Here is a 72,089-nt window from a genome sequence, read left to right as displayed (position 1 = left end):
GGGAGGGGAAGTAGAGAGGAGTAGAGGAAGGAAAAATCATAATCAGTATATATTACGTGAAAAAAATCTATTTTGAATAAAAGGAAACATACTACTTATGTAAATACATATATGCATGCAAAAACATTTAGCGAAAAACAAGGCCATGAATTTGAAGGAGAGTGAGAATGGGTATATAGGAAGGTTTGGAAGAATGAAAGGAAAGGGAGAAACAATCTGATTATATCATAATCTCAAAATAAAATTTAAAAAATTTCTTGTTTTTTAAAAGACCATATGTTTATATTTCTTTACATGTTGCTTTAATTTAATGCTTATGTTAATCAGCTATGCAATTATCAGAAACTTGTGTTTAATATTAATAGTTACATGCTTTTAAAAAAGACTTTCTGATTAGATTTAAATCCCCCTGCACAAGAAAACCCATATTTGGCATCATTGTTGGATCAAGAACCTGTGACTGGACAATTTATAGGACTCAAGGGGAGACCCTATTACTTTATTCTGCTAAATGGTATTAAACCTACTTCTAATGACTTGTTATACATGTAGATTAGAGCATCTCTCAACCCTCATTAAGAAAGCTTCTGTTTCCAGTAGGTAGTGTTTAAGACAGAGATGCACAATTGACCAGGGTGTAGAGCATAAGAACCTACAGAATGGTCTGCCCTAAATGGATCATATATACTCAACTCTATACTTCCAAGGCTCATATATCATTGGGAAAGAAGGGATAGTGAATGACTACAAGGAAATGGTGTAAGAAGGGATAGTGAATGACTACAAGGAAATGGTGTCCTCCAGATACATCAGGGCAGCTAGGCATGTGAACTCACATAGGTTATGACAGCCTACACAAGTTTTGGGTAGGCTCGAACCAGACTAAATCTGAGCATAGAGATGAGAGTTAGATATGAAGTGTCATCATTAGCCAAGGATCCATTGGAAATTGACAGCTGCTGGGAAGAGGAGAGTCAGTTTTTAAGTTTTTCTCCTTGTAGGTCAGCCACAGTCCAATAAAGTACAACACATTCATGAATAGACAGATTGGAATTTATGCATGGAATAAAAAACAAGAGGGAGGACACAAAGGTGAGAGTGGAAAGGGCTAGATCTGGGGGAAATTGAGACAAGAGTAAATATAACCATAACATAGACAAAGTTCTCAAATAATGGGGGGGGGCAGAGGTCAACAGCATACACTTTAAATCTAAGAAACTAGAAATAAAGAACAGAACATTGGACATAATGTAAAAATAAAAGAACTAATAAAGATAACAGAATAATCCTTGAAAATAGAAAAGCAGTGGAGAAAAGAATTCAAACTAGAATTTGGTTCTTGGCAGAGATCAATTAAATTGAAAGGCCAGCTAGACTTACTAGGGATAAAAATAAAGATGACAAATGTCTAATATCAAGGATGAAAGAGAGGCATCATAAAGTCTGAATGTTAAAAAGATAACGAAGTGAAATTATGAATAACTTTTTCCAGTAATTTCTCAGATTAGGTGAAATGTATAAATTCCTTGAAATATACTAACTTCTAAAGATTACTATAAAAGAAGAGAAATATGCACTATGATTTGTCAATATGCATTAAAATCAAGTGACTGAATAGCCTCATGCTTATTAAATCAATGAAATATATAATTGAAACTTTGCCACATAAGGAGACTTCAGGCCCAGAAGGTTTCATTGGTATATATTTCCAGACATTTAAGAATGAAATAGAACAAATCACACATGGAAACTCTTCCATAATGTTGAAGGGGATGTAAAACTTCCTAACCCATTCTATAAGGCCAGTGTGAAAACCAAGACAAAAGAAAAGGGATCTGTTGTCCAATATAAATTTTTATGTACCTCAGCCTGTCATCAAATTCACTGGATAACAGAGGCTGGCCTTGAATTCCTGCTCATCCTGTTTTTACCTCCCAGGCTAGGATTATAAGTGTGCTACTTCAAGTGGTGAGGTGACACAATTCCTAATGAAAGTTTATTATATCCTATATAACAATGTATTTAGATGTGCAATGTGTTATGATCAATCAGAGATTATTCTTAGAATGCCAGAATGGGTGTACACCTCAAATCTATTAAGGTAATATAGATTAACTATATATTATCTCAGTAAATGTAAAAGAGACATTGATTAAATTTAACATCCATTTGTGAAAGAAATCTTTAGGCTAAATGGAATAGAAATGGCCTTTCTCAACCTGAAAGTAGACATCTACAACATTCCCATAGCTGTTATCTTACTGAAAGGAAAATGACTGAGTGCTCTGCCTTTTAAATTGGAAACATGCACCTCCCTTGCTGATGACCAGCAACCTCGTGGAGATGGTAGCCAGTGTAGCAAGGCTCTAGGCCAGAAAATCATGCATGTGGTATGATCACTGATGTGAAAAATCCCAAAGAAACTACCACACAAAAAGCAACGAAAAGACCTATTAGAACCAATGATAAGTGAGTTTATCTAAGTCCTGGGGTATAAAAGATCAGTACCCCAAATTTAATCATTCCTACATACTATCAATAATTACACTTTCAATTTAAAATGCCATTTATAATACTGAAATTATAATATGAAATTATGAAATACTTATTTACAATTTTGAAAAATATGTGTAGAATATGTGTGCTAAGAACTATAAAACACAGATGGAGGAAATAAAATCAAAACAAATAAATGAGGAGTTATATATGTTCATGAAGCGAAGACCGTATTGTTTTCATTTTCCCCCCAGATTATTTTATAGATACAACAGCATCATAATAAAAATCTCAATGGTATTCTTTCCATTGAGTCATGATATGACCCTGAGTTCACATGGATCTGAGTCCAAGGAACCTTCTGTCAAAAGAATTTGGACCATGGGTAATCATAGAAATAGAGGTAGTTTATTAAGGAAGAGAAAGGCATTCCTGAGAATGAAATGGGCTGGGGTATAGGTAAAGGCTGTGTCATGACACTCTATAGGTCATTTATATAACTTCCCATTCTCTTTCACATTCTTACTGTCATGGGCCTGGGCTTCCAATATTTCTGCTCACCGGTTTCTTTCATCTCATAAATTTGATGCCTCTTTCTCCATGCTCTACTTTCTTGCCACAGTATCTTCTTATTTTCCTTTTTATATAAATAGACAATTGGATTCCAAAATGTATGCAAAGGAACTGAACTAAGCAAAACTAACTGAAAACAATGTGGAAGATTGACAGTTTTTGACATGAGGACCAATTATGAAGCTGCATTAATCAAGAAAATGTATTATCAAATGTTATTTAGTTAGGAAACTAAGTGCCCCCATCTCTCAGTTCTCATGTATCCCAGGCTGGATTAAAGGTATGCACGGCCACACTCAGTTTCATAGATATTGCACTGAAAGCACCGTCAACTAAAAAAAGATACAGATTGGTAAAATGTATTTGAAAAAAATCACATGTCTAGTGAGATGTATATATCTGGTTTGTGAAAAGAACTCATAAAATTCAATGATGGAATCTAGATAGATGGTTTCATGGATGAATTGCTTGCTGTGCAGAGGTGGTGCTGCCCCCAGTTACCACCTACACCAGTCAGGAAATGCGCTCACAGTGTTGTGAGCACGGGAAAGCTAGTCCTGAACCTCACCAGCTGAAGCACTCAGTAGAACTGGCCCTGCACCTCGCCTGGAAAGCACAGCAGGGCTGACCCTGGTGGTGAGGGCGCAGGACCAATGGTGAGAGCTGGTCCCATCACTTATCTGCCTTGGTGTGGCTTGGGTGTATTGGAAGGGGTGATGACCTTCCCTGCTTGCCCTTCATCACCCATGGCAATCAAAAAAGTCAAAAGATCATGAGAGCTGGCCCTACACCTCAGCATCTGGAGTACTTGGGAGAGCAGTCCTGCACCTCACCTAGGCAGCACAGTAGTGCTGGTCCTGGTTGATAAGACATGGGTGGACCAGTCCCGAGGGTGTGAAAGTGGGAGAGCACTTGTAGACTGGAGCACTTGGGAGAATGGGCCCTATGCCTTGACTGGGCAGCACAGTGGAGCTGTGGGTGTTGGTGAGCCAGCCTTGAGGGCATAAAAGCAGAATTGCTGAACTTGCCTCCTGCCAATGACAGCATTGGGTGGCCTAGACAGAGCAGTTCTAGAGAGCTTGCCCTGGTGCTGTGGAGTAGGGAAGGTGGTGCACTGACCAGCTCAGCTACCAGCCAGGCCAGGTACAGGGGTCTGAGTTGGCCCACCCCAAACTCTGCACCATTAATGAATGGTTGGGATGCATGAAAGGGCCAGTTCTGCTGCTCCAAAGCAGGATATTCAGGAGGAAACCAGATAAGGGTCCAATACTGATGGTGTCACAGAAGCCAGAGATCTCGAACCAGACCAGTGACTAATTCCAATGAACATTTGCGAGTGAAGATAGGAACAAAATTCTAAAACTTAACTATAAACTTTATAGTACTATATACATTAACATTCTTTTGGAAGTCACACAGCCTATAACTTATACTGTTTACCTTTGCTATATTTCCGTAGTGACATTTATATTCACAGACTGCATTTGTTGCACTTCTCATTGCTGTGAAGAAATACCTGACTACAGATAGTCACCATAAACTATCTGCTGAGCCTTCTTAGCGGCTCTTACTGACTCTTATGGTGAGAATGGATTGTGAGTGAGCTGGAAGATTTGATGAGGGTAGGTATGAAGCTTTGCAATGGGGCAAAAGGATTTGATCTGTTGAATACACAAGTATAAAATGTATCCTCAAAAAATAAAATGTATCCTCATTTCTATAAATTAACACATTAGGAAATTATTTGTCAAGTATTTTGTTTTCCAGCTTTGAAAATGTGGTTATTTTACCATATTACACACAGGCACTGAAGAGGTGCTTCTTAATTGGTGGATTTGAATTGTTACATTAAAGAGATTAAAAGTTGCTTAGCCTTCCTGAAGAGCCTAAAAAGGTCATCTCATTTAGCTTCTTGAGTTTGTGGATAGTGACACAACTGGCAGTTTTACTTGTGAGAAGATCAACCATGTAACAGCAGTGCGTAGGACGGCTGTAACAGAAATGGGCTCATTTCCTGCCAATACTTGTCATGAGTACTTGTTCCAGAACAAAGAGCTAGCCTCCAGCTGCTTATGTGAGTGTACTGAGGATAATCCTAACTCCAGTGGAGTATAACTACATTCTTTATAATTATTTAACTCCTGGAGAAATTCAAGCTGTTTTATTTTTTGAGGAAATATAAATTTTCAGAGTAGCAGGGAGGTCCTCATCAGAAGCAAGTTTTTCCCAAATAGAGGTCACAAGGTCTGATGTGGCCTAGGTTTGGAATTAATTCTTTGATGTTACCTGACCATGTCACTTTTGAGAAAATGAATGATTCTTCATGACCCCAATTCTCTCAAATAAAAGGTTGAAATTCATTCCATCTAGTTATATAAAATGTACTTGTTCAGTATGTTCTGGATGTTGGAGAAAGGGGTGCAATGAGAAGGGTTGGAGGGGTAAAGGGAAGAAGAAAATGATGTAGTTATGTTTTCATTACCAAAAAATGAGTAAAACAAATAAGTTGGCATGCTCTCTTCTGAGAGTTTATTATCTAAAGGATAGTAACCATAACTCACAGAATTATTCTAATGAAACATAGTTTTGAGTGTAATGAATGTTTTGGCCCATTTTCCCAAATATTTTTTCCATGAGAACAAAGACAATGAATGGTGTCCCTCAAATTCAGTTGTTAGTGTGGTTGCCTCGCTAGTCTTAGCTTGGTATTCTCAATGGGGAAAGAGTAAGTCTTGGCACAAGCAGCCATGTAAACAACCATGGAGCCTGGAGAACAGGAAAACCTATCTCAAGAAAGAACATGGAGGCCAGGGACAGAGGCAGACGGAGTACTACTATAAAGAAGTACTTTGATGGCTTGAGCTCCCTGCCTCCAACTGCATTTTTTGCTCTTGGGTTTACCCATGCGTCTTTCTCAGTGTAGTAATTCAAACTAGCCCAAGCAAGGTACCACACTCAGTAAATCTCAGAGAGAATCACTTTGCTTCCTCTACTTCTGTCTACTACAATTGAACCCACTCACTCAGTTACTCTACATCCTCAGAGTTATCCTTAACTTCTCCACGTTCTGCATCCAGCTACTCAGTAAGCTATGCAGATTTTTTTCTTTCTAAGTACCTCACAAACCCTTCCTTTCCAGGAGGGTCTTATTATTCCCAGAACTATAGCCACAAATAGTTATAAGTTTCCTTCTTGACATTTTGTTGTTTTCAATTTGCCCTCCTTATATCAGGTGCAGTGAATTATGTAGAAAGTAAGTTGATAAAGTCGTCTCTCCCACAGAGTGAACAACTGCCTTATTTGATTCTGATTTTCCTTTCAGAGGGCATTTTCTGAGCCACAGAACCATCCTTGCTACATCCAGGATAATTGCAAGGCAAAGTGAAGACTACATGCCCTAGTATAGGGGAATACCAGGGCAGAGAGGCAGGAATGAGTGGACAGATAGATGGGGGAGCACCCTCATAGAAGCACAGGGAGGGGGATGGGATAGGTGGTTTCTGAAAGGGAAACCAAGAAAAGGGATAAGATTTGAAATGTAAATAAAGATAATATCCAATAAAAGAAAAGAAAAATATAGAATCACATTTCAAATATCTAACATTCATAACTGAAGAGAAAAATCTCTTTTGTATTTGAACCACTAAATATCTTGCAATTTTTTATAGTGGGAATAGGAATTACTATTGTCATTGTTCATTTTTTGTCTCTGCACTGTAGTATGTCTTTACATACTCCCAGATGGTGTGATTCCTTTTAAATTATCAGGTACCATGTCGAGAACCACCACATGACTGTTTTAGTCAATTTTAAGGTAGTTACTAAATGCCTACTAATGTATTTTAGTAATATTGATGCAGACACTAAGATATCTATTGGCTGGTTGAAATATAGTCTATACATGTTTCCAGATTCAGATTCTGCAGGCCTTCCTGAACTCTGAGATAGTATTTGTCATATTCCATTAGTGAGATTAACTCACTATGAGATGAATCATTAGTAGGAATGTAGAAAAACCATTAGAAGGAGTTCTAAGGGACTATCATATTTTCGTGCAGTTTAGGTCAACATTAAACGGACTTACATAACATTATTGATCATACCAACTTCCACCATCTGCCTGTCAGTATTGCTTATTCTTATAATTTCATATTTCATTACAAAGTAATAACTTTGTTTTAGTTTCATATGACAGCAAATACTGTTTTTCCTTACTTGGGAAGAATGTACAACCTCACTACTTTAAAAAGTGATAATTGATGTTTTACGGTGGGAGAAAAGTCAAGAGTTGAGGTTATAACTCCACACTAGAACATTTACCTAATATATACAAGTCTCTGGACTTGTTCTACAGCAAACCACCTCGTGGGGTGTGTGTGTGTGTGTGTGTGTGTGTGTGTGTGTGTGTCTGTCTGTCTGTCTGTCTCTCTCTCTCTCTCTCTCTCTCTCTCTCTCTGTGTGTGTGTGTGTGTGTTTATGCATGTGCTGAAAGAGATAATCAGAAAAGTCCAGAAAACTGTGTCTGATTGCATTGTATGATTATGCATTAGATGTGACTTCCTCCGCATCAATATATGTAAACAGAATTTCCATTAAGGATGGGAATGAGGAGAAATAGATAGTGAATGGATGAGTAAATGTATGTTTTAGAACAGCCTGCAGACATGATCATCACTGTAAGCATGATAAGGAAGGTAGGAGCTGGAGGGGAGGCTGTTTTATAAGGGGTCAGGATCAGGGAAGCTCTATATGGGTGGGTAACATTTGGGCAAAACGACTATGGTACTGAGGGCTCAAATAGAAAAAGAAAATATCAAGGGCCCTCTGGTAAAATCTGTTTGATGCAGGTAAAGGATAACAAGGACTCATTATAACTGCAATGGGGGTAGACAATGTAAGTTCGGATGATGTGCTGTGCTGCTTAGGTATAAAAGTTTAGGGATGTATGTCAGCTCAAAGGGTAAGTTTACTCAAGCTCAAATGAGAGCTGTATTGCATTGTTTTATATACACTGGGTGGAGGTCAGGGTGGGGAATATATCTGATGAGCCTAGAATGAAATATCTCTATTTTCCCTTTTCTGAGAAGAAAAAGAATGTCAATAAGAGAATGACCAAGGATAGAAATTAGGTTTTAATACAGAGTCATTAAAGATTTTATTTGAAAGTAGTAATGTAAATAGCACTTTAAATACATTATTCCTTTAATCTTCTATTATTATCTGTATTTTATGGGCAAGAGAGTTAGCTGACTCTAAGTCAAACCAAGGATTAACTTCTGGCAGTCTGGCCATAGTTTACACTATTGGACACAAAAACTGGTTGCTAAAGAGAATTTTGAAGTTCAGGTTCTAGACAACCCAGGTAAATTAGGTACCCACTGTATGACCCATCCTATTAAACTAGATAAACTTGGATCTCTAAATTCTGTCATATTTTACCATCACAAAAACTTACTCTGTGTACATAGCTGTCTTGGAGTCTGCACCACCTGGGGCAGGAAATTCCAAGTGCTATAGAAAGAAACTATTTTTGTCTTTGAAGCAATGGTTAAGTCATGGTGAATCATGACTTAGGAAGGTGCTAACAAGGATCTAGGACCAGTTATGCTGTGCCAAATACAATATCCATGGCCTGGTGTCCTATTGATGAGTGGTGCCAAGAATGCAGAGGTTTAGTCTGAAATGGCAATACCCAATTACGTGGGATACTGGGGGAATGATGGCATCTAAGAAGCCTACTTCCAAGAATGCAGGAAGCATTTTATGTGGCAGAACCCAAGAATCAAAAACAGTGGTGTCTGTCTTTCAGACAAAACTGCCAAAGAAAATAGAGTTCAGTGGAAGTTGGTATAAATAGATTTTGTTTCCTCTTTTTCAATGACAACACTAAGCCTAGTGTATCAAGTATGGATTCAGTCAAGAAATGAGCATCATTGGGCTAAGAGATATGATGTAGGAATCAGAGTTCACATGAGTGTAGAAGAACTGAGAGAATAAAGTTTAGGGTGGCTCTAGAACATTTATAGGAAATAACCATTGCAAAAAAGTTCTTGAAACCACCATGTACAGAAAAATGACTTCTCCTCTGCTCTCAACTCCCAGATCTCACATAAATTTCTTTCATTAGTATAACATATAGATCCAAAAAGGGAACAAGACTTGAGAATAACGCTAAAATAATGTCTTAAATAATGCTATGAACCTGGTGTAAATTCCTATTAGTCCAATGAGCAAAGACTGGAACCTCAGACCTTTTCTTATTTCTGACTTCCCAATTTTCACTTGTTTCTTTATGCTACACTCACTACACAGAATTTCCAATTTGAATGTTAGTATCTGCTCTTATTGCCTATGTCAGAGGAAATTATTCAACTTTAGCTTCAGCCCAAAAGTTTCCTATCCTTGTAATTGTTCTAAACTATCACCACTTTCCAAAAGCTGTGCCAGACACCAACTTCACTGTACTTTCAGAGAAAAATGATACTTTCTTAATCACCAATGACACCTTTAGAAGTTTACCCTTTCTGTACTTTTTGTTTTCTCACATTCTCTTGCAATGGGAAGAGGTTAGAACTCAGGGCTTGGCCTTGGTGTTTTGGGTCCCATTATCTCTCATTTTCCTATGAAAGTTCACTTCTGACAGCTTTATTCACAGCTTCAGTTCTCTCTGCTTTTGCAATGCCACTATCCTCCAATTCTGATATTATTCTCAGAATTGTATTCTGGTATCTCTTCTTTCCTTTGTGCACACTTTTAAAGACTGCATTCCTGTGCATCATCTGAAGTCCTTTTTTATTTTCATTTTTTGTATACATTTTATAAGAGACTTCTTCAGACTCATGGCTTTGTCCTTAATGCAATTTGACTAAAAGATAAATCGCCCCCTTTCCTGAACATTAAACGAATATATTGGATTGTCTATATCTCTATTTAGTTATTGTATGAGGCAGGCTAAGTTGCTTTAACAAAGGACTCTAAAATTTGAAGGCATGAAGATAAATAAGCATATTGATCTGTCAAGTAAACAACCAAGATGAATGTTTAAGGGAGTGAATAGCTCTGGGATATTGGGGACCTGAACTAGTGGAGGCTTTGCCATTTTCAAGGACATTATGATTATTACAATTCCATTCTTTGTGTTTTTCTTTCTTTGTTTTTCATCTGTTTTCTTTATCTGTGTGTTTTTTCTAAAGGAAAAAGAAAATCAAGGAGTTGGAAGGGTAGAAAAGCAGAAGGAAGAAGGAACAGAGATCCAGGATTTGGTGTTTTCTTAAGAAGTCAGAAGTTATACATGCTATTCTTTGTCATAGCCCAGCAGCAACATCTTAGGATTATGCCCATTCTCCATTACATGGAGGGCTGGGAAATGTAGTCATAATGGATAATTGGTTAACCATGTCTTCGCTCCAATATACAAGAAGGAGACGTAGATTTTAATAGACAACTAACAGTCTCTTCTACAGGATTGGGGGAAAAAATCTTTCTCATGCCAGGGTTCTTTTTTTCCTAGTACTTTTCTATATTCATTATAATTTACCCTTGTTGCACAGAAGAGGAAGCTAAATATCACCCTGAAATCTACTGTTCCATGCTTCCCTAGTCAACATGTTGTAATATCTTGTTACCATTATGTCTGAATACTTCCTTGACCCCACGTCCTTTCTCTTGCCGCCCTGCATTTCTGGATTAAGTGACCTGCATTTGCTTTCATTCTCGCCATTTTCTTTATAATGCAATGCCTAACCTCCAAAATGACCTTTCTAAAACACAAATAGGAACAAAGGGCTTTCAAGTTCTCTGCTAGTTGATCAATATTTTGGATTAAACCGGAACTGTTTCAATTGATTTTTTCATTCAATATATTCTGATCATGCTTATGCATTCCTCCTCTTCTCACATATCCACCCCACTCTTCCAACTCCTTGATTTTCTTTTTCCTTTAGAAAAACTCACAGATAAAGAAAGCAGATGAAAAACAAAGAAAGGAAAAACAAAGAATGTGTGCACGCACACACACGCACACACACACTGTAAAAACACAAAATTGCAAACTGTAAATCACAATCAAAAGGTTATAAAGATCTTAAAAGGTTTGTATGTATACCTAGTAAGAGTCCATTGAAGAAAACTAACTTTTGTTTGAAAGTGCTTGGAGAATAGCTTCGTGTTTAGAGATGGAAGTTCATGTCCATTTCTTCCTCTTAGTAGTGAGACCCCATCTGGCTTAGACTCCTGGAGGCCCTGTGCACACTGACTCAATCTCTGTGAATTTGTATGGGCCTCTGTCTTGATGCATGTGTTAGACCCTCTTTCATTTGGCTATCCATCGTCTCTGGCTCTTACAAGCTTTGTGCCTCCTCTGATGCATAGTTTCTTGAGCTCTGAGAGAGGGGTTTGATGAAGGCGACCCATGTAGGACTGAGTGTTTCAAGGTCTCTCACTGTTTGTACTTTGTTCAATTGTGGGTCTCTGTATTAGTTCCTGCACTAATGGGAAGCTTCTCTGATGGTGGTTGAGTGAGACATGGATCTACGGGTTTAGTAGAATGTCACAAAGAGTCATTTTGTTGGCATCTTCCTTTAGCAGGACAATAATATTTGGTTTTCTCCTAGCTTCATGGCTTATCTATTATCAAGTTTTTGGTCACCCAAGCAATGTTACACATGGGTTTAATCTCTCAGAGTGGATCTTAAATTAAATCAATTAGTAATTGTTTATTCACACAATGTTTATGCCATTTTATACCAGTTTATCATGAAGACAGGTCACCATTGTAAACTTCAGGGAAACTTAAACTTCTTTTTTCTTAAATTTTTTAAAGATGTATTCATTTATTTAATGTATATGAGTGTAGTGTAACTGTCCTAGACACACTGGAAGAGGGCATCAGATCTCATTACAGATGGTTGTGAGCCATTATGTGGTTGCTGGGATTTGAACTCAGGGCCTCTGGAAGAGCAATCAGTGCTCTTAACCACTGAGCTATCTCTCCAGCCTGAAACTTAAACTTCTTAAAGCCTGGGTTAGGAATCTCTTGTGAGTGTCTGTTTAATATATATTCATTGAATGAACAAAGAATTTAGTTCCTGTCTGCTGTTTGAGTCATAATAGTGACACCTTTAAATGTACCAATGTTATTGCCGAAACACATGGAAGTTATTCCTATCTGTTGTTTTTCTCACACAGCCGTGATTTTACTTGGTCTGTTCATCTACTCTTGGGTCTTTTTCTCTCCTATGACCTTTACTCAAAATGTTATTAGTTCTAATATTCCTTGTCTCCTAAGAAATGTTTATGTTCAGTATAATACTTTTCTATAATTTTATCTTTATATATATGTATATTTTAACATATTGGTTCATATGCTCATACAAAATGTACATAAATATGAACTATAAACTATGAATCTGAGAATAAGTGTAGATCACTAGGAGATGGCATAGTAGATAGTTTGAGACAAGGAATACCATCTCTGAAAAAATGACTTTAAGGCAGAAACTTGGAGTTTAGCTCTACACTTCTTTTTACTTACTCTTCTTTTGTATTCTATTTGACCTGTTGCTTTAACTCCTGGCTAGAGGTTTATGTGTGTTGTTCCCTATGGTTCAAAAGACCTGTTCTGCTGGTTGTTGAAATCCTATCTGTTCTTTGAGATGCAGTTATGGCTTTGTTCCTTTCATGAATACGCCCTGGCTATGCCAAGCAAAAATAATCATTTATTACCAATTAAATACCTGCTCCTACCCACCTTGACTGCATGCTCTTTGACATGAGGACCTATTTGTGTTGTGCTTGGCTAATGTCCTGTTCCCTTTGAATCTTACGAACTTTTTCTCAGTCTAAATATCCCTGTTTATTCAAGCATTCTTTTATGATCTGAGCTATAATCCCAATGATTTGGTTTGTTGTTGTTCTGTTTGAGGTGCAGTCTTACTATGTAGTCCAGGCTGGACTCCAGTTCACAGCATTCCTGCCTCAATTTCCTGAGTGCTGGATTTAACCATGCCTAAAATGTGTCATCTGAATCTCAGCTTTGTTTTCATGGTCTTGCTTGACTGCATACTAAGAAGAATAGCACTAGCTCCCTTCCTCGAAAACTAGATTTTTAACTTTTCCTAGGCTTGTACTGAATTTTGTTGGCAATTGTATGACAATCTGAAATCACATTGCATTGAGAATGGGAAGTACTAGCTCAATTCAACCTTGGTGTATCTAGAGTTATTGCTGGTTTTTGTCTGACTCAAAGAACTTTATATTTGTTTCCCTTTAAAATATCTTGCTTTACTCAGTTCATCAGTACAACCTACTGAGAAATTTTAACAAAGTGATTTGTGTTGAAAGTATTTGCTATTCTTTCCAGCTTTATGTCATCAGCATCCAAAACATTAATCCAAGACAGTACTAATAGTTGTGGTTTTAACTCTAGCACAGCACAGCATGCTTTCTTAAGAACATTGATTCGTTAATCAGCACCTTTGCTTAGTTTGGGCAATTATATAATTGCTATGCACTCAAGAGTTCTTACTTTTTGTACAAGGATAAGTAACTTGTCCCTGTCAACGTTCAATAGCATGCCTATTCAGCATAATATTGTGTTGTAAATTTAAGTTGGGAATGAGAATACTTCCTAAAATTATAATTTATTTATTTTCTGTGTTTGGGTATTTTATTTGTATGTATGCATGAGAACCTGGTTTCCTGAAGAGGCCAGAGGAAGGGATTGGCACCATGGTTGTGAGCTGACATATGTGTTGGGAAAGTGGACTTTTCTACCAGCCAGAAGAATTGGTAAGTTTGAGCCAGCCTAAACTCCTGGAAATCTCAGAATTGAGAACAGTAGGTGTAAAGTCACCCCCCTGTCAATCTGGAACATGTAACCATGACACCCCACTGAGAGGACCATGACAATTAGTTATGTAGTATTAAAACCTGGAATTGTCCATGCTAATGAGGTATCTAGGCAGTCCCCAAGTGTTCAGCCAATGAGCTTCCCTTCCTGGGCATGCCTTCCTACAAAACTTATTTAATCCCTGGCTCACCCTGAGTAAGATGTATGCATTTACATCCACCATCTAATAAAGTAGTTTGGACAGGCAAAGACTGTCTCCTTCATCAAGGATCATTGTGGGGGGAGGCCTTCATCATAAAGAGACACACCTCACCTCAATCTTCTGGGGAGGCATCCTGTCTTCCAGCCCCTCTGTACTCTTGGCACTCACTTATAAACAAACTTGATTTTGACCCATCCTGGGCTTAGCTATTCCCTTCTTGCCTGGTATGTGGGAGAAACATAGATTCTTAGACCTGGTTCTTAACTCCCCACAGTACCCCAGTGGCATCTGGGTACTCAGGTGACTGAGAACCACAGAATTTGTTCCAGACTTTGCTGTTTCTCACTCAGAGAAACACAGACTGGGACCCATGTCACTGACTGTGTTCTGCCTCCCTGAGCAGCTTGCTAGCAGTACTCCAGCAGCCCCGTGGTGAGGGAGACCCACAGCCTGACACATATAGATGCTAGGTACTGAACTGGAATTGTAAGTATGCACAACAAAGTCTTACTTAATTACTTATAAACTTATTTACTTGTTTACTCACCACATCAAAGTAACCTGATATGGTCTCAAGGAATTAAACCAAACTAGTTGGAGGAAAACTGGCAATTTTATTTAGACTAATAAGACACTTTATACCCTTATCAGAAACAGAATATAGTGGCAATTTCTAGGATCAATACACTGGTAGTTGCCATGATCAGTGTTCACAAGCTGTACAGGGTAGAAAAGATTAATTGTCCAAGACCAATTGTCCTGTCAGGCTTCCATACTTCCTTGACTTTGAAGGGAGCATACAGAGAAATGGAAAATGCTACGAATGCTTTACTGCCTGAGAGAATACCTTGACCTCTCAGGAAGTGGAAGACACATTGTTCCCCAGGAGTCATGGACTCTACCCTGAAAAACCTATGACACATTCCTCCAATGCTGCTAGGACAGTCAAACTCCCTGGTTCTATGCACTGAGTCCACTGGGAAAACAGCTGGTGATCTTAACCATGGAGCCATCTCTGTAGTCCAGGAATGATGATATTGTTATTTAGCAAAGATGGAATTAACAAAGAAGATGACTTTTATTCAGAGAAAGACCAAAGAGCTAATTACCAGAAAACCAGGAGTGTAAGTCTTAGAAGCCAAGACCTATATAAAGAAAAAATGGAAGCATAGATATTAGGATGATGTGTAGTAATATGAGAGGCTGTAAATGTGACAGAAGAGATTTCAAAATGAGAACACAGAAAATAATAGGAACAAATTAAAGGAAGAGATTTGATAGTCTTACATTTCCTGCTCAATATTGGAATAACAGAAGACTAATACATTTAGAGGCAATTTAGCATTTAAGCAGCATCAGAAGGAACAATTCAGAATGGCTTCAGGATGGTTCATTTCTGATTCAGTGGAGAAGAAAACTAAGCCTGGAATTGCAGGGGACTAACCTAATGAAAAGACAGAATGGGGAAGAGCAACAAGGTATTCAACACACTCAATCTATAATGAAAAAATAATCCTTCTAACCAGGAGAAGAGGCTAGAGATGATGGTATGATATGGGCCTGAGATTGATGGTTCTTTGCAGTATGCTGAACTAAGAATGTAGATTGTGCTTGGATAAAACCCAGATGATAATGCTATTGCTAGCCATTCATGTGGTCTATGCATCTAGGGTAATTCGAGCGTTTGGGCTAATATCCACTTATCAATGAGTGTATACCATGTGTGTTTTTCTCTGATTGGGTTACCTCACTCAGGATGATATTTTCTAGTTCATTCCATTTGCCTATGAATTTCATGAAGTCATTGTTTTTGAAAGCTGAGTAGTACTCCATTGTGTAGATGTACCACATTTTTGAATCCATTCCTCTGTTGAAGGGCATCTGGGTTCTTTCCAGCTTCTGGCTATTATAAATTTATAAGGCTGCTATGAACATAGTGGAGCACATGTCTTTTTTATATGTTGCGGCATCTTTTGGGTATATGCCCAAGAGAGGTATAGCTGGGTCCTCAGGTAGTTCAATGTCCAATTTTCTGAGGAACCTCCAGACTGATTTCCAGAATGGTTGTACCAGTCTGCAATCCCACCAACAATGGAGGAGTGTTCCTCTTTCTCCACATCCTTGCCAGCATTTGCTGTCACCTGAGTTTTTGATCTTAGCAATTCTCACTGGTGTGAGGTGAAATCTCAGGGTTGTTTTGATTTGCATTTCCCTTATGACTAAAAATGTTGAACATTTCTTTAGGTGCTTCTCAGCCATTTGGCATTTCTCAGCTGTGAATTCTTTGTTTAGCTCTGAACCCCATTTTTAATAGGGTTATTTGTCTCCTTGCAGTCTAACTTCTTGAGTTCTTTGTATATTTTGGATATAAGGCCTCTATCTGTTGTAGGATTGGTAAAGATCTTTTCCCAATCTGTTGGTTGCCGTTTTATCCTAACCATAGTGTCCTTTGCCTTACAGAAGCTTTGCAGTTTTATGAGATCCCATTTGTCGATTCTTGATCTTAGAGCATAAACCATTGGTGTTTTGTTCAGGAAATTTTTTCCAGTGCCCATGTGTTCCAGATGCTGCCCCAGTTTTTCTTCTAGTAGTTTGAGTGTATCTGGTTCGATGTGGAGGTCCTTGATCCACTTGGACTTAAGCTTTGTACAGGGTGATAAGCATGGATCAATCTGCATTCTTCTACATGTTGACCTCCAGTTGAACCAGCACCATTTGCTGAAAATGCTATCTTTTTTCTATTGGATGGTTTTGGCTCCTTTGTTAAAAATCAAGTGACCATAGGTGTGTGGGTTCATTTCTGGGTCTTCAATTCTATTCCACTGGTCTATCTGTCTGTCTCTGTACCAATACCATGCAGTTTTTATCATTATTGCTCTGTAATACTGCTTGAGTTCAGGGATAGTGATTCCCCCCAGAAGTCCTTTTATTGTTGAGGATAGTTTTAGCTATCCTGGGTTTTTTGTTATTCCAGATGAATTTGCAAATTGTTCTGTCTAACTCTCTGAAGAATTGGATTGTTATTTTGATGGGGATTGCATTGAATCTGTAGATCACTTTTGCTAAAATGGCCATTTTTCCTATATTAATCCTGCCAATCCATGAGCATGGGAGATCTTTCCATCTTCTGAGATCTTCTTCAATTTCTTTCTTCAGAGGCTTGAAGTTCTTATCATACAGATTTTCACTTGCTTGGTTAAAGTCACACTGAAATATTTTATATTATTTTGGACTATTATGAAGGATGTTGTTTCCCTAATTTCTTTCTCAGCTTGTTTCATTTTGTGTAGAGGAAGGCTACTGATTTATTTGAGTTACTTTTATGCCCAGGCACTTTGCTGAAGATGTTTATCAGGTTTAGTAGTTCTCTGGTGGAACTTTTGGGATCACTTAAATATACTATCATATCATCTGCAAATAGTGATATTTTGACTTCTTCTTTTCCAATCTGTATCCCTTTGATCTCCTTTTGTTGTCTGATTGCTCTGACTAGAACTTCAAGAACTGTATTGAGTAAGTAGGGAGAGAGTGGGCAGCCTTGCCTAGTCCCTGATTTTAGTGGGATTGCTTCAAGTTTCTCTCCATTTAGTTTAATGTTAGCTACTGGTTTGCTGTATATGGATTTTCTATGTTTAGGCATGAGCCTTGATTTCCTACTCTTTCCAGGACTTTTATCATGAAGGGATGTTGAATTTTGTCAAATGCTTTCTCAGCATCTACTGAAATGATCATGTAGTTTTTATCTTTCAGTTTGTTTATATAGTGAATTATGTTGATGGTTTTCCATATATTAAACCATCCCTGCATGCCTGGGATGAAGCCTACTTGATCATGATGGATGATTGTTTTGATGTGCTCTTGGAATCGGTTTGCAAGAATTTTATTGAGTATTTTTACGTTGATGCTGGAATTACCCTAGATGCACAGAACACATGAAATTCAAGAAGGATGACCAAAATGTGAATGCTTCACTCCTTCTTTAAAAGGGGAACAAGAATACCCTTGGGAGGGAATAAGGAGGCAAAGTGTAGAACAGAGGCAGAAGGAACACCCATTCAGAGCCTGACCCACAAGTGGCCCATTCATATACAGTCACCAAACTAGATAAGATGGATGAAGCCAAGAAGTGCAGGCCAACAGGAACGGGATGTAGATCTCTCCTGAGAGACACAGCCAGAATACAGCAAATACATAGGCGAATGCCAGCAGCAATCCACTGAACTGAGAACGGCACCCCCATTGAAGGAATCTTAGAAAAGACTGAAAGAGCTTGAAGGAACTTGAGACTCCGTATGAACAACAATGCCAACCAACCAGAGCTCTCAGTGGGGGCGGCAACTGGAAGGGCCTGCCCTGCTTTTTCCTGGGTCCCTGTGCCCTGGGGTCCCAGATAGAGTTAGGTGTTTTCCTCTGGAGTCAGAAATGTGGTCAGAGTGTAGTCTCTTCTGGCTTCTCAGGTGTGTCTGCCCCTCTGAAGGTTTAACTCTCCCTCCCACGGGATTTGGGTGCAGGGAGCTGTTGACCGGGTCCCTTCAGATCCGGGTAGTGTCTGCCTTCCTTATCTTTTTTAATGACTTTTGGTTGAAAGGTAATTTTATTTGATATTAGAATGTCAACTCCAGCTTGTTCCTTCAGGCCGTTTGCTTGGAAAGTTGTTTTCTTGCCATTTGTTCTGAGGTAGTGTCTCTCTTTTTCTCTGAGGTATGTTTCCTGCATGCAGCAAAATGCTGGGTCCTCTTTATGTATCCAGTCTGTTACTCTATGTCTTTTTATTGGGGAATTGAGTCCATTGATGTTGAGAGATATTAAGGAATAGTGATTGTCACCTTCTCTTATTTTCGTTGTTAGAGGTGGAATTTTGTTTGTTTGTCTCTGTTTTGGTTTCATTGCAAAGAAATTATATTCTTACTTTCTGTACGGTAATTTCTCGCCTTGTGTTGGAGTTTCCCATCTCTTATCCTTCGTATGGCTGGATTTGTAGAAAGATATTATGTAAATTTGGTTTTGTCATGGGATATCTTGGTTTCTCCATCTATGTTAATTGAAGGTTTTGCTGGATAACTTGGGATGGCATTTTTATTCTCTTAGGGTCTGTATGACATCTGTCCAGGATCTTCTGGCTTTCATAGTCTCTGGTGATAAGTCTGGTGTAATTGTGATAGGTCTTCCTTTATATGTTACTTGACCGTTTTCCCTTACTGCTTTTAATATTCTTTCTTTGTTATGTGCATTTGGTGTTTTGACTATTATGTGACAGAAGTTTTTTTTTTTTTTCTGGTCCAATCTATTTGGAGTTCTGTAGGCTTCTTGTATATTTATGGGCAGCTCTTTCTTTAGGTTAGGGAAGTTTTCTTCTATGATTTTGTTGAAGATATTTACTGGCCCTTTAAGTTGGGAGTCTTTGTTTTTTCTATACCTATTATCCTTAGGTTTGATCTTCTCATTATGTTCTGGATTTCCTGTATGTTTTGGGCTAGGAGCTTTTTCTGTTTTGTTTTGTTTTTTTTTTTTAGTTTTTTTTCTACTTTTATTTTATTTTTTTTATTTTTTTTTTGCTGTTTTGTAAATAATTTTTTTTATTATTAACTTGAGTATTTCTTATATACATTTCGAGTGTTATTCCCTTTCCCAGTTTCCGGGCAAACATCCCCCTCCCCCCTCCCCTTTCTTATCTGTGTTCCCCTCCCCACCCTCCCCCCATTGTCCCCCTCCCCCCAACAGTCTAGTTCACTGGGGGTTCAGTCTTAGCAGGACCCAGGGCTTCCCCTTCCACTGGTGCTCTTACTAGGATATTCATTGCTACCTATGAGGTCAGAGTCCAGGGTCAGTCCATGTATAGTCTTTAGGTAGTGGCTTAGTCCCTGGAAGCTCTGGTTGCTTGGCATTGCTGTACATATGGGGTCTCGAGCCCCTTCAAGCTCTTCCAGTTCTTTCTCTGATTCCTTCAACGGGGGTCCTATTCTCAATTCAGTGGTTTGCTGCTGGCATACGCCTCTGTGTTTGCTGTATTCTGGCTGTGTCTCTCGGGAGAGATCTACATCCGGCTCCTGTCGGTCTGCACTACTTTGCTTCATCCATCTTGTCTAATTGTATGGCTGTATGTGCATGGGCCACATGTGGGGCAGGCTCTGAATGGGTGTTCCTTCAGTCTCTGTTTTAATCTTTGCCTCTCTCTTCCCTGCCAAGGGTATTCTTGTTCCCCTTTTAAAGAAGGAGTGAACCATTCACATTTTGATCATCTGTCTTGAGTTTCATTTGTTCTAGGCATTTAGGGTAATTCAAGCATTTGGGCTAATAGCCACTTATCAGTGAGTGCATACCATGTATGTCTTTCTGTGTTTGGGTTAGCTCACTCAGGATGATATTTTCCAGTTCCAGCCATTTGCCTACGAATTTCATAAATTCGTTGTTTTTGATAGCTGAGTAATATTCCATTGTGTAGATGTACCACATTTTCTGTATCCATTCCTCTGTTGAAGGGCATCTGGGTTCTTTCCAGCTTCTGGCTATTATAAATAAGGCGGCAATGAACATAGTGGAGCACGTGTCTTTTTTATATGTTGGGGCATCTTTTGGGTATATGCCCAAGAGAGGTATAGCTGGATCCTCAGGCAGTTCAATGTCCAATTTTCTGAGAATCCTCCAGACTGATTTCCAGAATGGTTGTACCAGTCTGCAATCCCACCAACAATGGAGGAGTGTTCCTCTTTCTCCACATCCTCGCCAGCATCTGTTGTCTCCTGAGTTTTTGATCTTAGCCATTCTCACTGGTGTGAAGTGAAATCTCAGGGTTGTTTTGATTTGCATTTCCCTTATGACTAAAGATGTTGAACATTTCTTTAGGTGTTTCTCCGCCATTCGGCATTCCTCAGCTGTGAATTCTTTGTTTAGCTCTGAGCCCCATTTTTTAATAGGGTTATTTGTTTCCCTGTGGTCTAACTTCTTGAGTTCTTTGTATATTTTGGATATAAGGCCTCTATCTGTTGTAGGATTGGTAAAGATCTTTTCCCATTCTGTTGGTTGCCGTTTTGTCCTAACCACAGTGTCCTTTGCCTTACAGAAGCTTTGCAGTTTTAGAGATCCCATTTGTCAATTCTTGATCTTAGAGCGTAAGCCATTGGTGTTTTGTTCAGGAAATTTTTTCCAGTGCCCATGTGTTCCAGATGCTTCCCTAGTTTTTCTTCTATTAGTTTGAGTGTGTCTGCTTTGATGTGGAGGTCCTTGATCCACTTGGACTTAAGCTTTGTACAGGGTGATAAGCATGGATCGATCTGCATTCTTCTACATGTTGACCTCCAGTTGAACCAGCACCATTTGCTGAAAATGCTCTTTTTTCCGTTGGATGGTTTTGGCTCCTTTGTCAAAAATCAAGTGACCATATGTGTGTGGGTTCATTTCTGGGTCTTCAATTCTATTCCATTGGTCTATCTGTCTGTCTCTGTACCAATACCATGCAGTTTTTATCACTATTGCTCTGTAATACTGCTTGAGTTCAGGGATAGTGATTCCCCTGAAGTCCTTTCATTGTTGGGGATAGCTTTAGCTATCCTGGGTTTTTTGTTATTCCAGATGAATTTGCAAATTGTTCTGTCTAACTCTTTGAAGAATTGGATTGGTATTTTGATGGGGATTGCATTGAATCTGTAGATTGCTTTTGGTAAAATGGCCATTTTTACTATATTAATCCTGCCAATCCATGAGCATGGGAGATCTTTCCATCTTCTGAGGTCTTCTTTAATTTCCTTCTTCAGTGTCTTGAAGTTCTTATTGTACAGATCTTTTACTTGCTTGGTTAAAGTCACTCCGAGGTACTTTATATTATTTGGGTCTATTATGAAGGGTGTCGTTTCCCTAATTTCTTTCTCGGCTTGTTTCTCTTTTGTATAGAGGAAGGCAACTGATTTGAGTTAATTTTATACCCAGCCACTTTGCTGAAGTTGTTTATCAGCTTTAGTAGTTCTCTGGTGGAACTTTTGGGATCACTTAAATATACTATCATATCATCTGCAAATAGTGATATTTTGACTTCTTCTTTTCCGATCTGTATCCCCTTGACCTCCTTTTGTTGTCTGATTGCTCTGGCTAGAACTTCAAGAACTATATTGAATAAGTAGGGAGAGAGTGGGCAGCCTTGTCTAGTCCCTGATTTTAGTGGGATTGCTTCAAGTTTCTCTCCATTTAGTTTAATGTTAGCAACTGGTTTGCTGTATATGGCTTTTACCATGTTCAGGTATGGGCCTTGAATTCCTATTCTTTCCAGGACTTTTATCATGAAGGGGTGTTGAATTTTGTCAAATGCTTTCTCAGCATCTAATGATTGATCATGTGGTTTTGTTCTTTCAGTTTGTTTATATAATGGATCACGTTGATGGTTTTCCGTATATTAAACCATCCCTGCATGCCTGGGATGAAGCCTACTTGATCATGGTGGATGATTGTTTTGAAGTGCTCTTGGATTCGGTTTGCCAGAATTTTGTTGAGTATTTTTGCGTCGATATTCATAAGGGAAATTGGTCTGATGTTCTCTTTCTTTGTTGTGTCTTTGTGTGGTTTAGGTATAAGAGTAATTGTGGCTTCGTAGAAGGTATTCGGTAGTGCTCCATCTGTTTCAATTTTGTGGAATAGTTTGGATAATATTGGTATGAGGTCTTCTATGAAGGTTTGATAGAATTCTGCACTAAACCCGTCTGGACCTGGGCTCTTTTTGGTTGGGAGACCTTTAATGACTGCTTCTATTTCCTTAGGAATTATGGGGTTGTTTAACTGGTTTATCTGTTCCTGATTTAACTTCGGTACCTGGTATCTGTCTAGGAAATTGTCCATTTCCTGAAGATTTTCAAGTTTTGTTGAATATAGGTTTTTGTAGTAAGATCTGATGATTTTTTGAATTTCCTCTGAATCTGTTGTTATGTCTCCCTTTTCATTTCTGATTTTGTTAATTTGGACGCACTCTCTGTGTCCTCTCATTAGTCTGGCTAAGGGTTTATCTATCTTGTTGATTTTGTCAAAGAACCAACTTTTGGTTCTGTTAATTCTTTCTATGGTCCTTTTTGTTTCTACTTGGTTGATTTCAGCTCTGAGTTTGATTATTTCCTGCCTTCTACTCCTCCTGGGTGTATTTGCTTCTTTTTGTTCTAGAGCTTTTAGGTGTGCTGTCAAGCTGCTGACATATGCTCTTTCCTGTTTCTTTCTGCAGGCACTCAGCGCTATGAGTTTTCCTCTTAGCACAGCTTTCATTGTGTCCCATAAGTTTGGGTATGTTGTATCTTCATTTTCATTAAATTCTAAAAAGTTTTTAATTTCTTTCTTTATTTCTTCCTTGACCAGGTTATCATTGAGTAGAGCATTGTTCAATTTCCAAGTATATGTGGACATTCTTCCTTGATTGTTATTGAAGACCAGTTTTAGGCCGTGGTGGTCCGATAGCACGCATGGGATTATTTCTATCTTTCTGTACCTGTTGAGGCCCGTTTTTTGACCAATTATATGGTCAATTTTGGAGAAAGTACCATGAGGAGCTGAGAAGAAGGTATATCCTTTTGCTTTAGGATAGAATGTTTTATAAATATCCGTTAGGTCCATTTGGCTCATGACTTCTCTTAGTCTGTCTACATCTCTGTTTAATTTCTGTTTCCATGATCTGTCCATTGATGAGAGTGGGGTGTTGAAATCTCCCACTATTATTGTGTGAGGTCCAATGTGTGTTTTGAGCTTTAGTAAGGTTTCTTTTATATATGTAGGTGCCCTTGTATTTGGGGCATAGATAATTAGGATTGAGAGTTCATCTTGGTGGATTTTTCCTTTGATGAATATGAAGTGTCCTTCCTTATCTTTTTTGATGACTTTTAGTTGAAAATTGATTTTATTTGATATTAGAATGGCTACTCCAGCTTGCTTCTTCTGACCATTTGCTTGGAAAGTTGTTTTCCAGCCTTTCACTCTGAGGTAATGTCTGTCTTTGTCTCTGAGGTGTGTTTCCTGTAGGCAGCAGAATGCAGGGTCCTCGTTGCGTATCCAGTTTGTTAATCTATTTCTTTTTATTGGGGAGTTGAGGCCATTGATGTTGAGAGATATTAAGGAATAGTGGTTATTGCTTCCCGTTATATTCATATTTGGATGTGAGGTTATGTTTGTGTGCTTTCATTCTCTTTGTTTTGTTGCCAAGACGATTAGTTTCTTGCTTCTTCTAGGGTATAGCTTGCCTCCTTATGTTGGGTTTTACCATTTATTATCCTTTGTAGTGCTGGATTTGTAGAAAGATATTGTGTAAATTTGGTTTTGTCATGGAATATCTTGGTTTCTCCATCTATGTTAATTGAGAGTTTTGCAGGATACAGTAACCTGGGCTGGCATTTGTGTTCTCTTAGGGTCTGTATGACATCAGTCCAGGATCTTCTGGCCTTCATAGTTTCTGGCGAGAAGTCTGGTGTGATTCTGATAGGTCTGCCTTTATATGTTACTTGACCTTTTTCCCTTACTGCTTTTAATATTCTTTCTTTATTTTGTGCATTTGGTGTTTTGACTATTATGTGACGGGAGGTGTTTCTTTTCTGGTCCAATCTATTTGGAGTTCTGTAGGCATCTTGTATGCCTATGGGTATCTCTTTTTTTAGGTTAGGGAAGTTTTCTTCTATGATTTTGTTGAAGATATTTACTGGTCCTTTGAGCTGGGAGTCTTCACTCTCTTCTATACCTATTATCCTTAGGTTTGATCTTCTCATTGAGTCCTGGATTTCCTGTATGTTTTGGACCAGTAGCTTTTTCCGCTTTACATTATCTTTGACAGTTGAGTCAATGATTTCTATGGAATCTTCTGCTCCTGAGATTCTCTCTTCCATCTCTTGAATTCTGTTGGTGAGGCTTGTATCTACAGCTCCTTGTCTCTTCTTTTGGTTTTCTATATCCAGGGTTGTTTCCATGTGTTCTTTCTTGATTGCTTCTATTTCCATTTTTAATTCCTTCAACTGTTTGATTGTGTTTTCCTGGAATTCTTTCAGGGATTTTTGCGATTCCTCTCTGTAGGCTTCTACTTGTTTATTAATGTTTTCCTGTGTTTCCCTAAGTGTGTTCATGTCTTTCTTGAAGTCCTCCAGCATCATGATCAAATATGATTTTGAAACTAGATCTTGCTTTTCTGGTGTGTTTGGATATTCCATGTTTGTTTTGGTGGGAGAATTGGGCTCCGATGATGGCATGTAGTCTTGGTTTCTGTTGCTTGGGTTCCTGCGCTTGCCTCTCGCCATCAGATTATCTCTAGTGTTACTTTGTTCTGCTATTTCTGACAATGGCTAGACTGTCCTATAAGCCTGTGTGTCAGGAGTGCTGTAGACCTGTTTTCCTCTCTTTCAGTCAGTTATGGGGACAGAGTGTTCTGCTTTGGGGCGTGTAGTTTTTCCTCTCTACAGGTCTTCAGCTGTTCCTGTGGGCCTGTGTCTTGAGTTCACCAGGCAGCTTTCTTGCAGCAGACAAGTTGGTCTTACCTGTGGTCCCGAGGCTCAAGTTTGCTCGCGGGGTGCTGCCCAAGGGCTCTCTGCGGTGGCAGCAACCAGGAAGACCTGTGCCGCCCCTTCCGGGAGCTTCAGTGCACCAGGGTTCCAGATGGCCTTTGGTGTTTTCCTCTGGCGTCCGAGATGTATGTACAGAGAGCAGTCTCTTCTGGTTTCCCAGGCTTGTCTGCCTCTCTGAAGGTTCAGCTCTCCCTCCGACGGGATTTGGGTGCAGAGAACTGTTTATCCGGTCTGTTTCCCTCAGGTTCCGGCGGTGTCGCTTTTTCTGTTTTACATTATGTTTGACAGTTGTTTCGATGTTTTCTATGGAATCTTCTGCTCCTGATATTCTCTCGTCTATCTCTTGTATTCTGTTGGTGATGCTCACATCTATGACTCCTTATCTCTTCCCTAGGTTTTCTATCTCCAGGGTTGTCTCCTTTTGCACTTTCTTTATTGTTTCTATTTCCATTTTTAACTCCTGGTTTCCTTCTCCTGTTTTGTTGTTTTTTCCCTGTAGTTCTTTAAGGGAGTTTTGTGTTTCCTCTTTAAGGGCTTCTAGTTGTTTACTTGTGTTGTCCTTAAGGGAGTTATTTATTACCTTCTTAAAGTCGTATATCATCATGATAAAATGTGATTTTAAATCTACATCTTGCTTTTCTGGTGTGTTTGGATATCCAGTGTTTGCTCTGGTGGGAGAATTGGACTCTGATGTTGCCAAGTAGTCTTGGTTTCTGTTGCTTGGGTTCCTGCACTTGCCTCTTGCCATCAGGTTGTCTCTGATGTTAGCTTGTCTTGCTGTTTCTGACAGTGGCTTGACTGTCCTGTAGGCCTGTGTGTCAGGACTGCTGTAGACCTGTTTTCCTGTTTCCTTTCAACCAGTTGGGAAACAGAGTATTCTGCTCTCAGGCGTGTATTTGCTGTCCACTGGTTTTGAGCTCTCCTTGTGGGCGGGAACCAGAAGGGTCCTGCCCCTATTTCTCCTAGGTCCCTGTACACAGGGGGCACAGATGGCACAAGGAGCTTTCCTCTGGAGTCAGAAATGTGGGCAGAGAGTAGTCTCCTCTGGTTTCCCAGGAGTGTCTGTCTGTCTGAAGGTCTAGCTTTCCCCACCACGGGATTTGGGTGCAGGCAGCTGTTTGACCAGTTCAGTTCAGATCCGGGCACAGTCTGGACCACGGGGCTCCTGAAGCTTGACTGCTCCTATATTCCTGTGTCCAGAGGCACTATGCAGTTTCCTCTTGGGCCAGGGATGTGGGCAAAGGTGGGCAGAAGTGGCAGCCTCTCCTGCCCTGCAGTCTCAGGATTGCCCACACTTCTGGGTGATCAGCTCTCTCTCCCACGGGGTTTGGAAGCAAGGATCTGTGGGCCAGGATCAGCGAGGTTTGGGCACCCCAGCCTCTTTTTTATTTAGGTCTCTTCTGCTCTGACCTTTCCAATAGAGGATTTGTAATACCATTATAACTGCTTAATTTATAACCACATTCATTTTGATAATTAAAACAATTTTTAAAATTATTATTATTGTTGTTATTGCTATTTGTTATAGAGTTTCTCTGGGTAGCCTGGCTGACCTGGACTTGTTTATATATTGGGTTGGCTTCAAACTCAGAAGAAATCTAAGTATCCTTTCCTTTGTCTCCTAACCATTGAAATCAAAACCTGGATTTAAAAAGGTTTACAGAATCAACCCGAAAGCTAAAAAGTGCTGAGAATTCACAAGAGAGCAATCTTGCATGGCTGAGAAGCATCTATAGAAATGTTCAAAGTCCTTAGTGATCAAAGAAATGCAAATCAAAATGACCCTGAGATTCTACCTTACACCAATCAGAATGGCTATCTATGATCAAAACCTCAGGTGACAACAGATGGTGGCAATGATGTGGAGAAAGAGGAACACTCCTCCATTGCTGGTGGGATTGCAAACTAGTACACCACACTGGAAATCACTTTGAAAGTTCCTCAGAAAATTGGAAATAGATCTACCTAAAGACCCAGCAATACCACACTTGGGAGTATACCCAAAAGATGCCCCACCTTACCACAGAGGCACATGTTCCACTATGTTCATAACAGAATTATTTGTGGTAGCCAGGAGCTGGAAACATCCCAGATGTCCCACAACAGAAGAATGGATACAGAAAATGTGGTTCATTTACACAGCTACTAAGAATGAGGACATCCTGAGTTTTGCAGGCAAATGGATGGAACTAGAAAATGTTATCCTGAGTGAGGTAACTCAGACCCAAGGACATGCCTGGTATGTACTCACTAATAAGTAGATATTAGCGAAAACACATTAACAAACAAACAAACCAAAACAACAAGTATAGAGTACCCAAGATAGAGTCCACAGAGCTCAAAAAGTCAACAAGCTGAGGGACCCAAGTAAGGATTTTTCACTCCCTCTTGGGAGAGAGATGAAAGCAAGCACAAGGGGGAGGGGCAGAGGGACAAGGGAAGAAAGGGGATGGGGGTGAGGGGAGAGGGGAACATGATCTGGTATTGGGTGGGGAAAAAGGACTAAAGCGCTGAGGGCCAGCAGAAAGAGAGGTCCAGCAACAGACCCAAAGCCTGACACCATTACTGAGGCTATGGTAAAATAGACCTATCATAACTGTCCTCTGAAGGACCCAACAAGCTGCTGAAAAAGTCAGATATAGATATTTGCACCCAACCAAGGAACAGAAGCTGCTGACTCCTGTGGTTGAATTAGGGAAAAGCTGGAGGAAGCTGAGGAGGAGGGCAATCCTGTAGGAGGACCAGCAGTCTCAATTAACCTCAACCCCCGAGATCTCTCAGACACTGGTTCACCAACCAGGCAACTTATACCAGCTGATATGAGGCCTCCAACACATATACAGCAGAGGACTACTGGGTTCAGTCAGAGAAGATACACCTAATGCTCAAGAGACTGGAGGCCCCGGGGAGTTTAGAGAGGTCTGGTGGGTGGGTGGGGTAGGGATATCCTCATAGAGACAGGGGTGAGGTGGGGTGGGGGCTCTGGAGGAGGTATGGGATGTGGAACAGTTGGAGGGTAGACTGGATCAGGAGGAGAATAAAATCTGGAGTGTATGAATGAATGAATGAATGAATGAATGAATGAATAAATAAATAAATAAATAAATAAATAAATAAATAAATAAATAAATAAATGAAACCAGGGATATAAGCACAAACAAAACAAAAAAACAATGATTACAAAACCTGTTCAGCACTTGGTTAAAGAAATGATAGAAATTAGTTACTACTTGGAAGACAAAAGAATGAGTCATGTTGTAATATACTAATGTTTGATATTGTCATGTGATTCATCTGGGTCAGAAGAATCACCATATGTGCAAAGGCATATGCCCAGCAGGCTATGGTGCCTAGCGAGTTTTTGGAGTTTGAGCTAGCCAAGGACAGAACTTAACAGGAGGTAAAACACAGACAACCTGAGCATGAACTGAAGACAGAAGGCAGCTGGATGATACCCTGTAGATCTTTTCCAGAATGAAGTCCTTGTTTAGAGGGTGGTCTGATTAATGATGTCATCTAAACTCAGGTTAAGTGATATGCCCATTGCACCAAGGATCTGCTGGGTGGCCTAAGGTCCATTTAATCACAAACGGGTGGGATTTCCTGCTGGGAACAGGCCAGACAGAACAAAAGGCACTAAGAAAGCCTGCTGAGTACTATTGAGACCCTGTGCATAAAGGTGTAAATCTTCACTGTAACCTTGTAAACATACACTGATTTATAGGATTAACTTGACTTCTCAAAATCTGGAGGAATCCTTTGGGAAGGTTACACAAGGGGAATGAATCCTGAACTCAGATTTCAGAAGTAAGGTCTTGTTTATATTAAGCCCTCTATCCTACCAATGCATGATCAAAAGCGCAGAGAAAGTGTACCTGAGCTATGGCCAGATTGCAGAATTGTGATGGCGGGCTTCTGCAGTAACTGCTCCCTTAACTGCATTCTGCTGCTGCTACAAAAGCCTCAGCTTGACTTGCCTGGCTCCAGTAAAAGTCCAAATATAGCTCATGGAACTGTAGAGAGGCCTTCCTCATTACAACAGCCATAAACTCATATATGAGATTCAGAGAGCCTGTAAATATTCTTCAGTAGTGACTGTGTGCCAAGTGAGAGGCTATTTATAACTGCAAGGCTGAAATTGCCTTGTGAATACTGAGGGCATGTAAAACTCAGTCCCACTTTGAACCGCAAACATATCAGCTAACTAGCCTACTCCATTAAAGGAAATGGACAGTTGATGGGGACTGGCAGTTTTAAAGAAGCACGTTTGAACTACCTGAGGACCCAGCTATACCTCTCTTGGGCATGTACCCAAAAGATGCCCCAACATATAACAAAGACACACCCTCCACTATCATCATAGCAGCCTTATTTATAATAGCCAGAAGCTGGAAAGAACCCAGATGCCCTTCAACAGAGGAATGGATGCAAAAAATGTGGTACGTCTACACAATAGAATATTACTCAGTTATCAAAAGCAATGACTATGAAATTCATAGGCAAATGGATGGAACTGAAAAATAGCATCCTGAGTGAGGTAACCCAATCACAGAAAAACACACATAGTATGCACTCTTTGATGAGTGGATATTAGCCCAAATGCTCGAATTAACCCTAGATACACAGAACACATGAAACTCAAGAAGGGTGACCAAAATGCGAATGCTTCACTCCTTCTTTCAAAGGGGAACAAGAATACCCTTTGGAGGGAATAGGGAGGCAAAGTGTAGAATAGAGGCAGAAGGAACACCCATTCAGAGCCTGCCGCACATGTGGCCCATACATATACAGCCACCAAACTAGATAAGATGGATGAAGCAAAGAAGTGCAGGCTGACAGGAACGGGATGTAGATCTCTCCTGAGAGACACAGCCAGAATACAGCAAGTACATAGACGAATGCCATCATTAAACCACTGAACTGAGAACAGGACCCCCATTAAAGGAATCTTAGAAAAGACTGAAAGAGCTTAAAGAGACCCCATATGAACAACAATGCCAACCAACCAGAGCTTCCAGGGACTAAGCCACTACCCAAAGACTATACATGAACTGAACCTGGACTCCAACTGCATATGTAGCAATGAATAGCCTAGTAAGAGCACCAGTGGACAGGGAAGCCCTTGGTCCTGCCATGACTGAACCCCCAGTGAACGTGATTGTTGGGGGAGGGCGGTAATGGGGGGAGGATGGGGAGGGGAACACCCATAAAGAAGGGGAGTGAGAGGGGTTAGGGGGATATTGGCCCAGAAACTGGTAAAGGAAATAACAATTGAAATGTAAATAAGAAATACTCAAGTTAATAAAGATGAAAAAAAAGCACGTTTCTTTTTCCACTATAGAATGATATGTTTGTAGGAGGAATATTGCAAAGTATAGTAAAATAAAAATAATGAAGTAAAAGGATATCTTCTCTATTCAGTTTTCACAAGTCACTGGAAATCCTGGCTTATAGTTTTTCAATGTATCATGTTTGTATGGATTACAAAAATGTATTACATGTGTGTTTGTGTGTATGTATTCATCATGTATTTTTATTGTAGCATAGACAACATGAAATTTAATATTTTAAACTCTTTTAGATTCTTTGACAGTTCTTTGTTTTTATGTGAAAAATCTTTATAGACAATTGGTTGTGAGCTGAGTGTGGTGTGGTGCATCCATAATTCCAGTAATTGGAAGGTTGAGGCAGAGGGATTGCTTTGAGTTTGAGAATAGCTTGAGTTTCTTAGTGAGACCATATCTGGAAGGAGGGAAGGAAGGAAGGAAGGAAGGAAGGAAGGAAGGAAGGAAGGAAGGAAGGAAGGAAGGAAGGAAGGGACCTGATTCTTTAGCAACTACTGCTGAGCTCTAAGGGTCTTGGCCTTCTTTTGTGGTACTCGTTCTTCCAAGCAAGGAACAGTTAGGGAAGGCCTGTCTCTTCTTGTTGACTTGTCCCTCGGAGATGCCATAGACTGGGTTCTCTTTTGGAAACCTGGTGATCTCCTTTACACATCTCCTCCATACCTGTGAGCCTGTACTGTCCTCTGTGTACTGAGAGAGTTGTTTCTCTGCGTGTCTTCACCTTCTTCCCTCAGGTAGCACTTACCATGTACACATCCTAACCGATATGTGCTTAGAATATAGTTCTGCACTAAACTCTTTTTTTTTCCTAATTGTACCCAGAGAATTGTTCAGTATCATGAGCCAGCCTCTAGCTGCAGCTCTTTTTTGGACCCCAGAATTATCAGTAGTAGCTCTATCAAGGCTGCACCCAAATGCTAGATGAAGTCACCTGTCAGACCCTCAGTGCTGTCTGACATGCACTGTGTTTATTTCTGGTAATCTCCACTCTCGCCGATTTTGGCCATGCCAAACTTGTTGAGAAGACTCCAGGGCAACAATAAGCAAGGAAAGCATGCTGCATAACCATATTTTATGGTTCATATGTCCATGCTGATGGCATATTGTATGTCTTTCTGTCTGGGCATGAACAGTGTCACAAAGGTTATCTCACATCAACCAATATTTGGTATTCAGATTTGTGGCCCTTACTTTTGGATCAAACAAAGTTATTCATTTTAACTTAATATTCTAAATGTCACTGGACACAAACATGCAACCTTGATAGTACCTTGTTGGGAAGGGGCTGGAGCCAAAGAGGAACCTTTTCAATGTCCCTTAAGCATCAGCTCTGTGGTTTGGAGAGCATTCCCACTGCTAGGTAGCCATGCTCTATCTCCAGAAATAGTTTATCTTCCCAACCTGAACTCTTTTTCCATACCAGCTTCCTCATCACTTTTCTCCATAGTTTCTAGCAACCTCTTGAGTATGAATTTGACTATTATAGGTCATACTGGATATCGTGACTAGACTATCACTCAGCATGTGTTCGGATTTCATCCACCTTACAGAAAGTTTTAGGATTTTCTTCCTTTTGAGGACTGAATACTACTCTGTTCTGTTAGTATACAATATATTTTTATTATATTTATATTTCAACATATTTTACCCACTGATGGAGACTTCAGTTGCTTCCAGAACTGTGTTACAAATAATGTTGTATTGCTATGAATTGAGGTTCACACATATCTGCCTTGGTCTCTGCATCCGTACACTCAGAAGCAAACGGCCAGATATGCGTCTACCTCCTATACAATACATTTTTAAAGCTTACATACTCAGAATTTTGAATCAGGTTGTATTTTTCAATGTCATTATGGACTTTTAAACATAATTTTAATAATTGCCTATTTATTACACAGCTATAGTATTTTGATTGCTTTCAAATTTTCAGTACTATAATACTATAATAAGCATTTATATGCAAATCTTTGAAAATTTATTTTCTAAATATGGTAAGCTATTAGAGGAGAAATTATTGGGTAGAAAGTACAGGAAGTTTTAAAGTTCTCGACACATTTTCTTTTTCATGAAGTTTGGTTTGCCACTTAATTCCATATTTCCCAAGATAAAGTTGACTCATTTTGCCATTATCGGGTCCCAAGTTGGTCCTGGTCTACCAACATATTTATGGTTCTGAGTGAGTTTCTGTGATATAAGAGTTAGTTAAAAGGACTATTTAGGAAATTTTATTAGTGAAAATGAATAGAAATTGGTAATTTCTTGTGTGAGAAGGCAGGAGTACACCAGTGAGGATGGTGGGGCTGGGTAGAGACTGCAGGGGAGACAGCACAGGACACCAGGATCTCTTAAGCATCCCTATGCAAAGCTACTTTATGTATTCCATCAACCTTCCAAGCACTCTGAAAGAGAAATATTATGCTCCTCATTGTCCAGTAAGAAAAACTGAAGCTTAGAAATATGCAGAGGTTCAGAATGACACGCAGGCAGATGGGCCAGACAGGTCCCTGACTCTGGCTTTGACGTCTGTCCACTATATAGTCATGTTCTTAGCAGAGGATCTGTACCCTGGAATACAGAGAAGACAGAAGTGCTCCAAAGTCAAAACAGAATTTTATCATTCGTTCCTGGATTTAGGGAGAGGTAAAGGTTGCCATGCTGTGTGGGGGTAACAAACTGTGCCTTCATCTTGTGGATAATCAAACTCACCTGGAAAAAGGTGTGGGCTTAGAACTTGTGGCATGTCACTGAACTGGATGAACTGACTGACTTCAGTAGATGCCACAAACCCCAGCTAAGCCACCAGCAGCCCTCGCATCTACGCACCTACCTTGATGAAGTATGTGTATGAGGGCCTACAGCAGGAAAAACCAACAAAGACATCTGATATGAATATCCACAGGGGGGAGGCAGGAAACCAGAACCAGTTAAGTGAGAAAGACGAGGCCATGGATGGAAAAAGCATAAATCTGTGGTTTGCTTTAGATTCCTGCATTGTTGTTTAGTTTGGGGACAACTAATACCTCCTGCATGTGAAGGTGTGACTTTATTTTTCAATGATTGTGGATAAGGTGGTATAATTAAATTTTATGACACCCATTCATAAGACAAATACTTCAGCAGGAGGTATGACTACTGATCTTATCAGGAAATAATAGAGGGCAACGGGAGCGGTGAGTTCCTGGCTGATGTGTCATGGAAAATAGGTAGATTTTAGTTATGTAGTTTGAAAGGGCAGCTATGTGTTTCTTGTGAGTAACCAAGCAGTGGGAAAAGGTCCCTGATGAATTGACAGGTGTTTGGGGAGGGTTGTCTATGGCTGTGGTGAGCAGAGTCCCTTTAGCAACACTTCCCTGCCTCAGGAAAGGTGACCCAAACAGTCACTGGCAGGATCAGTGGTGGCTATTCTGTAGCCATAGGTAATTTTATCAAGCCAGGGTTAGTCTAGGGGGTTCTACAGGCAGAGGACATGGGAGCTGTCCCCAGTGAGGTGCAGTGTGTGTGTGTGTGTGTGTGTGTGTGAGAGAGAGAGAGAGAGAGAGAGAGAGAGAGAGAGAGAGAGAGAGAGAGTCCATAGTCACATACAAACTAATGGGTAGCAGCATTTTTTTTTTACTTGTGTTTTTATTTAGGGTGGGAATCAAGAAATTAGATAGGTGCAGGAATTTTCTTCTACATGTGGTGACATTGTCTTTGAAGAAAAAATAAATAAAACTTAAATGATGAAATGTGTTATGAAGCAAAAAGAGAAAAATGAATTTTCTTGTCCATGTGACTCAGATTGTTTTGCTTTGTTAAATGTTTGAAGTCAGATGCCGTCAATGCAAATGATTGACTGGACTCTCCAGCTGCCCACACCCTCTGTTCCTCACCTCGTATCTTGTGGAAAATTAACCCAACTAGAGACACTGCCCAGCTTCTTCTTGCCTAACAGCCTATTGATCTTGAGAAAGATAAGGACGGAACAGTAAAAACCCACTTTCGGCTCAGTGGACAGGACAGAGGCCTGCAAGGAAAACAGAAAAAGTAGGTGTTTCACTTATTTATAGATAATATGATTTATATATAATAGTATAAATAAATATACCACTTAAATAGTACTGATTCATTCCTAATTCTTGGGTTTTCTTTGAGTTTTAAATCTCCCAATTAACCATGGTCACTTGAGCTGCTAAAAGTCAAAATTGTCTTTATGAGAAGAAATTGAAGTCTGTAAGGATCTTCTGTATTGGTCAAAGTTTATCTGATTAGACTTTTTTCTTCTTAAAACATTTCTTGCTTTATGAATGCCTGGCCTGAATGCTTCATTCAGTTTGTAGCACTTGCTGAAGGCTTAGTATGCCATTTGTTAGGAATCGAGTGTATGAGTTTATTTATTCTCATACCTACCTATGTAGAGGTGCCATTATTTTCTCCACAATAGAGACAAAGCTATTAAGACAAATACCTTGATAAGAGGCACACCTCTTATGAGAAACTGAACTGAGGTGTGACCTTTTACCATAATGCCTAATCTGAACCAAAAAACCCTGAAGACATGGTGTGCCCTAAGTCACTGGACATAGCCTGTGGAAGTTACTCCCATATAAATTGTGAACATACATGCTTATATCTTGTCTACGTGTTTAGATATTGAAGTGTAATTTGCATGCAGATATAACATATAGTTGATACATAAATTTATCATTACAGGTATTCTTGAGACAAATGTATAATCATTTGTAGCTAAATCTCTGTCTCATTGTTTAGGGCAGTGAAAATCAGACGATGTCTGAGTTCCTTTGTATCCATACAAGGGGACATAAAGCTTAATCCATATCTAATGGATCTGACTGTGGCTGTGTGCAGCTTCATCTACAGAGGACAGAGCAGGAACAAGACAGGCATTTACAGTGTTGAACTGCACTGAATCATTTTCTGTCCCCACCAGGAGGTATGAGACCCTCTGGCTATTCCTAAATTTTTAGGTTTTTATGATGTTAATGGTGAAAAATGGTTTCTCAATATAGTTTGAGTTTCTAGTATTAAACAAGCTATGCTGTCTTCAATATACGTAAGAACTGTATTTTAATTATTTTTATTTGTGTGTTTGTGTGTGTGTGTGTGTGTGTGTGTGTGTGTGTGTGTGTGTGTGTACATCTGTGTGTGTAGGTCCCCACAGAGGCCAGAAGTAAATTTCAGATCTTTGCCACAGGCATTTGTGAGTGGTAGGAACAGAACATCAGTCCCTAAGCCCTGTGACCCATCACTGAGCCATTTCATCCATCCTGAGGATTGTATTTTTTTTTCTTTCAATTTCAATGACCAATTTTTTATTGAATTATTTGGTCTTTAGTTTTTTTTAATTAGATACTTTATTTATTTACATTTCAAATGTTATCCCCTTTCCTGATTTCCCCTCTGAAAAACTCCTATCCCATTCCCCCTTCCTCCTGCTCCTATGAGGGTGCCTCCTCCATGCACCCACCCACTCCCACATCACCACCCTGGCATTCCCCTACACCAGGACATCAGGCCTTCATAGGACCAAAGGCGTCTCCTCCCACTGATACCAGATAAGGCCAGAGAATTGTATTCTTATGTGAACCATGAGTTTACATATTTTATCCATCAATATTCCTCATTGTGTGCGTTTGTGCTTTATTGCCCCTGCTTTATCTTAAAAACTTATGTTTCTTAATAGTTTATAGCATGTTGATTAAAAATACTAATAGAGCAACTTGTTTACTTGTTCACTAATTGACTGCTTTTTTATTATTAGTTGTTAATTTCTCCTTGTGATTTTAATTTTTTTATTCCACTTTTGGGGGAGTTGGCGTTTTTCCAGCCTTTTAATAATAACTATCATTTTTAAAGGATGATTCAATTTTATTTTCTATTAATCTCCCTTTGTCTAAGAGTTGTTTAATACTGCATATGTCACTGCTAATTTCCAGCAATAACATGGCCTGGTAATATTTATCAATATTTCATGCATCTGTAGGAATCATATTTGTATTATTTCTATTTTTGAATAATAGTAAATTAATATTTGTCCTTCCTAATAACAAATTGTGATTTTTTTGAGCACTTACTAAGCACCTGGTATTTCTCCCAAGTACCCTTTTTTCTTCTATTTTTGAGATTATAGTACAATTGCAAAATTTTTCTTTTTCCTTTCCTCCCTCTAAACCCTCCCCCATACCCTTCCTTTCTCTCTTTCAAATTTGTGGCCTTTTTTTCCATTAATTTCTGTTTCATGCATATATAAATACACAGATACATCACATACATAAACACAAATTGCATACACCTATATTTTCCTAAATACAACCTGATCAATCTGTATAGTGTTCCTTCTATTTATGTTTTCAAGGTTGACCATTTGGTATTGCATAACCAGTTGATGTGCTCTTCTCTGGGGAAGACTATCTCTCCTGCTCTCAGCATTCCTTAGTTACCTGTTCTTCATGCAGGGTTGAGGCCTCGTGAGCTTTTCCCATCCACTTTGGTGAGTCTACTGGGGTCATCCTTCTTCAGTTCATGTTTAGGCATTCATGTTGGTGAGTCTTTTTATGGCCTGTTATTAACTATTCCATGTGTACTTTTTATTGCTAGGTTATGAAATAAAAATTTGGTTCATATAAAAACTTATTTTAAAAAATAGTTTTTTATCCAGGGCTTGGGGAGATAGCTTAGTCATTAAAGCATTTGCCATGCAAACGTAAGGTCTTGATTCAGATCCTCAGCACCTTTTTTTTTTTTAAAGTCTGGCACTGTGGCATACCTCTGCATTCTATTGCTGGAAAGGTCAAGTTAGGAGCATCCCTGGAACTTGCTGGCAGGTCAGTCTAACTGAATCTGATAGCTCCAGATTCAGTGAAAAACTCTGCCTCAAAATGTAAGGTAAAAAATTGAGGAAGACACCTTGTCTGGTCTGGCCTCTACAAGAACACACACACACACACACACACACACACACACATACATACATACAAACATGTATGTGTATATACCTTAAGAAAGTTCTTTATATAAAACCATATTGAGGGATGGAGAAGTGGTTCAAGGCTTAAGGATGGTTTTGAATTTCCCATAGGACCCAAGTTTGGTTCCCAACATACGTATCGGGTAACTCTTACACAGAGGTGGCACACACACACACACACACACACACACACACACACACACACACACACATTTAAAATAAGTATCATATGGGTCAGACTGTTCTTTCTGTGCATTTACTATGTTGAACTGAGACAATTAGAGTCTTTATATTTACAGCATTGTTTTCTCTAATTTTTTCCTCCTGTCTCCTATAGTTTCTACTTTATTAGAGTTAGCTATCATCAAATGCATAGACACTAAAAAGTGTCTATTCATTTGGTGTTTTAAAGTGTCCTCTTATTTCCATGTTCTGATCATTTATTTGTTATCTTACGTTTTGACTGAATTCAGAAGTAGAAGATCTCAGTGAGGATGGCTGACATCTCTTGGCAATCTGTTGCTGGCTTTTTAGGGTGTGGTCCTCTTGGCCAAAAAACTTGGCATATTATACTGCCTCTTTTTTATTTTCCTTAGTGTGATATGTCTTCATTAGTGTTGTTGTTGTTGTTGTTGTTGTTGTTGTTGTTGTTGTTGTTGTTGCTGTTGTTACAGGACATGTGGAGGAACAAGATGCTGGATCCTGGGTACTTTGGTCCTGGGCCTCTTACCTTCTTTGCTTAAGGGTTTTTGGATATGTTGGTGGCCAATATGTTCTTTAGAGACTAGAAACATTTATGAATTCTGCTAACTCTTTTGAGTCCGAATAATTGAGGCACAGTTGAGGAATATTCCTCCTCTTTGCTCAGATTGGTAGTCACAGTGCATCCCCAGACAGACTTAGCTTTCTCTTTCCAGTTCTCCTTGGTCTATACCAAGAACTCTACTCAACACTCTACCATGAGTCAAGACCTCCTGCTTCAGGGGGAAATCCTTGTTTGTCATCCCCATCACCAATGTGGATGGACCCTTTATCCTTTGTTTTCTCTCTCTCTCTCTCTCTCTCTCTCTCTCTCTCTCTCTCTCTCTCTCACTTTTCCTCAGATTAAAGCTAACACGTCAATAGTTAAACAAACCCTTTACATTATTATAAATGATACCAGACTCCTTTTCTTTCCTGTTAGTTTGTTTCATGTTGATAGAAACATGTCCTTTGCATAAGCAACATAGTTCTCTGTGTGTTTCTGTTTTATTTGCGGCATTTCTGTCTTTTGGTGATGCAGAACCTTCACTCACTTGTCCCAGGATTTCTGTTACAGCTTATCATTTTACACTAAATATTCCCTATTTCCCCTTACCTATTGTCTATTAATATTGTCTATTACCTAGTCTAAATGATAGGATTTTCTAGAACTTCATAATTCCCATCATATATGCCTTCTTTTCTTCTCAGAGTATAATTTGAAATGAAATTCTTTTACTCCTAGTTTTTCCTTGTAAATGTGTACTTACATGAGACAACTAGCTAGCCAACTCTGCTTTCCACAGACTCTCTCAGAAATTTTTTTGTTAGCTGATTACATTTAGATCTTTTGAGACTATAACATTAAATGCTGTTCTGTCACCTTGTCCACATCCTTTTGTCCTGCAATTAGGCGTATTTAAACATACATTATCAGATTGTATGTCAAATGTTTCTGTGATTCCAGCTTTGAGTGTGTTTTACACCAGTAAGAATTTGTGACAATGACATTTCCTGGGTCCTTAAAAGTTCTTTGCTGTCTATATTTGGCATTTATACCCAAAGTCCTGTGTTCATGGATAGAAAATCAAGTTGTCTTCACAAAAACCAGCCCTGCCTTCCCCATGAGCTTCTTACCCTTAGCCTTGGTGCTAAGTATTTGTTTTGTGTGTTCTTTTTCGATTTCTGTCATCGCAAACACACACAAACTTAATGACTTAAAATACAGAACTTTTAATCTTACGGCACTGGAGGTCAGAAGTCTATAGTCAAGGCTCTGGAGACTACCTTCCATCCGAGGAGCACTTGGGGAATTGCTTTTCTACCTTCAAGAATCTTCTGGCACCCTATGCTCCTTGATTGAAGTTCTAACTGTTGGTTCCATGATTACATCTCTTACTGACCTTTGACCTCTTCGTTTCACTCTTATAAGGACCCTTTGATTATATTGAGCTCACCCAGAGAGCCCATAATCAACCCCCATCTCAGTGTCCTACAAAGCCCCCTTGGAGATATAAGGAGGCATATTTAAAACTGGTGGTACCTTCCTGGCTCAGTAGTCAAGAGCACTGACTATTCTTGCAGAAGTGCAGGTTCCATTTGCAGCACCACCATGGTAGCTCACAACTATCTGTAACCCCAGAATTGGGGATATCTAATGCCTATTTCTAGCTTCTACAGGCTCCTGTACATGTGTGGTGCACATGTATTGACCAAGGCACACACACACACACATCAATGAAAACAAAACAAAAACCCTCTTACTTCCCTGATGATTTTTTAAAGTCAAGAATAGTTGAGCATTTCTCCTGTACAGCTTGTTGATACTCAGCAAGTGGGGCAACGTGGAGGGTAAGTGTTTGCACAGAGTGGGAGGGGAAGATCAAGGCTTCTCACTCATGACTAAGTTCTGGGGAATGCATTCCCTCTTCCCTTCCCAGCACAGTCCCACAGGGTCTTCCTCCATTTAATAGTAACCTGTCCTCTGTGACCTGGCTTAGGAATAGAGTCTTAACATTCTAGAATTAGAGGAACTGAATGATAGTAATTATATCTCTGTTTCTCTTAGTTGTCCTTTTGAGGGCTACTACAAATAAGCATCTTTATGGAAGAAGACATCCCTGACCCATCTCTGCCAAGTATACAGTGTGCTCTCTCCTCTATTTAGCTCGTTCTAACTCAGTCTTCCTTGAGAGATGAGGCTATGTTCAGTTCAACATCAGAACTCTAGAGCTCTCAGTTTGTCACATCAGTAGAAACTATTGAATAACACACTGAAACCAGCTGCTAAGCCTTTATTGATGCAATGGACCGATAGCAGAGATAAAACAGCTTTGAAACCCCCTGAAAGTTGGAAGAAATTCAGTGCAATGAGATGACCTCCTCCATGGCTTCCTGTTCCTGAGAGTAGCAGATAAGAGAGGTGAGTTTCTGAGAGCACCGGGCAAGAGAGGTAAGTTTAGACAAGAAATCACCTTGTAGAAATGATTGCTGAAAAAGAACCAAATGAGAAGAATCATAGCTGTCCAGTGAAGTGCTGTGACAGGGCAGCACAGGACAAGGCAGGCCAACCTCACTGCAGCTGTCTTTTGGTATGGGCACTGGAGTCAGGAGAAGTCATGGCTGCTCTGTCTTCAGGTACGAATATAATCCCTTGGCTGTGATTCCTTTCTTCTCCATCTGTGCTGTATCCTGGCCCTGAGCTGAAGGAGCACCAGAGTGCAGGCTGCCTGGATCCTGGCTTCGGATCACTATTTCTCTTGTGTGGTCATTGACCCACTCCTCTCTAACCACTGTGGGGCTTCTTTCTCCCTGCCTTCCTGCCAGACTTGGGTGATTGCTGTTCCACGGTTGTCTTTCTTTAACAGTGTCTATCTCAGTCTGGACCTGTCCTAGCACTGGCTCTCCTGTCTCATAGTTGCTCACTGGTGTCCAGCTTTGCCCCATGCATGACTGTGTCTGCATTTGTCCCTTTTCTTGAGCCACTACTTGTCGTGCAGAATGGCTCCCATTATGCTCCAAAGTCTGGGCATCTGATCCTGCCTGTGTCTGGCAGTGTCCTGTTCCCACCTGTTCTACCTGATTGCTTTCTTGCTCATGGATCTTGGTTCCTCTGTTTTGGCCACAGATGGAAGCATGAGTCTGGATACTGCCATTTTCTTCCTGCTGGCTCCTGCCTTGTTCCATTGTCTGAGTGTGCGCCCGAGTATATGACTCTGCCTGTGCCTGGTGGTGTTCTTTAGCAGTCTGGCTTGCCTGGTTCCTATCTTGGCCACGAATCTCAGTCTCTCTGCTCTGGTCATAGATAGATCCCTGTATTTGGATGTTGTTTTTTCCTGTCTGCTGTCCCCAGCCCTGTTCCACCGTCTGGTTGTGTATCTGAGTATGAGACCCTGCCCGTGTCTGGTAGTGTTGTGTAGAAGCTTGGTCTGTCTGACTTCTGTCTTGGGTAAGGCTGTTTGTTCCTCTGTTCTGATCACAGGTAGATCCCTGTGTGTAGAAGGTGCCTGCTTGGGTCTGAGTTGTGGATTCAGTTGTGATCTCATCTGTCTGTTGGCTGATCTGTGGTTGTCTCTCTGATCTCTTCTGTCCGATGCAACTCTTGTCTTCTATTTTTGGGGTCTGTTCCACTGGTCCTGTCACTTGTGTTTGCTGGCTTATCATCTCCTGTGTCTGAGACTCAGCCTGCCTGTCATGACTGCTGACCCATGTAGGGTAGCTGTCCTGATGCTGGGTATGTGTCCCCACCCTGTCCTGTCCTCTAGAAGCCTGATCTCTCTGTCCACAACTGCTGTTTTCACAGTGCTGTGCTGCTCCATCCTTTGCCACTTCAGCACCACCCCTCTGTCCTTGCTCCAGCTCTTTGGAAGATCCAACATGGCAGCTTTCAGACTTGTCAGACATGCAAGCACCCTTAGGACTCTCATTCAGTGTCTTAAAGCAGGCACGGGCAACTTTAAACACCAAGACCAAGAATTCCTTGAATTCTACAGTTCCTGTGTTATCTTCATCCAACAGGTGCAGAACTTCATCCACAGTTGCAGGATCATGGGGCTTCTGGGGGAGAGATGAGGCCAGGTCAGCACTGTTCTTCTAAGTAGAATATGGTCACATCAATTGCACTCAACATCCTGGCTCCATCACCGGGATGTTTCATGACTTGTGTCCTTTGTTGTAGCATCTCTCTTACTCAAGGGTAGCTAACACCTTTTGTTATATAAATCCTTGATTTCAGATCCGCAAAATGATTGACAGGTAAAGATGTGTTGAAAGAACGCATGTGCTCATTATGCAACTGTCTGGGCTTCTGGCTCCTTCTTTTGACTGCTCTTGGCACTTTGTCTCTGGCACCAACTTTACAGGGAGTATACCAGGAACATACCCCATGATATTCCAAAAATGTTCCCATGATGGGGAGTCCCAGCAGGACAGCAGACTGTGCTAAGCATGCATGCACCTAGTACGCCAGCAACTACTTTCCCTTTTGGGCCATTTGAAGAATCTGTTCTTGCCTGAACTATCCCCGAGAGTCTTTTTACTTTGTCTTGCAGTTAACACGAATTAAGGCAGATGATCAGATCCAAGAATCTATCCTTTCTGTAATAATCTCAATGTGTCATCTATTGTGACCTTTGTCCTCCATGTTTTTCATGTCTGCTGGTACAACTAACAGAGGCAGGATGCTTGAATTTGGCTACTTGCTTTTTACATTCCTCAGGTGCGAGCCCATGCAGGTAAGCACGCCTTAGCTATCCTTATCATGCCTTTCCCTTCCACCCCACATATCATACCACTATGACGTCGGCAAACTCATATTCCAGAAGCCTCTTCAGCTCCTGCTTCGTGAGTACTTTGCAGCCACCCTCTGACCTGGCATAGCACCCGAAGGCTTCGATGATCCCATGGATATTTCGCAGCAACTGAGGCATCTTTGAAGCTATGCTGGAAAATATGAAAATGCTTTTTATGGGCACCATAGTCAGCCCCTGATGTTTCCACACAGTATGCCAAGGCCCGGTCCTTTCATTGTGTCTTCAGCTGTGTTTGGGTTTCTCCACCTTCCTTGTTCTTCTCCTCAAAATGTACTTTATGATGGGAAGGAGAGTCACTCAGACCATGGAAATTTCTGAGTCAACATTTAATGCCGGGTTCCACCACCTACCTGCTTTGCTTGTCCATGCCTCAGTTTCTTCACTGTGAATGGAGCTGATACTAGCACTTACTTCAGAGAGGTATCATAAAGGCTTTAGGAGATAATTCATAAAAAGCACCCAGCTGATGCTTGGCTTATGCTAAGTGGTAGCTATTAAGTGTCATCATCATTATCATTATGTACATATACACATATATAATTTGTGTACAACTATAGGCATGCACTGCTAACAAAGCACTTTCCTGTGTAGCATAGCTATGGTCCTTATTATCACTACTATTTCCATAGGTGGGGGAAAGGCTGAGAGGAGATAGATTTGTGAAGGCGTACACGATTTTCTTTTAACCATAATGCAGATATTTCTATTTCTTTAGTATATACTTATGGACAGTTTTTTTCTTCTTCCTTCCTTCCTTTCTTTCTTTCTTTCTTTCTTTCTTTCTTTCTTTCTTTCTTTCTTTCTTTTTTTTTTGCCTGTCTCTAGAGTGTTAGTGTTTTACTGGAAACATTAGAAAACATTAAGTACACACAGTGATTAGACCCTCCAAGGGTCCAGCCCTACCTTCTCAACTTTCCTGGAGAAGGGATTCAGGAAGGAGAAGAAAGTGAGCTGCACATGTTGGAGAGAATAGGGTTAGGGGTGCCATTCTCGAGTAAGAGGCCTTTTAACTGAGAGTCCAAGATGCTCTCTGCCTTCAATCCTGAGAGTGTCAGAGAGGTCAGTTTCCTTAAGAGACAAGTAGTCCATTATATCTAAACCAATGGTGACCTGTGATGGATGGTACCCAGCCGAAAAAGAGAACTTGGATTTCCATTACACAGGAATTTGGAGGTAGGTGAAGGGGAAGATGGGTGTGACTGAATGAGTAAGAGACATGTGTGTTAGAAGATTTAGAGAGACTGGGAAGGGGAGAGATGTCAAAGGTGATAAGGTTCAAGGACAAAGAGACAGAAGCTTGTAGCATCTAGAAAACCAGGGAAGGGACTTTGGCGAGGAAAAGGACAATTGTGGGGAGAGGATGGCATGGGTAGAGAAGAAAGTAGTGAGGGGAGGAAAGAGGCCTGGTTCAGGAAAAAGAAAGTCGGTGTGGTCAGAGGATTGAGAAAGTCTAGACCCCAGGGGAACTGTGCAGGAACAACTTTTCTACTGATCCAGGAGTCAATAACTCTTTCCTCTGTGTGCCTCAGGGCATATAACTTCAAATACTTCCCTATGTTTAAAAAAAAAAGACAGACTTTAGTCATGACCTATACATAGTGAAAAGAAAAACAAATATCTTTTTAGTGATTATTCAGCTTCTTAGAATCAATCTACGAATTCATGTTGCCTATATATCAACTTGAAGGAAGGAAGGGCTGGAGGAAGGAAAGAAGGAAGGAAGGAAGGAAGGAAGGAAGGAAGGAAGGAAGGAAGGAAGGGAGGGAGTAAGTAAGTAAGTAAGTAAGTGCATAGCCCCTTCCTCCATAAGGCAGCTTGAGCTTATTGTCTGGGTTGGCAGAAACAAACCTTCTACAGCCTTAGAAAGGAAAAGAAAAGTTATGCTGATCCAAGAAGGTGCGTGGGTGGTAAGCGGCTCCATTGCTGCTGCCGGTGTCATCTAGTGAGAAGAACTGCAGGCTAGACTCATTTGAGAAGAGAAAGCTGTGTTGCTTCAGAAGAGCATTTCCCAAGCACTCTGGCTTTAGCCTGCCTGAGGCTCTCAGGGGTACCTTCCTACCTCCAGCTAAGCACCAAGACCTGACAACTCAGATCTGACAGCCCTGGATTTATGAGCTCAGCTTGCCAAGACATTGAAAATGAGCAAGAAGCTCTTCTGGAGGGAACTTACCTAATGCCCGGGCAGGATGGGACAAGTTTCTGTTAAGCAGTGTGTAGAGTACTTGTCAGAGGAACAAGACCTTTTATAGAGGATTTAATGGCTCTCGTATGTATTTTAGACAGGATGTCTCCACCCTACGAGCAGGCTTGATTCATCCAAGGTTCAGCCCAGCCCAGCCCCACCTCCTTTCTTCTTCAGGTCACCTTCTGACCCAAGACTGCTTTTCTCTAATTAAAAGCCCTTTCTACCACATTTAGAGCTGTCTCTTGCTGTGTCTGTCCCCCTTATGACTAGGAGGCCCCTTTCCAATGAGCTGGGCTCAGCAGTACTTTACACAAGCCTGAGATGCTGGAGAATATGATGTATCACCTGCAAAGACATAGAAGTCTGTTTCTTTATTCAAGCGTTTGTTCAAGAACATATCCATTTATTGAAGATTATTCTTTTCGGAGTGTTTTTATTCTGCTGATACTGCTGCTGTTACTTACATGTGTTCTAAGTTCTCCTTTTAGAGTTACTCTTCATACCTAGTTTATGAGCTCCTGAAAGATCTTGGCATGTCTCTGTATATATGCACACATGAATACACACAGGCATGGAGGCTAGAGTTAAACCTCAGATGCCATTTCAAACACCTTCCACACTCCACTTTCTTTTTCTGAGCCAGTGAAATTAAACAATTATCCTAGACTGGCTGGCTAGCAATCTCTAGGAATCTGCCTGTCTGGTGCTGGGATTGCAAGTACACACCACCCATCATTTCTTATTCTGGATTCTGGGGATTGAACTCAGGTCCTATTATTTTAAGTTAAATACTTTACAGACTGAGTTACCCTCACGCCCAAGTTGTGGTCTCAATTTAAAAAAAAAAACAAATGACATATTTAGGATTGGAGAAATCCAGCAGAGGAACTTGGTTTTCCTGGTAATCAGCACAGAACATAGGATAAATCTGTAACTAAAAAGATTTTTAAGACTGTTTTATTTATTTATTTATTTATTTATTTATTTATTTACTTTACATCCCAATATCACTCCCTCTCTCCCCAGTTCCTGCCCTGAGATTCATCCCCATTTCCTGTTCCCTTCTTCTCTGAGAGGTGGAAACCTCTTGGTATTACCCTACCCTGTCACATTAAATCAGTACAGGACTAGGCACCTCCTCTCCCATGGAGGCCAGACAAGGCAGTTAGAACAGCATCCACAGGCAAGCAGCAGGGTCAGGGACAGCCCCCACTCCAGTTGTTGGGGGACCAACATGAAGACCAAGCTGCACTTCTGCTATGTATGTGGGTAGTTCCTAGGTCCGACAAGAATCAATCCCTGATACTATGAATAATACTCTGCTATGCTTGTAGACAGGATCCTAGTGTAACTGTTCTCTGAGAGACTCCACCCAACAGCTGATGAAAACATTCAGACAGCACAGCTAAACATTAGATGGAGCTCAAAGAGTCTTGTGGAAGAGTTGGGGGAAAGATTGAGGGATCCTAAGAGAATAGGGACTCCACAAGAACACCAACTAACTTGGAGCATTGGGGACTCACAGAGACTGAACCACCAACCAAAGAGTGATCTCAATTTTTATTCAAATAAAAAATAAATCACATTCAGCTCTGAGTAGATAGTATTTTACAGCTGGTAAGAAAAGGGTTTAAGGTGACTATGCATGGTCTATTTACTGGATAGAAGAAAACCAGTGGCCCTGTGGATGTAAAAGGCAAGGCCAAAGAAAAGAATTCTTCATAGTGACTCATACAAACCCATTTCCTCAAAACTTCACACCAATATTCAAGGTGAAAGTATCAATCAGTTCAGTCTGAGAAAGCATGGGGCTTTCTTAATGGGTTATCTTCCTGTGGATTCTCTGCTGTCTTATTTCATACTCACTGTCTCTGGGCTACAAGAAGAATATATTTGTCAACTGTATATGCATGAACACACACACACACACACACACACACACACACACACACACACACACACACACACTGGAGGCCATTGTACACAATTCAGTGGACTAAACATCATTTATTAGGTCAGGTGTCTCTTTCAACCAACATAGCATCAGCTGTCAGATCACCATTGGTTAGTAGAAGAGAAACCATGTCTTCTCTCAGGCTGGGTGGTAGACGAATTTTCACCCTGAAGATTCTTGACTGGTCTGAATATCTGTCATCAGGACAGCAGTCACAAACCCTTTCCTTACTGAAAGACTGCTCACCAGCCTTACCTTCACTGATGAATCCACAATGGTTAAGTGCTATGGCTGGAGGGTGTGCATTGATACTGTATCCTCAAAGTAATAAATAGTGCTAATTGATTTTCTCTAAAAGCATATTCTGAAGACTGGCTGCTTATACCTTCATGATGGCAGACTTAAATTACCACAGTGAGAGCCAAAATGACCTCAGGCTATCCTTAGTTCTTCAGCAGTCATTTATCCTCCACCCCTGTATCTGACATCACCCCATCTTTACTTATAGATTAAGCTTGAAATATATTACTAAGCTTGACATGTGCAGTTTGTACCGACTCGGAAGATAAGGATGTCATCAGAGCACACACAAACTGTGTTGCAGAGCTTTCCTTGCCTTGCTTCTTACCCACTTGCATCACATCCATCCATTTGTTCAGTACATGTGATTTGTAACTCTTGGTTGTTTTAAGTCTGTAAAATGTCTGAGTAACTTCCACAATGGAACATGTTACCTGAAAGCACCCTGATTGGTGCTATGGGGTCATAGCCATTCATGTTTAAGAATAAACTATTGCCTTTGGAACAAAACTTTTTTCTATGTCTAAATCCAGAACATTCCCTGATTCTTTTCTTTGCTTTAGAAAAAAGTAAAACATTTTTACAGATCAGAGAGCTGGTTCCAGGAGAAGCTTGCATGAAGAGACTTTGATGGTGCTTGTTGCCAAGACAAGTTGGGAAAGAAAGGGGACAGAGACATAGTTCTTGGAAAGGAAACAAACAAAACAAAACAAAATAGTCAACAGTCTGGACCTCCATTATCCTCTCCCCAATTGTATCCTTATCTCTCCAAAGCACCCTGTAAAGAACACCCTAGAAACTCAGTAAGTAGCTCAGAGTCAGCGCTGAAAATACCAGGAAGGATTAGGTAGATGCCTGAGATAGTTCTGATGACAGGAGTCTGGTGAGTTAGGATTTGTCACTTCTGAGTCTAATCCCTGACTGACAGAAGTGCTGGCCCTGTTGTTTCTCAGCTATAATCCAGGCAGCCCATATGGATTAGCACATTTGGCATCCTTAGTTTGATCATGAAAGCTGTAATCTGCCATTTCTGGGACTCTAAATCTCTCAGTCTCCATAAAGACCTTTTCTGGGAAAAGAAGAAAATTCACAGCAGGAGCTACTTGGAATAAGGGGAACTTCCTTCTGCTGCATAAAAGTTCTTCTCATAACTTTAGTGTCCTGGTGGTACAGAAGGTTTGTGACTCACAGATATTTTTCCCACTGTCATTTCCCACTCAACTGCCTTCTTCACCTCCTGCAAGCCTTTCTGTTTTAGTGCTTCCTTTCTATTGCCTATATGCAGAGACCTTCCTCAGCAAATGTCACCGCCCCCTCTGTGTTGTGTTTCCAGATTGTCCCAATCACATGAGATTGTTCCCATGCTTGGAAGCTTTCTCACAGCACAACACTCCTGCTGGTGCATATATTTACAGCTTTTGTGTTACCATGCCATCACTACCATTAATCGTTTCTCAGTTTCTTTCCAGAGTATACCTTCCTTTGGAGAACAAAGGCAGTCTGTAGTAAATGTGACAACTTGAAATGGAAGCCTGGTCCATTTTTCAGGGAAGTGTCACTGATACATGAAGACTAGGTGATCTCCAGGTTTCCCCTGCACTAGAGTTACTGGTTCCTATCCCTGTGTTCATGGGGTAGAGCAGAACAATTCTGTATTTGAGACAACAAGTACATCCCAGGACCAAGTCAAGGAGAATCTCCAAGGTATACCTGCATTAGGATAGACTGGATTTGTGCTAGTTTGAATTCTATAAAACCAGCAATGTTCTCTACTAGGGCTCTATTAGTCAAACACTTATCCCTCCCATAGAACTCTCCAGGATTAAAGGTAATGACTGATAAAGCTGTCTGAGATACAAAGAAGCATTGAGGGTATGTTAGCCCCTCCTTTTCCCAACTTGTACTCCTCTTCCTATGTCTTTCTGTAGAACTTCTGAGTCCATTCTGAAGGCCACTGGGCATTTTCTAAACTTACAGATTTATTTTTCTGTAGATCACATTTACCAGGCTGCTACTGGTGAGATGAAAAACACACAGGCATTGTTTTTGTCCTAAGGGGCAGAGACAGATCCAACATGGGACTGACTACATGGTTTAATAAACCTCAATTTCCTTATCTGTAAATGACACACTCCTTGCTTATACCAGTTGGTTATGGTCAGGTTATAACATACATCAAGGGGGCATGTAAATAGGGTAGCCAGTAAAGATTTTGCCATGCAAACATGGGGAGTTTGAACTTCAGAATTCATCTTTAAAAAGTATTCTCTAAGTATGGTTCTCTTGGATGCCACTTGGGGTGAAAAAAGTTTATTTCAGATTACAAATGCCCATCATGGAGTGAAGTCAGGATAGGAACTCAAGGCACAAACCTGGGACTGGGACTGGGACTGATAGAAAGACATGAGTGAGCAACACTGCCTGTTATCTTTCTCTCATGGCTTGTCCAGCCTGTTTTCTTATACAAGCTAAGGCTACCTGCCCAAGGTGGGTTTGCCCACAGTAGACAGGTTACCCCCATATCAATTGTTAATCAAGAAAATTCCCCACACACTTGCCTACAGGCCAGTTTGAGGACCTCAATTCCTCAGTTTTGGTTCCTTTTCCCAGGTGACTCCAGTTACATGAAGTTAAAAAAAATTAATCAACACATATGCATTGTTATTATATAATAAATATTATACAGTATATAATAAATATGTATTATGTATAATAAATGTGAAATTACATTATAAACTGATGAACCCTAAACTGTGCCTAGGCTATTTATTACTGGCATCTAACATAATTGCATTTCTGCCTTTTGCTTGCAGAAATGAAGAATATACACAAGATTAACAGTCGCATGGCTCACACATTCTTTTTTTTTTTTTTTTTCGGAGCTGGGGACCGAACCCAGGGCCTTGCGCTTCCTAGGCAAGCGCTCTACCACTGAGCTAAATCCCCAGCCCCTGGCTCACACATTCTATACTTTAAAAAGCAACTAACAAGTAATTTGTACAAAAGCACAATTCCAGAATAATAAAAATCTAAAGTTAATGATAGGTGTCATTATTTGCAAGTTAGTCACAAGTGAAATTGTAATTATTAAAGAAAGATAAAGAAGTATTATTCAATGCATACAACTTTTGTGTCTGTATAACTAGACACAACTTAAAATGATCCTGGCTCATTAGCAGCAGATTGAGACTTTCAGAGATTGTGTTTGGTCTTTTGGGTGCCTGGTCCTCCCATCTGAGAGCTTCAGGCCTGTAATTGCCAAAATGGAAGTTTCAGATGCTTGGAGAGCTTCCCAAATATACCAAGGGGCCCAAAGATCATGTGCCAGTTAACTAGTGAATGCTGTGTATGGACATGGTACCTGAGTGTGCCATGAGGTTGGCAAACGTATGCTATGGAAATGGAAGCAATATCCAAGACCACAGTCATTTGTCCCTACATAATCAAGCATGAGCCTGACTGCTGGATCTGAGACTGAAGGAAGCTGCTTCCCAGCAAGGCCTAGAAGACTGGATGGTGCCAGTGCTGGGCGCTAGCATAGTAACAGAAACCAAGTAGTCCAACAAAGCCTGCACTCTACAGGCAAAATTCTGTTTGAAATGGATGTCCAGATCAATGGGTATTATAAGACCCAGGACAGGAAGTATGTCCATTTGCGGGGTCCTGGCAAAGACCCTGTTTATCTATTTTATGCTCGTGTTCATCCACTGACAATGGAACTGTGGCTCATTGTGAGGCTCAGGAGCTGTTCATTGTGCAGACTGTAGTGATCACTAGTATATCTTTAACACATTGATAACCTCACTTCTCAGATCCCAAAGTGTTCTCAAATACTGGGAGGTTTTTTTTACTATCCCTATGTTTCATAATTAGGACTTAAGTTTCAGTGAAGAAAAATGCCATTTCCAAAGTCACTCTGCATTTTTGGGTAAGAGGTGGAACCAAACTGTGAATTTTATTCCTTGCTCCATTGGCCTCTCCTGGCACTTGCATTGATGGTGGCTTGTGATTGGAATTGGGTATTTGCTAAAGGGTGCCTGTCTACATGTGAGCCTCTTCCACAGCCCCAGGATCACATGGGATCAAGGACATTGATAAGAGATCACACAAGGACTTGTGCTTGGATCACGAGAGGGAAAAACTTGAGGCAGCTCTCCAAGGCTGAGATGTGGAGTCCCGAACCATCTTGTATTATTTCACACAACAGTGGATTTTAACCTCTTCCTCTGATGTCACTAGCCAAGAACTTGAGACCTTCTTACTTTCTTCTAATCTTTCTCTTTTCAGTATATCTTTAGGCAGAAATGACCTTTTATTGATATTAAACTAGAAACTGAGGCATTGGGGAGACGGCCCAGTCAGTAGAGTACTTGTGTCAAAGGCTAAGGACCAGAATTCAGATCCCCAGCACCCATATCAAAACCAAGTGCAGCAGTGTCCATAGTCCTAGCCCTGGAGTTGCAGAGACAAGTAGATATCTCAAGCTCACAGGCAAGCCTTATAACTGAACTGGTGAGTTTCAGGCTCAGTGAGAGACCTTGTCCCAAAAAGTAATATATAGAGATACTCAAAAAGAAACCTGATGTTCACCCCACCTACACATCTACATGAGCACAAATGCAAATGCACATATGTTTAAATGAACACATGTGCACCCATACAAACATGTACAGAGGTGCGTGTGCGCACAAACACACACACACACACACACACACACAGAGAGAGAGAGAGAGAGAGAGAGAGAGAGAGAGAGAGAGAGAGAGAGAAGCCACCTAACTTCAGGCTTCTCCAATAAGGGTCTCTAAGACTTGGAGTAAATCCTAAAAATTCTGAGTCTTGGTCTTTGTGTGAGAATGGAGCTGGTATACTTTTCTTTCAGGTGTTATATAGACTACATGAAATAAAGAGTCTTAACAAGTTTTTTTTTCCTTGTGACTGGTAACAGTAGGCTTTCAATGAAGAGTAGACTTGTAATGCCAGTTACAAACACAAGGTCAAAAGTGATAAAGGAATATTGACAATTCAGTCAATGCTCAGGCTCTGGTTGCTTCCTTAAGGCCTATTGTCCACCCCGTGGGCTGTAGGCTCCTCTGACCAATAGGTGCCCCTGGGTAGGGTGGGGTTCATTGAACCACTTCCAGGGGCAGCTACTTTCACCTTCTAATCCACCCTCTTTGGGTTCTGAGTGCTCATCAGAAGTTTGGATACTTTGGTTCCTCCACAGGGTGTAGAGGGATCAAGTGCAACAGCATTTGCTGATGATCATGAGTCACGAAGAAGCAAAGTGATTATTCTTTTGAGCTCTAATTGTGCTTCTGGTTTTCAGAGGGAAATGTTGGGTGGTTCTTTTCTAAATACGTCATACTTGCTAGGGGAATGCTTGGCTTCCATGGATAGAATATGTCAATCACCCAGAATTAGCTTTTATCTCTCCACTTCAGGCTTACCCTAGGCACCTTGTTGCACCTCCGTTTCTGAACCAGTATTGTAAGGATTAAAAACAGTACTTGAAAAAAATTAAACGATTAGTGCACACCTTAATTTTTGAAAATAATTAGATGAGTTTTAGGGCCTTGTAAGCTGCTTTCTTAGGTTAACACCTTTAATCATTATGTGATCTAGTAAGGGTAATTTTACCTCTATGAGTGAAGAAACAGCTTGGGGAGAGGTACAGTGGCTAGCCCAAGATTACCCAGCTATTAAATGTAGGGTGTTTGTTTTGAAGGCCACATCTCTAACCACCGTGATACACTCCTGTTCTTTTGTATTGGGGTGGAGAGAGGAAGAAGGGAAGTCTGGTCTTTCTCTCACAGACGTCCTAATGATAGTAAGGCTCCTAAAGGGACTTAGTGTTGCACCTAGAATTGCTTCATACTTGCAGCGTCTTCCAGTCACACTATTCCAGGGATTCTTCTCAGATGCCCTCCACCTACAAGGTCCTTCCTGTTTCCTCTACCTGCTTGGAATTTATAACCTTTTGTTTGCTTTGAAAATTAGTGTTCAAGATAATGGGCAATTCAATTCAATTTCTCAATACCAGAGATGAACTACTGATATTCCCTGACAGACTCCTACTGCTTGCCACAAGACATGGATAAGGCAGTCATATGAGACACAAATTAAAATCTTAGTGTTGTAAAAGAAATACGGACACTATTGTCTAATAAGTGCAACTGTGGGGAAAGAGACGTCAAGCTGGCTGGACACTTCATAGCGGGCTTTTTAGGCTGAGTATTTGTCTTGAACCGTGCACCACGAAGAGCAATCAAGGAAGAATATGGATAAAATCCCAGCCTGGGAAATGTGCCAGGAACTGTAAGGCAATGCCACTGGTGTTGCTATAGCTGCTCTGCCTTTCCTGATTGTGGGAACAAGAATGAATAGGTTTCTATTTCCCTTAAGTTGGCAATCTTGACTCTGCTTAGACTCTTTGGCAGAGGCTGGTTTCTTCTTGAGTTAGTGTTTGGCTGTATTGTTTCATTCTCATCAAGTGTGAAAGAGCTTTCCCTGGAGCAATGTAAGAGACAAATTGAAGTCAAGAAGAGGCTGAATTCTACTTAAGTGTGAAGTCAGGAACAGTGTCCAGACTTTTGAAAGTGAAGATTAAAAAGTGGGTCCAACCCCTTGGCTGGAGAATGACATCTAGTTGGGCTTCTTTGTAATGTTTAGAAGTCCTGGTTTTTGACTTCATGGTATATTCTCACTTATAAGAAGATATTAACCATAAAGGACAGGATGATAATGTTACAATTCACAGACCCAAAGAAACTAAGTAACATCGAGGGCCCCATAGGGGACTCGTGAATCTCACTGAGAAGGGGAAACAGAATAGACATTGGGGGTGGATGGATGGAGGGAACTGGGTGGGGAAGGGGTGGAGTCCGTTTATGTGTAGGATATCTCTAAGACATGCTAGAAACCTAGGACAATGGAAAATCCCAGGAATGAGGGACCCTAGTAATGGGGAATATGGAACCCAAAATGGCCATCTCCTATAACAAGAAAAGACTTCCAGGGAGAGATTGGGACACTAACCCAGCCTGAAAATCTTTGACCCACAGTTTGTTCTGCCTACAAGATGTGCAGGGGCAAAGGTGGAGCAGAAATTGAGGAAATGCTCTACCAATGACTGGCCCAGCTTGAGACCCATGCCATGAAAGATACTATTAATGATACTCTATTATACTTGCAGACAGGTGCCTAGCATAACTGTCCTCTGAGAGACTTCACCCAGCAACTGTTGGAAACATGAAGAGACCTAAAGTCAAACATTAAGTGGAGTTTGGGGAAACCTATGGAAGTTTTGGGGAGGACTGAAGGAGCCAGCGAGATCAAAGATACTACAAGAAAACAGAGAGAATCAACTAACCAGGGCCCAAAGTGGCCCACAGAGACTGAACTGCCTAACAGAGAGCCTGTATCGTACAGTCCTGGACCTTTTGCACAGTTGTAACAGTTGTGCAGCTCAGTCTTCATATGGGACTTATAACAACAGGAGCAGTAGCTGCCTCTGAATCTGTTTTCTGCCTTCAGGTCCCTTTCCCCTAACTGGGCTGCCTTGTTTACCTTCTCTAGGAGTTGTGCTACTGCAACTTATATGCCAAGGTGGGTTGAAATCCATTGGAGGCCTCCCCTTTTCTGAGGAGAAAGAGAGGACAGGAGGATGGAGAGAAGGAGAGATGAGAAGGAGGGACTGGGAAGAGGGGAGGGAGGGGAAGCAGGATATAAAGTGAATAAATAAATTAATTAATAAAAAATAAAAGAAAAAAAAAAGAAAAAGTCCTTGGTCTCCATCTCACTTCATGATTGATTCTGGGATATGGTGGAAAAATTCGAGAACACCTCTGTTTGAGCAGGGAACTTTCTGGAGCAACTTATCCATTTTCTGTCACCCAGCTACATGTCCAATAAAGATCCATTTCATGTCTTCTCCATTTATGGGACTGGACTTAGTTCAAGAGACCAAAAGAACAGTCTTTGACCTTAAATTGAGTCAATACCTATGTAATAGTAATGTACGTGTGTAAGACCACATAACTATACCCCTGGGCCATTTGATCAAGTAAACACAGCGAATGAGAGCCCACTACAAAGCTAGTATGAGAGAGTTGATTGTTCTTGAACTGAACCTCACTGTACAAAATGGAGACAGAAAACATTGTTGGATCGAAGTTGCAGAAAAGGTAAGGGGATTGGATGCCTGGGGATCCCTCCAGTGGGTGGGAGTATGAGGAGGAAGAGGAGAAGGAGGAGGAAGAGGAGAAGGAGGAGGAGGAGGAGAAGGAGGAGGAGGAGGAGGAGGAGGAGGGGAGGAGCTTACCAAGCCATGTAGCAGAGACTGTGGGCATTGGAACAGTGTTTTCACCCCCTCTCTGGTGTACAGAAAGACTTTAAAGAAAGAGATGATCCACTTAGCTTTGTATTTTAGAACAGTGTCTAATAGGAGGATGGTGCGATGTGGAGGGGTCAAGAGGAAGTCAGCGTCAAAGCCATTTTAGATGTTGTGGCATAGATTGGCCAGTTCAGTATATGGGGCCTGGAAGGAGAGATTTTGGATAATTGGGAGGTGGCTATGGAGTGTTTGTGGGTCATGGAAGGAAGGAGCCCATTGTGGCTTCCACTGCTCTGAATTTTGGTGGCTGAAGGTTTCCTGATGAGGCTTTTTACTGAGGCAGAAAACAAAGCAGAAACAGGTGTGTGTGTGGGGCAGAGGGCAGACAGATGAATTCAGTGCTCAATACTGAGTCAGCAGAAGATCATCTGGGGATAGTTGAGTGTGTCAGTAGAAGCTCTAGCTAAAATACTGAAAAAAAATTGGGGGTTGGGGATTTAGCTCAGTGGTAGAGCGCTTGCCTAGCAAGCGCAAGGCCCTGGGTTTGGTCCCCAGCTCCGAAAAAAAGAAAAAAGAAAAAAAATGGGTTTGGACTGTGCATAGAGAACAGATCAAGGGGTGGGTTCAGGTGTGACCCACCAAAGGGTACAGCAAGGTGGGAGCCAGTAGACCTTGGTCTTGGTAGTAATGTAACATCTGATTCCAAATCTGGGGGATTTAGATATTCTGAATTTAGATTGGAAAATACTTGGTTGAAGGGCAAGTCGGAGGGCATGAAGAGAGAGAGTAGATACAACTTTTCAGTCAGTGAGGCTAAAAACGCAGGTGGTGAAGGGAGTCACAAACAGGAGAAATAATTCCAAAGGGAAACCTATCATCCTGCTTGCAATCTGAGGGAAATAGTCAATACTGAACGTACTGAGTGTGGCATGGCTGGGCTCCCTGGGATAAGAGTTTCTTTGGTGGCAATCTGTACAGAACTCCTAAAATAGCAGACAAAGCAGCCTCCTGGTCTGTGAGTTCATTATGCAAACCCCTCTGCTGCCAGCAAGGCCTCAGCATGTGCTGCAGCCTTTGGTTCTGTGAGAGAAGGACTCATAGCTAGAGGAGTGAACTGAACACCAAAGCTGAATCTCCTCTTACTCTCAAGTCTTCAGCCTGAGCCTGGCAGCAGCAAGCTTCCCTTGGGTCCCTTTGCCAACGGGTCTCTTTGCAGCAGAAGAAACAAGGATAAAGTTGGACGGAACAGGAGGCATGCCTGGCACCAGGATAGCTGAAGTTGATGCCTTCACCCTCGCTTCTGAGTCAGGCGGAAGGCGCGGTTCTTTGGCAAGGCCTGTGGCCTGGCTGCCACCTAGTGTTCAGCTCTGTGTATAACAAGAAAATCTCTGCCTGCCTCTGTGGAGGAAGCCGAGAACGTCTGCAAAGCAGTACGGGCTTAAGTTCACCAGGCTGAATTAAGGAGAAAATGCATTTCTTGTGGTGAAGATGGAGCAAAACTACGAATTTGCCTGATCCGAGAGGCCAGGAACTTGATCAGCTCATAGCACAGTTGTTTTGTTTTTAAATATACAGTCTTATTCCATGTGTCTAGTTAGTATTGTTTTCCCCACTAGAACTAGAACTAGAACATGGAGAGGGGTCTTTAGGTTTGGGGGTGAGCAATCAAAGTCTAAGGTAGAAGCAGGTATGAAGCCTGGAGGGTCAAGACCAGAGTCTGGCTGTCTTTAAGGTCCATGGAGGGTAAGAGGCGGGACATCCTGTATGCATCTGTGCAGCACTCCTCGCTTGCATAGAACCTTGCCAGAGACACAGGCTCCAGCACGTCTTGCATTGAGCCTAGTCAGAGCTGACACCAGATCTCAGCTGTGATAGGAAGAGGATCTGAGAGGTGGCTGGCAGGATGTTCAGTGAACATTGGAGGGAAGAACTCAAAGTCAGAGCCATGCACCGGAGAGTAGATGGGTTCTAGGAGCAGGCAATGTTGGGGAAATCCAAGTCTTGTCATCTTTCTGTTAGATTTCAGGGAGGCAGAAGAGAGCAGTCAGCTCACTTTCTCTACACTCAACTTTGTACGGAGGACCAGGGCCTCTTTACATTTGGGATGGGGAAGCGTATGTATAGCTGCCTTCTGCTCCAGGCTCACTGGGGAGACACAGAACTGTGTTTTCTTCCTGCCTTGGTGTTTCAGCAAACGTGTGGAAGCAGCAGGTGCTCTGTTGAGAGTAAGAAGCTGAGGTAAGGCTGGATCCTACATTCCATGTGCTAGCCAAGACCATCTGCATCTAGTCTTCCAGTGAGTTAGTTAGGAAAATGGCTCTGTTCTTGGTACAGCACTCTGCTGCTGTCACTTCTTAGAGCTCTTCTTGGCTTTTTTCCCTCTTGTTTATCCAAATAAAGTTCCATTATGAAACTAACCCACATTTCTGATTTTTCTAAAAAGAAGGTAGGATTAACCAGTTTCTGTACAGGATAGGAGTGTGTGTGTGTGTGTGTGTGTGTGTGTGTGTGTGTGTGTGTGTGTGTAAGTGTGTGTATGTGTGTGTATGTAAGTGTGTGTATGTGTGTTTAAGTGTGTATTTGTGTGCTAGAGAGAGAGAGAGAGAGAGAGAGAGAGAGAGAGAGAGAGAGAGAATGAGAGAGAACATATCTCCAAGTCTCCAAGGGCCCACATCTCTGAGCTAGAGTTTGAGGAGGGATGAGTTACGGTAGGGAGAGAAGGATCCAAGGAGAGAAGGCTGACAGAGGGGGATATTTCTAGTGGCCCCAACTCTTCCATCCCCTCTCCCCTTCCTTTATACTCACTGCTTCTTGCCTCCCCAGACAGTGATCACCTGACTATATAGTGAATTGGATCCCATTGAAGATCAAGAAATCAGTTTTTATATGCCTTCATCTTCAATACACCCACTGAGTTTGTTTTAAAACATTGTTTTTGAATGTCTGCTTGCATGAATAAGACAGAGCCACTATAAGAAAGTCAAGGAAATATACTGAGAACAACACAAATTACATTGTACTTCCAATTAAATAAAAACAAGCAGCTCTATATTCTATCTAGTGATCAGTAAGATACCCCTGCTTCTTTTTCCAGCCAGTAAAGGTTCATGGTGCTTTGGTGTCTTGCATACAATGGGTGTTCAACCCTTACATGTTGGGTGCCTGATTGTGGACATGTGCTTGGTGAGCTCAGAAGTTTCCTGTAAACATTAGAAAATACCATGTATTGAAGGTGTCTGCTGCTACGTGGCAGAATGACTGGGACACTGCCAGATTCCACATCACTTGTTTATCCCAAGTCAGCTATTGGCTCTCTGCCAGGGCAACATGTTGAGCCTTGCAGGGTTACCTGAGTGTGAGTCAGTTCTGGGAGATCCAGTAGCTCAGCAGTTAGATGTTGAGGTCCTACTGGGTGCCAAGCCAGTGAGCTCTTGGAGGTCCAAAGATTCAGGTTACTGTCATAGGATCTGCAATCTACCCAGAATGCAGCTTCCCACGGGTGGCAATAGAGTCAGATGCAAAGTACAGCTGAGATGGTTTTGGGAGCAGGCCACTCTAGAGAAGCTTCATAGAAACGGTGGCCTGAGAGTTGGGTCTTAAAGAGAGAATGGCGTGTAATGTGTGGTGTGATATGGTGTGGTGTGCTGTGCTGTGTGTATTTGTGTGTGTGTGTGTGTGTGGTGGGTGTGTGTTCAGGACCAGCTGGAGTGACAGTTTGTTGTGAGAAAGAAAACTGAAAGCTAGGGCAGTAACCTGGCAGCACGAAGAGTTAAAATGTGCTTAACCAGCAGCATAAGGAGTCTCCTATTGCTCACAATTCCAAATCTGAGCTATGTGATGAAAGTGGTGTCAGCACCTCAAGGCCCACTGTGAGCAGCAAGCTTCCCTGGCAGCATGGAATCCTTTCTCTTTCATGCTTAGTTTGGATTTGTCTAGCAGGAGTCAGATGTGTTTGACTGGGCTTTCCAGGTTGAGTTCCAGCACGCCTTCTTCCAAACCTCTGGGATTCTCTGGACAGATATGGCTGTTTTCCCAGGTCACATCCTTCCTGTGACAGGTGCTGTGACAGCCCATCACCTTTGTAAGGCCTCCTGTCTCCACTCGACTCTGTTCTGCATAGGCAATAGATGTTGGGTTCTTCCCTGGATTCCTAACACTTAGCTCTAGCCCTCACTCAGAGCACAAATTCATTAATTTCCTCTTTGAACATATCAGTCTCTGTGTAGGTGCAGACTCCATTTCTCCATTTGACACCTATTCTGTGGATGAACCTAAGCAGTGATGATTTCGTGTAAGAAAGAAGGTCTGGCATGGAGTGGGTTCTCAGTAACCTCAATAAGCACTTGATGAGGGTCACGTTCCAGGCTTAGGTAATGAAATCTCACCACTCAATGGATGGAAACTGGTTTTTATTGGCAGCTTGACAAGCCATACTACACAGCCTTTCCCACTCCACCTACAGCACCAGTAAGTGACAGATTTAGGTGGGAAATGCTTGGAGTGCCTTGAAGATTTTGTTCTAGCCACCAACACAGTGCTGCTATGACATGGGTGTGCCTTGATGACAAATAGTGGCCTAATTATTGAGGTCTATTGTTCCTAAGATAGGTTTTGGGAGGCCGCCCAGTGACTGAACCAGATTTAGAACTGCCTGCAGGGACTGGGAGGCAATGAGAAGCACGTCTTCTGGGTATCAATCCTGTTGCATCATTGGCCCCATTTAAGAACCTGGAACTTAGCCTTTGATATTAATAGTCCCCCTAAAGGCTTAAATTATTTTGACCCCCTAATTTTTGTAAAGGAATATCCAAAGAAGGGGAAATGAGTGAGTGGATGAACAGAGAGATGAGACTGATGGATGGTAAGTAGTAAGTCATCAAGTTCATGACAAGATAGGTAATAGAATGCAGGGATGGATGGATGGATGGATGGATGGATGGATGGATGGATGGATGGATGGATAGATGGATGGACGGACGGATGGTGGAATACAGGAATGGGAGAACACAGAATAAGGCTGTACTTGGGGATAGTCCACCTAGGAAAATGTACTTGATGCTAGTTCTGGGTACTGCTCTGAAGGTATCTCTGTTTTCAGTTTCTAACAGCAGTTTCTGAAGACTTTCTATGAGTGGCTAACTAACTCCATAGGGGCAAACTTATTCTGCGTATTTTTTTCAGGAATCAATAATAAATCAAAAGTAAATAACACCTACCCTTTCAAAGACTTGCCATTCACCAAGCTACTTTAAAAATTTTTTTAAATGTCATTTTTATAATCTCCTCTTTCAACCAGACTGCCACAAATTTGCATGGCTTATTCCAAAGGAAAAAAACGTAATACTAACCACGATTGTTTAAATTTCTCATCCTGGAAGCCTTAAGAGGGGGGTTAGAATACCACATGCTCAGGCTTCAACCAACTTATGGAGATAACGTGAAGCACGTGTACACATATCTCATTCTCTCATGTGACAGCTGGGTGGACTGAATGGAAGAGAATGAGCACATTAAGAAAAATCGCTCCTTTAAAAATACAAAACCAAACGACCTCACATACAGTTTCAGACAGAGGCACAGAAGCTCTTATTGGCCCATTACTTTTGAACCAGCTTGTTGTTTCTGAAACTCTGTACTTATGCCTGAGCCTTCTGCCATCATTATCTACCTGCTTCATTCGGTATGCTGATTTCATCACCTTTCATGATGTCATGAACATTTTTTTGTTGCTACATAGTCCTTGTAATTACTTTAAATGATTGTGTGTATTTCATTCATTGTGGCACTGTTGAATATTTAGGATGCTTCTGTTTTAGATTCTTTAAGAATTTAAATTTTTAATTAGCGGGTATTTTATTTCTTTTCCTACTTCTTTATATGAATGGAAAAAAATGTAAAATGCTTATTTGATCCTTTTCGAAGGGTAGATTTCTTAGGGTAAAGACAGAATGCTAAAGTTTAGGCATGGTTTAAACATATTTTAGCTATATTCTCATCCATTATAGTGAACATCTATAGTTACACATATTATCTAATGAAATCTTGAAAACATTTCCAGACTTTAGATATCATCCCATTCTAGGTGGGAAGCCAGAGACCCCTACACTGAAGTGACTTGTCCAGAATCTGGACCTGTGTATCATTTCTCTGCCCACAGGATCTAGCGATGTTGGGCACTGGATGACTTTGGAAGGTACTTGCTGGTGAAGTGTACAAGTTGGTGGTCATGAATGAGAGCTGAACCTGTTTCACTTCAAAACCTGCACTGTCTTTTAAGCCTTGCCCACTGACTATGATGTTGGTTGGGACAGGGAGTGGATATGCAGGTGTTGCCATGCCTTTTAACTAAGAACTCAGGCCCAGGGAAGCACCCCAGAGTTGAACTGCAATTTTCAGTTTCTCTAGACTATGCTTGCAAATAATTTTTCAGAGGTCATTACCCAAGTGAAGAACTTGCTAAGATCAGTCCACAGAGGGAGGTTCTAAGTGCTGAGTGCCACATTAGATTCAGAAACTTTGCTAGGTTTTGTTTATTTGTTATTGTTGTTGTTGGTAGTGTTAGTGTTTGTGGTAGTGGTAGTGTTGTGTGTGTGTGTGTGTGTGTGTGTGTGTGTGTGTGTGTAAAACCAGATATTCTCATTATGTATTTCCAGATCACTCACTGTTCTTTCAGCAGTGCCCACAGCACAAACATGGAGAGGAAGGAAGGGGAGGGTCTGCAACACTTCAAAGAAGGGCTACGGTTTGGACCTCACCTGGAAACACAGATGAGGGACCCATTGGTACAAAAGGATTGGCAAACTATAGAGGTCAGAGGACAAAGCAAGTCCCAGAGACTCACAAGAACATGTAGTGATGCATCCCTGTGAGAAAAGAGGCTGTTTCCAATGAAGAGGATGTCAAAAACAAAAAAGTCATGTTAGGTTGCAACCAGAGTTGATGGTGATCCATGTAGTATGTGTGTGAGTGTTGGGTGTCCGTGTGTGTGTCCGTGTGTGTGTGTGTGTGTGTGTGTGTGTGTGTATCACCCCCCCTCTTTCTCTCTCTCTCTTTCTCTTGATATAGGAGAGTATCTATGAGTATAGAGTGGTCTCAAACAAACACTGCAAAAAAAACCAAACCAGACAGAATGAAAGATTTATTCTTTCAAGAAAATCCTGGCAAGCACCTATGTTGTGTGCTTGGCAAGAGGGAAAAGAAAGATGAGTTAGAGAGATAAAGTTCTTGCCAATGCAACTCACAGTCTAGTGCCTAACAGAAGGTACAGCAAGAAAAAAAAGGAGGGGGCAGGATCACAGAGCATGGTAAGCATCAGGAATAAAGGAAAGATGATGGTACAACAGAAAATAACCACAGAACAGAGTGTCCTTCAGGGAGCCAGGCAGTGCTACCTCAAGGGGGTAACATTTTAACAGTGGCCTGAAGAAGAAAGAGCATTCTAGACAGATGGCATGCTTATGTGGAGGAAGGAAACCTGATGGTATCTGAAAAGGAGCAAAGAGGACAGTGGTGTACGAGTGTAGCCAGTGAGGGTTGAAGAGGTGTGAGATGAGGTTTCATGAATTGATTTTTTTTTCTAAGCAAATAAGAAGTATTGAAGGGTTTCAAGTAGAGTGTGTGAACAGGAGGGACCATGAGTGAAAGAGAGCTGCTGGGAGGCTGCTGCAGGTGTCCAAGCAGAAGAGATGGCCTTGACTTAGGCAATGTCAGAGAAGACAAAGAAGGCAGCTGCTCCAAGATGCATTTGGAGGTTAAGTGAAGAGCATTGGATATTCAGGGAACAAGGAAATGGTCCTGGGTGACAGCTTCCTCCTCCTCCTCCTCTTCCCCCTCTTCCTCTTCCTCTTCCCCCTCCTCCTCTTCCCCCTCCTCGTCCTTCTTCTTCCTCCTCTTCTTCTTCCTCCTCCTTTTTCCTTTTCTCTTCTTGATTAAAATCCCAATGCTAACAGCTTAATCTTTATTTTTACATAATTCACAAATGTTATAAATACATTATTTTAAATTTATTTTTTTTATTTAATTCACTTTATGTCCTGATCACAGCCCCCTACCCCCAATCCTACCCTTAAAATTTTTTCCCTCCATTGCCCCTCCCTTTCTCTTCAGAAAAGTATCCTTGTGTATTACTCTATCCTGGGGTATCTAGTCCCAGCACAGCAGGTCTAGGTACATCCTCTCTCACTGAGGCCCAACCAGGCAGTCCAATTAGGGGAGATCAGATGGCAGGGAACAGAGACCAAGACAGCTCCTGCTCTACTTATTAGGGGACCCACAGGAAGACCAAGCTTCACATTTGCTACAAATGTGTAGGGAGGGGATTTAGGATCAACTTCTGTATGTACCCTGGTTGGTGCCCCAGGCTCTGTCAGCCCCCATTGTCCCAGGTTAGTGGGTTTTCTTGTGGTGTCCTTGACCCCTCCAGCTCATTACCTACTCTTCACAAGACTCCTCAGGCTCTGCCTGATGTTGGGCTGTGGGTCTCTGCATCTCCTTCCATCTGCTGCTGGATGAAGTCTCTCAGGAAACAGCTATACCAGGTTTTTGTCTGCAAGAATAGCAGAGTACTATTAATAGTGTCAGGGGTTGGCTCTCTCACATGATACGGGTTTCAAGTGCTGGATTTCTAGAGTAAAGCTTAAGCCAAACAAGAGTGGGATTTTAAGAAATATGGATTCTGACTCTAATTATGCCAAGTGTCTCTGCCCCTGCCACATGACATGTGTGTGTGTGTGTGTGTGTGTGTGTGTGTGTGTGTGTGTGTGTTGGGGGAATGTTACTGTACATTTTCTCCTGGTTTTGCACAATTAAAGAGATAATTTGGAGACCATCTCTTCTCAGAGAAGACCAGAAGTTTGAAAATCTGTCTGGGTGATTGGCCCTTTTCTTACTTGCCAGAGATAAGTGATGTGACTTTCAGTTATTCAGTGTATTTTTACTAAGCAGCTGCATGGCCTAAGCCCTGTTCTGGGTGCCAAGGGTACAGCAGTGACCAAAATACAAGCATTTCTGCCCTCCTGGACTTTACTCCTGTTTGTTTAAAGGCTAGTAGACTAGTAACAGGAAAGACAATAAATCAAACATGAGGGAGACCTGCAAGCATGATGAAGAAAGAGCAGGGATGATGGGTGGGTAATGATATTGGTGGGTGGAAGGTGGGCTAAGGATGGATAGGTAGTATATAGTCAGGCTGCAGAATGTGTGTGCAGCCTCCACAGAGGCCATTGTGGGCAATCTATTGCTACAGTGACACTGCCCTGTGACCTGAAGGCAGACTTGACACATCCTATTATTTGTTTGCTTGTTGGAACCTCCTCTGTGGTGATCTTATTTGTTTGTTGTTTCTTTAAATAATGCAGGTGAATGCAGATGAGATTAGAGTAGGTGTGAACTGGGGAACTGAGAATGGGGTCAGGTCTGTGAAAGCTAGGTCCATGGCCTTGGAGCAGAGGTGAAGTACAGAAGGAATTAAACTGATACTGGGTTTGTAGCCAGACAGTTCTGAGTTCAAGTTTGGGGGAGTTTTCTGATCGGGAATAGAAAGGTATTCATGTAGGAGGAGGGCCTGGGGAAATAGTTTGCCTGAATACCCTGAGATCTGGGCTAGCTACAGGAACCACCCTCTTTTTGGTCTGATGGGCTATGGGTTGAATTAGAGGCCCGTTTTGTTCCTGACTTAGTGCTAAGATGTGAACAGAACTTCAACTGGAGGGACCCTTAACCCTACACTGACCTTAATGCTGCTGTCCCACCTATGGTAAATTGCAACACATTTCCCCATGGGAGCCTAGGGAGGAGTGCCCTTAATCAGCAACCGAAACTCGGGGCAGGTGTTAATTAAGTCAGTCTTGTGGTGATTCTATCTCTCCTTCATTAAGGATGAGGACAGACTGGGCCCCCCTCTTGCTCCTGGATCCTCCCTGTCTTCTACAGGAGGCTGGTGGGGTGGGGAGAGCCATGTGGAATTGAATGACCCTGCTCTGCCGTTCCAGTCACAAAGGGAATATTGCATACTAGAGTCACTGCAGGAAGAAGCACAGTGAGCTTTAACAGCCTTACATCCTGGGAGTTGCCTCACTGTGGCAGGAGGTCCTTTCTGCTGTGGTACCGTGCCAGCAAATTGTTCTTATTCTGAGCATTTCCTCACCATGTTCTTCTTAGCACCAAGGGAACAAATACACTCAGCCATAAGCTCGCCTCAACCTTTAGAGGTGGTGACTTGTAACAGGAGAAGTTTAGTAGGAAAGCACCAGGTTGAAGTTGAGGCATCAAAGTTGTCACCCTCAGTGGTTGCATCTGGATTGGGTGACTGTGGACAAGTCACATAAAGTGTGAAAATTTCTTCTATAAAAGGAGTTTGAAGTTTTTTAATAATTTCATTTTTTTTCAGAGACATTTACATTTGCAGTGGAGAAGTAAAAATATTAATGGAAATTGTGCGAAAGCCCTAAGATTGTTAGCCTGGTTTAAGATCTGGATGTGTTAAATCACATCTTTGTGGGAGTGGACCTATTTAAGAATGGAAACTCAACAAGGGTTTTAAATGCTTAAATACTCTTTGGAGTTAGCTTTATAGGCAAAATAGAAGGACTTCAGAAGGTTGCATAGGCCTTTTCTGTCAGGACCTGAGAGTCTGACAGAGGCAGACGAGTACCAACCTTTCTGTTCTGTGACATGAGCTTTGGCTCAGATGCCAGTTGACTTTGGACAAGTTTCTTCAATTTTTGGGTCTCCCTTTTTTTTTAAATCTATAAGTTTGGGATAATTATTTCCGTCCCATTGTGTTGGGTGTTGAAATGAGAAAGCAAAACGAGAAAATTGTGTGAAGTGGTGGTAGCTTATGGAAATCAGAAAGTACTGACTGATACCATGTAATTCTTGGCTAGATTTCCAAGTTCCCATTTTCCAGATTTGCTTCTAATTCTCCTTGAGATGAGAAGGCTTCACCTGCTCAGTGGCGGAAGGGCCAAGCTGACACACGTAGGAAATGACCAAGAAATTATACAGTGCAAGGTCCTCTGATGTGACCTACCTCACCTTTTAATTTGAAATTAAGAGGCTCAAAAAAGGTAGGTGCCCAAATGGTCTCAATAGAAGATTGCTGAAAAGCTGGTTAAGAACCCAGGCAATTTGGTATGGGGATTGGGGAGGCTTCAGGTTTTATAATTTGTCCTTGAGGTGAGGTATCCTACCCATGTCACTGCTGTACAGTTCTGAGGTCCAGGGGGCTTCTCTTGGGAGGGGGGTGTAGAAGATTTTTTAAAATTGATCACTCCATCCGTTTACATCTCAAATGATATCCCACTTCCCGGTTACCCCCTCCACCAACTCCCCTATCCCACATACGCCTTCCACCCTCCCCTTTGCCTGTAAGAGGGTGCTCTCTCCCACCCACCCACACTCTCCTGCCCTACCACTTCTGCATACCCCTACTCTGGAGCATCAAACCTCTCCAGGACCAAGGGCCTCCCCTCCTGTTTCTGTCAGGCGAGGGCATCCATCCTTTGGAGCCAATGAAAGACAGAGCAGTGTCCAAGACCGTCATTTCCGAGGTTCACAGGCGCCCCCTTTTGGTCAAGAACTGAGGCTGCTTTGATTAGTGTTTTGGGGATTTTTTTTTAACTGTTACTATTCCAGCTCACTGTCCCACTTTAAAGACATTCTAATAATGACAAATAACAGTAAGAGGCATGTTTAGCAGTGTAAGTACCACCCCAGGTCTTCATGCAGACCCAGGTTTCTATCTGACACATTTCCTTCTGTCAGAATGAATTCTATAAGCAACTCAGTGTCTCAAGATGTTTTTATTTCTTCACATGTTTGGAAGATAGGTTGGCTGGGTATAAAGTTCTGAGATGTCAGTTCTTTCAGTAGTTTACAGATTCTGTGCTACATTGTATTATGTGGTTATTTCTGTCAAGGAGACTGCCACCCCTCCACTCTGCATTTCTGTGTAAAAGATAGATAATTTTTTTTCTGACTACATTATAGATGCCTTTCTTTATTACTGTTCTACTAAATTTGACCAGGATGTACCTTGGTATAATTTTCTTTGTGATTCTTGTGTTTGAAGACCAAGAATATTCCATGATGTATAGTTTTCTCTAAAAAAATATGATTTGGAAAAAAAGTGTTCATTATTTATTCAAAAACACATCCTACCATCATGTTGGTCTTTGGTAGAGGGAAGATTCCAGCTATCAAGGGCACACGAAGTTGACTGCCCCTTGTTTTTGGTCACTCTAACTCATTTTATAGTTTTTGTTTCCTCTGATTAACCTTGAATCATCTCTCTAGCAAGGTTTCCAGATGTATGAACTCTTTCTTCTGTGGCATTTGACTGCTAATAAAGCCCATCTCTTCTGTGATGGACTTGTGTCACATCCAGTTAATTTCCTTCTCAGAAACTTTAGTTTTTTCCTTCGAGGAACTTGATATGAGCCCCCACAACCACCTTCTTTGCTGCTGCTGAATTTTTTCTATAGTGTAGTATGAGTGTCCCCAATGCCCATGTTTACTGGATCTATCAGCGTGTACTTTACCACTGAGCTATACCCCCAGCCCATGACTAATCTTTGTTAATATAGTATTCTAGGCTCTATTGGTTCTACCCCCAATACCAGAACCCAAAGTGCTTAACCCTGTGAGTACTGCTCCTTTTGTTTTTGTATCAGAAGACATGGATGGAGAATTGAGTGCATCTAACTACTGCCTGGTGAGTCTTGGGCTGTTCACTGTGAAGACATGGCGCTCTTTGTAACCATGGGTGAGTCCTGCTTGGGAGTGGTGGTTCCTTCCCTTGCCTAAGAAACCTTCCTCACTGATAAGAGTTTAGCATTTCAGGGTTACAGATTTGAGAGGGCCACTCCTGATTGTCAGAGCACCCTTCCCCACATGTACATGCTCTCTCTCTCTCTCTCTCTCTCTCTCTCTCTCTCTCTCTCTCTCTCTCTGTGTGTGTGTCTATGTGTCTGTGTGTCTGTGTGTGTGTATGTGTGTGTATAATGTGCAATTTTTTAACTCCTGAGGTCATTCAGAACCAACCTTAATTCTTTGGTACTGGGAGAACACTAGTTTCGCCTGGTTCCCTCCCTGTGCTACAGCCTGGAAACCCACATTAGGAAGCTGAACATCTCTAAGGTTTAGTTTGCTTGTTTCTCATCTATCGATCTTGGCTTGCTCTGACTCAATGCTTTGAAAACATTGTTCTCTGTATTTTGTCAGGTGTCCCAGTTGTTTTGGGGGAATGATAAAACCATTTCTGTATCTCCATTTTCACCAGAAAATGAGGTTTACATTTTATAATTCATTAGCTTAATATCAATATTGTGGTCTTCCCAAGGGATTACAAACTGAAATCATAAAAGCTGAGTAAAATTGTAAAAGCTTGCAGTTCTAGCATTCAGGAGTCTGAGGCAGGATGACTATACCATTGCTTCAAATTGTCAGCCAGTCTGAGGTACATAGTAAGACTCTGTCAAAGGGAGAAAAAAACAGAGGGAAGATTATAAATATATTTCTATCCTATTAATATTCTGAATTGATTGAAAAACCATGACATCCTCCATTCCTTCCACTCCACACTCACAAACTCTTTGCTCAAACACCTGAATTTTCTGCAGGTGAGGTAGGATATCATCTTTTATGTTCAGAAATGGATCCAAGTAAGTGCCAGCACTTCCTTACAAGGGCAAGGTCACCTGATCGGGCCTTAAGGAATTAAGTCAGGCCAGTTGGATGGTCCATAGCACAACTGAGGGTATGTCAATTTTATTGAGAACAATAAGACCCTTTTATATCCTTATCAGAAACAGACTATTGTATCAGTGGTGAGAATCAATTTAGTTAGAGTTGCTAGGATCCAATGGCATTTGTAAGCTATACAGGGTACACAAGATTGATCTAAGACCAATTGTGCTGTCAGGCTTCTATGGACTCTAACCTGGAAAACCTATGACAAAAGACTCTCAAGGCAGGTAGATCAGGGAACTCCATGATTGCCTGCCATTCCATGGTCCTTGACAGATGTAGAGAGCTTCGACGTGCAGCGCCTCAAAGATGGCGCTGGTTTCCGCCTTCCACCCTCCCAACGGCGAGCGCTCCTTGCAATAAACAAGTCCTTATTTGGCTATGTCTGCCTGACCCGCTAGCTTCCGAATAGTGACAGCCTATCTACATGACCCACATGGCTTGCTAGGACTGGCCAGTGCTAGCTATTTAAGTGTGGTGCAGGGCGTTCCCGGGGAGAGAGAGCCAGAAGAGAGAGAGGTCACAAGATTGAATCAAGGTTCCTGAATAAAACTGCTTGAAGAAGATCTCCTGTGGCCGTGTCTTCCTTGCTGGTCGAGGTTGGGCATGGCAGACAGACATTTCCTAAATGGAGAATTGAGGGGTGAGAGGCTGAGTACAAGTGAGTGCGAAGTATGCATGGTAGAGAGTAGAGAGGAGGGGGCAGGGTGGATATATCTCAAGGACACTCCTACCCATACTTCAACCAACTCTTTTCCCACCAAGGGTAAAATTTCTGCTCCCTCCACCAAGCCTATTTAGTCTTCAAAGCTATAACTATTTTTAAGGGGCCATCCTAGGATATCTACAAGATTCTTTCATGACCATTCTCACTTAGGGACTTAAAAAACTTTGGTAAGAAGAGCAGAGGAAGTAGATCAGGACAGACCAGCATCTACCAGGAAAGAGCAGAGGCTGTGGGTTCTCTGATGCCCTTTAGGAACAAAGTCTACAATGCTTTTGTTATTTAGGGTAAATGTGTGAAGAACAATTCTGCCTCATGACTGCAGCACCATACTCACTGCCTGCCTGTTGGGAGACAAATTTCCAGAACCCAAGGCAGATAGAAAGATCCTGAATATGAAAGAATCAGTTCCATGAGAGTTACTGAGCCCAAGAAGACCAACTAAGCTTCATGTTTAATTCTTCACAGGAGTGCGAGACTTGGGTTTCTTGGTCTTTAAGACTGTAGTTGCAGAATACCTGGAGAAGAAGCCCAGAGCAAACTTGACAGAATGGTGAGCTACGGGGGTGGACACTTAAGTAACATAGTATTTTAGGGAAGATGGTAGAGGTGGTTGCTTTAGACTGTTAGACCCTGACTGAAGTCCTGAACGAGAAACTGTACCCCACAGAATGATGACATCGGCCAGGCACAGTACTAGTATTAAAATCTTGATTTTGTTCATTCCTTATAACAGTCTTACATGGTGGGCTCTGCCCTTGTGTGCTTTGTAGCAGAGGACAATTAGACTTCCATGAGGCTTGCTCTTCTGAGTTGGAGTCAAATGTGTTGGGAGTCCAAAAGGGTGAGATATTGGTGTAAGTAAAGCCTTCAGATGGACTCACTCTGGAGGTGCAGCTCCCCTACCTCCCTTCAAGGGAGATGCCTTCAGGTGGCCAGGGGTAGGAGCCTCACACAGGGTCAAAAGGGTGGAATAACAGAAGCAAAAATATGTGAGGTGAAAAATGAAAGAGAGATCTACAGATCTTCCCCTACAGGGAAACCGAATTTGGGTTCAGGTGAAGGAGTGAAATCTTACTTTCGACTGTGTGAAATTGTTGTGTTATAGGCCAACATGGTGAATGAGGAATGTTTTTTGTTCAAGTTAGTAAAAGGCCCCCGGGATCCACACCCATCTTCCATGTTACTCATGAAACAGATAAGAGTGAGGTAAACCAGATGCCTCGTTTTGGCATCTGAAGTGTACAACATCCTGCAAATATATCTTCAATAAGTCACCTGTTAAAACACGTACATTGCTTATGAGGAGCAAGAGTTACATAACACCTGTACCCTATTAGTTTTATCAAAGCAATTTGTC

At 41.3% G+C, this 72,089-nt stretch overlaps 1 protein-coding gene across 2 annotated transcripts; it reads right to left on the bottom strand.

Moving 5' to 3' along the window:
• Positions 1-40,956: 40,956 nt before the first annotated feature.
• On the bottom strand, positions 40,957-45,715 carry Crnn (cornulin). 2 transcript variants are annotated; one of them, XM_063281596.1, is made up of 3 exons: positions 45,659-45,715; positions 43,468-43,618; positions 40,957-42,733 (listed from the first exon to the last, which is right to left on the bottom strand). In XM_063281596.1, exons 2-3 carry the CDS (start codon positions 43,603-43,605, stop codon positions 41,294-41,296), a joined length of 1,578 nt encoding a protein of 525 aa, XP_063137666.1. In that variant the 5' UTR covers positions 43,606-43,618; positions 45,659-45,715; the 3' UTR covers positions 40,957-41,293. The 2 variants fall into 2 exon arrangements, with proteins under 2 accessions (XP_063137666.1, NP_001414358.1); NM_001427429.1 differs by lacking the exon at positions 45,659-45,715 and having other exon boundaries at positions 41,106-42,733.
• Between the last annotated feature and the right edge of the window lie 26,374 nt (positions 45,716-72,089).

This window comes from Rattus norvegicus, chromosome 2, assembly GCF_036323735.1.
Source record: "Rattus norvegicus strain BN/NHsdMcwi chromosome 2, GRCr8, whole genome shotgun sequence".
In the NCBI taxonomy this organism is placed as follows: Eukaryota; Metazoa; Chordata; class Mammalia; order Rodentia; family Muridae; genus Rattus; species Rattus norvegicus.
The sequence above is the reverse complement of the archived record's forward strand: the minus strand, read 5'-3'. Positions and strand labels throughout refer to the sequence as shown.

Excerpts from the sequence above, each read along its gene's own strand:
- Crnn (XM_063281596.1), bottom strand. The coding sequence starts at position 43,605 with ATGCCTCAGTTGCTGCGAAATATCCATGGGATCATCGAAGCCTTCGGG. Across the intron at positions 42,734-43,467 it reads AGTTTGCCGACGTCATAGTG|AAGCCCCATGATCCTGCAAC; the intron begins GTATGATATGTG and ends TCTCTCCCCCAG.